The 71,269-nt window shown below is 35.1% G+C and overlaps 7 protein-coding genes across 9 annotated transcripts in view; 3 read left to right on the top strand and 4 right to left on the bottom strand.

Moving 5' to 3' along the window:
- Nucleotides 1-6,027: 6,027 nt before the first annotated feature.
- On the top strand, nt 6,028-11,558 carry LOC132293375 (serine/threonine protein phosphatase 2A 57 kDa regulatory subunit B' beta isoform-like). 2 transcript variants are annotated; one of them, XM_059790829.1, is made up of 2 exons: nt 6,028-7,646; nt 10,799-10,979. In XM_059790829.1, the coding sequence occupies exons 1-2, from the start codon at nt 6,466-6,468 to the stop codon at nt 10,842-10,844; spliced, it is 1,227 nt and encodes a 408-aa protein (XP_059646812.1). In that variant the 5' UTR covers nt 6,028-6,465; the 3' UTR covers nt 10,845-10,979. The 2 variants fall into 2 exon arrangements, with proteins under 2 accessions (XP_059646812.1, XP_059646811.1); XM_059790828.1 differs by having other exon boundaries at nt 6,030-7,641; nt 10,799-11,558.
- Nucleotides 11,559-18,965: 7,407 nt separating this feature from the next.
- LOC132293374 (pentatricopeptide repeat-containing protein At1g03100, mitochondrial) lies at nt 18,966-27,446 on the bottom strand. 2 transcript variants are annotated; one of them, XR_009477826.1, is made up of 3 exons: nt 26,943-27,446; nt 22,482-25,331; nt 18,966-19,311 (listed from the first exon to the last, which is right to left on the bottom strand). XR_009477826.1 is itself a non-coding variant. In XM_059790827.1 (2 exons), the coding sequence occupies exon 2, from the start codon at nt 25,273-25,275 to the stop codon at nt 22,921-22,923; it is 2,355 nt and encodes a 784-aa protein (XP_059646810.1). In that variant the 5' UTR covers nt 25,276-25,331; nt 26,943-27,446; the 3' UTR covers nt 22,034-22,920. The 2 variants fall into 2 exon arrangements, 1 of the variants encoding a protein (XP_059646810.1); XM_059790827.1 differs by lacking the exon at nt 18,966-19,311 and having other exon boundaries at nt 22,034-25,331.
- Nucleotides 27,447-36,921: 9,475 nt separating this feature from the next.
- Nucleotides 36,922-37,768, top strand: LOC132285215 (transcription factor MYB27). Its single transcript, XM_059787387.1, has 3 exons — nt 36,922-37,063; nt 37,227-37,356; nt 37,592-37,768. The coding sequence occupies exons 1-3, from the start codon at nt 36,922-36,924 to the stop codon at nt 37,755-37,757; spliced, it is 438 nt and encodes a 145-aa protein (XP_059643370.1). The 3' UTR covers nt 37,758-37,768.
- A 4,465-nt stretch (nt 37,769-42,233) lies between these two features.
- LOC132293373 (probable pectate lyase 12) lies at nt 42,234-46,327 on the bottom strand. Its single transcript, XM_059790826.1, has 4 exons — nt 45,858-46,327; nt 44,237-45,149; nt 43,366-43,568; nt 42,234-42,492 (listed from the first exon to the last, which is right to left on the bottom strand). The coding sequence occupies exons 1-4, from the start codon at nt 45,989-45,991 to the stop codon at nt 42,273-42,275; spliced, it is 1,470 nt and encodes a 489-aa protein (XP_059646809.1). The 5' UTR covers nt 45,992-46,327; the 3' UTR covers nt 42,234-42,272.
- A 10,554-nt stretch (nt 46,328-56,881) lies between these two features.
- On the top strand, nt 56,882-58,579 carry LOC132295615 (alpha carbonic anhydrase 7-like). The gene is made up of 7 exons (XM_059793923.1): nt 56,882-56,966; nt 57,114-57,331; nt 57,421-57,527; nt 57,719-57,833; nt 58,016-58,180; nt 58,288-58,341; nt 58,508-58,579. The coding sequence occupies exons 1-7, from the start codon at nt 56,882-56,884 to the stop codon at nt 58,577-58,579; spliced, it is 816 nt and encodes a 271-aa protein (XP_059649906.1).
- Nucleotides 58,580-58,816: 237 nt separating this feature from the next.
- LOC132293372 (E3 ubiquitin-protein ligase RZFP34-like) lies at nt 58,817-62,355 on the bottom strand. The gene is made up of 13 exons (XM_059790825.1): nt 62,212-62,355; nt 61,931-62,075; nt 61,761-61,848; nt 61,586-61,645; nt 60,903-60,935; nt 60,674-60,751; nt 60,546-60,589; nt 60,162-60,202; nt 59,980-60,062; nt 59,807-59,898; nt 59,603-59,672; nt 59,454-59,495; nt 58,817-59,361 (listed from the first exon to the last, which is right to left on the bottom strand). Exons 2-13 carry the CDS (start codon nt 62,011-62,013, stop codon nt 59,209-59,211), a joined length of 867 nt encoding a protein of 288 aa, XP_059646808.1. The 5' UTR covers nt 62,014-62,075; nt 62,212-62,355; the 3' UTR covers nt 58,817-59,208.
- An 8,275-nt stretch (nt 62,356-70,630) lies between these two features.
- LOC132293371 (aquaporin TIP1-1) overlaps nt 70,631-71,269 on the bottom strand; it is a 1,236-nt gene continuing 597 nt past the window's right edge. The window contains exon 2 of the mRNA XM_059790824.1: nt 70,631-71,261. Coding sequence (XP_059646807.1) covers nt 70,890-71,261 — 372 coding nt within the window. The 3' untranslated portion in view covers nt 70,631-70,889. The remainder of the gene's footprint in view (nt 71,262-71,269) is intronic.

Here is a 71,269-nt window from a genome sequence, read left to right as displayed (position 1 = left end):
TCAACTCTATGGCCCACTTTGTCATTCTGCCCGAGAGCTCTGGTTTGTGCATAAGCGTTCTGATTGGGAAAGTTGTTAGAACAGCTATGGGGTGGGATTCGAAATAATGCCTCAACTTCCTTTTTGCATTCACAAGGGCAAGTACCACCCGTTCGGCCTTTGAGTATCTTTTTTCTGCCTCCGTCAGTGTTTTGCTTACATAAAATACCGGGTATTGCACCCCTTCCTTGCAACGAATCAGAACGGCACTCGTCGCGACACCAGATACTCCAAGATATAGAAATAACTTTTCTTCCGGTTCTGGGGCTGACAGGACTGGTGGATTCTGCATATATTCCTTCAAATGAGTCAATGCTTGTCGTTGCTCATCCCCCCAGACCTGCCTTCCATGGTTCCGAATCGTGTCAAAGAATGGTTTGCAGTGATCTGACAATTTTGAAATAAATCGACTTAATGCAGCTATTCGTCCTGTGAGGGCTTGCACCTCTCTGATCATCTTTGGCTCGGCATTCTTAATCAAAGCCTCTGCTTGAGCGGGGCTAACTTCGATGCCCCTGCGGTTGACCACGTGTCCCAGAAACTGTCCGGAACTCACACCGAACGAGCACTTGGTCGGATTGAGCCTCATCCCATATCGCTTTAGTACATCAAATACATCTTACAGATGCTTCAGATGATCATCCTTTTTCCTACTCTTTACCACCATATCATCAATATAGGCTTCCACAATCTTACCCATTTGATTCTTAAAAACTTTGCTAACAAGTCTTTGATAAGTTGCTCTCGCATTCTTTAGCCCGAAAGGCATAACTTTGTAGCAGTATGTTCCTCGCTCGGTGACAAAAGAAGTTTTTTCTTCATCTGCGGGGTCCATAGGAATCTGATTATAACCTGAATATGCGTCCAGAAAGGTTAAACGCTCATACCCAGTGGTGGCATCCACCATTTGATCAATCTTAGGCAACGGGAAGCTGTCCTTCGGACAGGCTTTGTTCAAATTGGTGAAATCAATGCATACTCGCCATTTCCCATTCTTCTTCTGCACAACAACGACATTGGACAACCACTCAGGGTAGTGCACCTCTCTGATAAATCCCGCATCAAGCAGCCTATCGACTTCTTCCGCTATGATCTGATTACGTTCTGGAGCAAATCTTCGCTGCTTCTGTTTCACTGGTTTGAAATTGGGATTGACATTCAGGGAATGACAGGATACGGAGGGACTAATTCCAGGCATGTCTAGGTGACTCCATGCAAATACGTCGGCATTGTGGGACAAGAAATCCACTAGCTCTTGCTGCTCTTCTCTGGTCAGTCTTATACCTACTCTGGTAGTTCGCTCTGGCCTGGACTGATCGATCTGCACATCCAGAAGGGGCTCCTCGGTCAAGTCGACTGACTCCTCCACCCTATTCTGCTCGAGCGGAGGTTCCTGTAATTGCTATCTGGGGCTTGCCGAACAGACGGGCGCCTTTCCTTTCCCAACATGCTTTAGTGTGACGGAATAACACTCTTTGGCTGCGACCTGATCCCCCCGAATGTCTATCACTTTATCTCCATCGGGCCCGAGGCACCTCATGACCTGATGCAGAGTTGAGGGTACACCTCGGACTCTGTGAATCCATCCTCTTCCCATCAGGAGATTATACGAGGGGTGAATTTCCACAACCATAAAAGTTTCCATAAGAGCTCGTTCTGCAGCTTGAACTTCCACTTCCACCATCCCGACGGGTTCCACCCTCTTCCCATCGAACCCTAACAAGGGATTTCCGGTGGGCTTGAGCCTCTCTGGTTTAATGTCGAGCCTGTCAAATGTGTCCCTAGGCATGACATTCGCACTGCTCCCAGGATCGATCAGAACTCTGCGCACCAAGCAATCTGCCACTGTCAAACTGACTACCAACGGGTCGTCATGAGGCAGTTGAACACGCTGCAGGTCTGTCCAGTCGAACTTTATCTGCATTGACGGGCTCTGCTGGTGTAGAGTAGTCACATTGCCGATCCTTTTCTTCATCTGCGCCTGCTGCAGGCGCACCCGGAGTAGCTCATCTGACTCTTCACTAGGCTCGGGTCGACCATGGATAGCATTGATTATACGAACTGGTTGTGAATTGTGGGAACTTTGTTTATGACTCCTTTTTATTTGTTCCACCGGTCGATTCTGCTCCATCGCTGAACCTTGAACATAACTCGCGAACTCCCCTCTAGCTATCAACATCTCCACTTGCCTCCTCAGGTTCCTGCATTCGTTAGTCTGATGACCGAAATCAGAATGAAAAGCACAATGTTTAGTTTGATCCCTCTGTTCGAGGGGTTGCCTAATTGGCAGTGGTGGATGAAACTTGTCTTTGTTCTCCTGATACAGCCTCGCCAGAGTGACCTTCAGCGGAGTAATCAACTCTTCCTCCCTAGACCTTTTTTCTGCCTTCCAAGAGGTCTGACGTTGCGGCTGAGCTTGCTTCTGCCTGATCTTTGCCTTGGACTTTTCCTCGGTCGACACAAGCGACGTTGTCCGAGCATTAGCTGCCTCCTCTTCTTCTAGGCGCACAAAGCCATCGGCTCTCTCATTGAGTTCATCCATAGTAGTCGGCGTGTTCACTACCAGACTGGTGTGAAATGGAGTTCCGCGTGTCATAGCTAACTTGAAGGCTTGAACTGCCGTAGAAGGGTGGCATTCGATCACCATACTCTTAGTGAGATTAAACCTGGTAAGAAAGGCCTGGAGACGTTCATCCTTGTGCTGCCTCATCGTGAATAGGCTCGAGATGTCCTTCGGCGGGCGTTTGTTCCCATAGTACTGGCTTATGAACCGATCGCACAGGTCTCTGAAACTACCAATGGAGCTCCTAGGCAAGTTTTTGAACCAGCTGAGCGCCGGTCCGGCCAGGCTTGTAGGGAAACATTTGCACATTAAAGAGATGTTTTTCGTATTCAGGGCCATTTTCAACTGGATATGATACACATGATCGATCGGATCGGTCGTTCCGTCGAACAGAATAAAGACTGGCATAGCAAACTTCCTTGGATGCGGGGCATTCAAGATCTCGTCGGTGAATGGTGAATCCACCGTCCGAGCTGCGGATCGGAGAGCTTCATTCTCTCTCTGGAGTCCAGCGGTAGCTCTGTGAGTTACGGTTCTGCCCTCCGAACAGTGATGAGTGATAGTAACCATGGAGGGCCGGTAAGACGGATCGAACGACCGTTCCTCTATGAACTCTCTTTGCCAAGGCGACGCTATTCGACGGCGATCAGCCTCCATCACTTCCTCTCGGTCGAACCTTTCCCGCTGCGGATCAACGTGAGCCGATCCTTCGTGATCTTCAACTTGACGAACATTTGGCGGCAAATTGTCCATCATCCTTTCATCACGGTGGTGAGCTGACTGATTGTTCTCGTCCTGTTCGCCTTGATGCGCGATATTAGATTGAATACCTCCTTCTCCGACTGGAAGTGGATGTGAAACCGCAGGTATTTGCCGATGTTGCAGTCCAGCTTTCAATTCTGCATTCTCTTTTTTGAGAGCTTCAATCAAGTTCATCAACAACTCAAGCTTTGTTTGCTGGACAGCCTCCATCGGATTGGAGCTTTCACCTATCATTATTCCCGAACGGAGTAAAGGCATTAATCTCAAGTTCGCGAGTAGATCCGAGCTTCGTGAGTAGGAATTTTTAGATCTGGCTTCTAATTCTCCGAATTATGCTCACTGTTTACGAGATCTGAATTGTCTGAACTCTAAATCCGTCAGATCCTGCCACAATCGAACAACTCGTTGTTGCGTAGATCTGAAGCCACTCCTGCCAAAGCTTCAAGAATTGTAATTCCTCCAGAGTAGGTCATAATCGCTCAGATCTGGATTCAAATCCCAAAGTTCGAGTCTCGATCAACCGAATTGGTTTGAATCCATTCGATATTCCTCATTGATCAACCAAACTTCCATGCGTTTCCCACAGACGGCGCCAATTGAAGATGCAAGAAATTCCTTCTCCTCTTTCTCTCTCTAGAATTCTTACACCTCAACCCAAAAAAGATCCCCCTCCTTTCCATTCCATATCCTATTTATAGATATTTACAAGATATTTACAAGATATTTACTGATTGCTGGATCTGGGCCTATTCCTCCATAAGCCCTGGTCACCTTTGATGGGCTTACTCCCGTTCGGCCCATATGGCAGTGTCTTTATATGGGCTGACCCAGCTGTACGGACTGAATGTTGTGTTTGCGAGTCGGATCTGGCCCATGTCATCCGGGGCCTCCTCAAGGTCAAACCCCTAAATTCCTCATTCTTCATCTTCCTCGATCAAATCCCAAATAAGTCAGAACCCAGTCAAGTTGTCAAGAATTGTAGGCTGACATTTACCCCCTTTTGTGAAGATGTGGGGCGGAGCTTGCTGGATACACGAAGGCTTGAAAGAATCAAGTCGGAGTTAATCACACACACACACACACACACACACACACACACACATACAAGGTATATATCTGAAATTTGGGGGAAAATTGAGGTGATGGTGCTGTTGTGGCGGCAACGGCAGGGGTTGACGTCGGAGGAGGAGATGGAAGAGACGGATCATCATAGATAGGAGGTGATGGTGCTGTTGTGGAGGCGGTGACGAGGGTTGAGGTCGGAGGATGAGACAGATCACCATGGATAGGAGGTGGTGGTGTTGTTGTGGCGGCGGCGACGATAATGGTGTTGTATCTGTTACAGATCCGATGAACATACAGTGCAAGGACAGCGACGGCTCGCGGTCACGATTCCAAAAACGGGAAGGAAAGCACCCACCGTCATCGAATGAACATAGTGATGAAGTAGTGGGCAGTGGCGACGAGAAGTGATTCTGATCGGTACGAGGGCGGAACTTCAGTGGTGGCGCTAAAATGGCAACGATTGGGTTCTGTGATTGGGTTGCAATACTGGGTTGTGCTACATAATTTTTATTTATTTTCAGGATTCTGAAATCAACAAGTATGAGCGAGATATATATATATATATATATATATATATATATATATATATATATATATATATATATATTATATACAGATAGAGGGAGGGAGAGAGAACGCTGGGTTACACTAATGCTCTTCCTCCTTTCTCTGTTGAGCACGCAATAACTCTTACATCACAGACAACATTTGGATGGTAAGCAAGCTTGCTTGATACGGATTTTTCTCAAACAATTGGATGCTTCAACAAAGGCTGAGAGGAAGATGGAAGTTAGGGGATTTCCACAAGTAATTGGTGGTTGCTGAAATTTTTAATGAAGCGACATAGTTTTATATAGGAGTAAAATTGTCTTTTACTATTTTTATTATAACCAATTGGTTGGAAATGTCACATTGGGAGTTAATTGTAAAAATTCAATAGTTCAAGGGAGCAAATTATAGTTCAGGGTGGTTAATTGCACATGGCCAATGCTTTTAGGGATTTTTTTGCATTTTACCCAAAAAAAAAAAAAAAAAAAAAATCATTATGGACTTTTTTTTTTTTTTTGTTTTGTTTTGTTTTTAGCTATTAAAATTTGATATTATAAACCTCAAGCTGTTTATTAAAAAAAATGTTACTCTCAATACAATTAATTTAATTTAGATACAATTGTTTTTTTTTTGATTGAATAAAAATTTGATTTGGCTACTAAATAACTTAATTCAGTAAAATCAAAAAATTGTATTAAAATAAAAATGAAAATGATTTATCGAGATCTGGTCATGTACTTTGAAAAATTGAAACCATCCATAAAACCAAAAAAAAAAAAAAAATGCTTTTCTAATTTGAACATTCGCACTCCTTTTTATGTTTTTTTTATTGTACCTGATTTTTTCTTTATTAAAGAAATGTTTTTAGAATATGCTTTTTTGATAACAAATTATTCACATCTCCAATTAAACCTGTTTGTAGCGCTAAGAATAAAATCTTAGATTTTTTAAAAATACGTTTACGAAATTATTTTATTTTATTTTATAATCCTGGAAAGAAATACGAAAAATGTTAAAAAGGCGTATTTGTAATCATTCGTTTTCATTACCTTCTTCCTCGTTTAATTATACCCACTTTCGTCACTTTCTCTCTAAAAAAACTCACACACACACTCTCTCTCTCTCTCCTCTCTCATCCTTGAATTGATCGCCGGAAAACCAATTCACTCCGATTGACTGGATCGCATTCTGGCGATCCGTCGCCGAGGATTGCCGCTCCGATCCGTCGGCCGTCAAGTCTCTGCAACGGCTCATCAATTCAAATACCAAGCGGAACAATTATTCTCCGGTTCGTACAATAGATTCATGTTACTTTTACTTTTGTATTCGCAGCCATTTGATTTCAAATAGTGTCAAACAATGCATAGATTTATGGGTATTTGATGCAATTGATCTGTTTGAACTTGTAATAACTGCGAAATTTTGATGATTCGATCGAATGTTTTAATTGTACAAATCTAGGGTTAGGGTTTATTAATTAGATTGAGATGTTCAACAAATTAATGAAGCGAGGACACCGTAAGCTGTCCAAATCGGACAGAGACGATCCCGCGGCATGCGGGAACGGTCCTCCAGGGAATTGGAATCTGGGTTCGGTTTTATCATCCAATGTTGTGGTAAACCACGCCTCTCGGGCTGGGCCTCCGTCGCCGGTGCAACAACAGCCCGGTGGAGCTGTGATCGTAGCTGCCCCGCCATTGGGGACCATTGAAACCCTCCCTCTGTTCCAGAGCGTTCCAGCCTCCGAACGCCAGCACTTGTTTCTTCGAAAATTGCAGATTTGTTGCTTTCAATTTGATTTCACGGACACCTTAAAAATGGTTAAAGAGAAGGAGATTAAAAGACACACTCTTGGGGAGCTTGTTGATCTTATACAATCGGGTTATGGAAAAATTACAGAAAGTAATCAAGAAGAAATGATTCGGATGATTTCAGTAAATATATTCCGGTGTTTGCCACCGGCATCCCATGAAAATACAGGCTCAGAACACATGGATCCAGACGAGGAGGATCCTTACCTCGACCCTGCATGGCCCCATTTACAGCTCGTGTATGAGCTGCTGCTGCGCTATGTCGTGTCATCTGATACAGACACCAGGGTTGCTAAGCGGTACATTGATTATTCCTTTGTTTTAAAATTGCTTGATTTATTTGATTCTGAGGACCCTCGAGAACGAGAGTATTTGAAAACTATCCTTCACCGCATATATGGGAAGTTTATGGTGCATCGTCCCTTTATAAGGAAAGCAATTAATAATATATTTTATCGGTTTATATACGAGACAGAGAGACATAGTGGTATAGGCGAGCTTTTGGAAATTCTTGGCAGTATAATCAATGGGTTTGCTCTGCCAATGAAAGAGGAGCATAAATTGTTTCTCGTCCGGGCACTTATACCACTCCACAAGCCCAAGCCAATTTCATTGTACCATCAGCAGCTCTCATACTGCATTACTCAATTTGTTGAAAAAGATTACAAGCTGGCGGATACTGTGATAAGAGGTTTGCTGAAATACTGGCCTGTCATCAATTGTCAGAAGGAAGTTCTCTTTCTTGGGGAGCTAGAAGAAGTGTTGGATGTAACTCAGGCTGCAGAATTTCAACGCTGCATGGTTCCTCTTTTCAGGCAGATATCCCGCTGTCTTAATAGCCCTCACTTTCAGGTTTGGTAAAACTTTTGACCTTTTCCGTTGTTACTAGTATATTTTTATAGGTTTCAAATTTTTTTATCTGAAATTTTGCCTTTTCAAGTATGGGTTAAGTCATATGTGCATGATTAAATTTTGCAAATGTATTTGGAGGTCTAAGTTTGCTGGTTGTGGAGTTGTTGCCAAGATAAATGCTTATTTTTATGGATGGTGGATGATGGTTTTATTCTTTTTCCTTTGCTTTTCAGTTTTTCTCTAACAAATGATTCTTCTTCTTTATTTATTTATTTTTTTTGTGGTAAGTTTTTCTGTTTCTGAAATTGCTTTGATTTGGTCCGTCACAAGTTTTTGCATTTTTCATCCATTTTGTTCATATGTGGTTCTTCCTTCTCTTTTATTTTCTGTTGTAATTTTTGTTACTTCACTTAAAGTCCGATGGCTACTGCCTGTTAAGTGGTTTTATTTTATACGAGGGAAAGTAATTTTAAGGTTGTTATTGCAGTTATTTTAGTATAGGAAGATCCCAGAAGTGTTCTACTCTCCCATAGTATAAATAATAAACACTTCTGATATAAATTTACCTTATTCTGAATGGATGTCTATGCTCCTTTCTTTACCCGCCTCAGAATTTTTTTTTAACGATGTCATGCCAAAAACATTTTGGCATGTTGGGAAGGTGCTTCAATATGTTATATATGTTAATTTTTCTTGTCAATTTAGTATTCAATAGGTCATAGAGAATAGATATTGTAACTTGAAGTTTACTTCTAATATGTCTGGATGATTAATACATTCTTTTTTCAATTTAAGAAAGAAATGAATTCATATATGCACCCTATTTTCAATGATATACATCCGGAGTTAATCGATTGCTTATTATGTTATTCCTTTTTTGTCCCTAAAAATAATTTTCATAAAGAAGCATGTGCAATCGCTTCCACTTCATGTCTCTTCCTGCAAAGGCAAAAAAAATTGGCTTGCTTTGTCTTGTAGTCTTCAATATAGTTTTCTGCTCTCTAATGTGAATGCAATCTGTACTCACGACAAACTCATCACAGATTCTATTTGATCTCATGATGTGATATATCTTGATATAACCTTAAAATGCTACAAACACTGTTGTGTAGTTGATCTTTATTTCAAGTAGATAGGAAATTTACCTTGTTGGGGAAACAATTAGTGTTTATTTATTAGTATTTGTCTTCATCTTGTTTAAGTCTCTAATGAACATGATCTCAACTCTTCAACAAATTGCTTTTTGATTTTGGTAAATCTTATAGAAGGGTGAAGAACTTTTAATGAAGGAATACTAATGAAAACCACCAATCTCTCCATCAGTATTTGGGTTTGGGCCATTCATTCAAGTGTCTCCATGTTGCAATACTTTGTTTTGGAAACATTAAGAATGATATAGAGAAGAATTAATGATCTTAAAAGCCTAGTAGCCAATTGAGTTGCGACAATGGCTTGGAAATTATTTGGGTTTGGCTACGCATTATGTTTCGTCATTTAATTTAATCTAAGGTGTTACCTCAGTCAAACAAAGTGTCATCATATCTTTCCTTAACTATTTCAAATCATGTTGGTTTGGACTTCCTTTCTCCTAGCATTATCTTCAATGTGGATTACAATATGCTTCCCCATTGGTGCAGTTATTTTTCTTCGTTGTACATTGTTAAACCATCTTAGATGATTTACTATGGGTTTATCTCCAATTGGTGCTACTTCAATTATTTCATGAATTTGTTTGCTTTTCTAGTTTCATTCTTTCATGTCTTGCCACATATCCATCTTTATATTTGTGTTTTGCCCATGCTCAATCTCTTGATCCTTGATATTCATTGTATCCCCACTTGTAATTTTAGTTTTACTATAGTTATATTCCATATAATCAGTTCTGGTTGTGGTTATCTTGAAATCATTTGACCATATAGCTTCTCTCAAGACCTCTAATGAGCACTTACCCCGATTCAAGTTTCACCAGTCAGAATAATATTATCACTATATAGCATATACTATGAAATCTTATCCTGAATTTGTCATGTTAGTTAATCGATAACTGAATAGGGAAAAATAAAAAAAATAAAAAATCGGTTACTGATCCAAAATGATGTGGGCTTAATGCCGATCCTTGATGTATGTCTACACTCTACAGTTGACTTGTTTCTCCAACAATTGTTCTTAGTATGGTCACATTTCTATATTACATGTCTTTAGCATGTTTATATATCTACTTGTGACTCTTTTTAATCCAAAAATCTGTCATATAATATTTCTAGGGACCCTATGATGGGCTTTCTTCAAGTTTATAAAAATCATATGAAATATTTCTTCAGGGACCCTATGATAGGCTTTCTTCAAGTTTATAAAAATCGTGTGAAATATTTATTTTTCTCTCACTATTTTTATTTTTATTAGTCGTCCACAATAAATAAATTTAGTTGTGAACCTTAGATATGAATTGAAATTGATTGTTTGTTGTTCAATAACTTAAGCTAAAGCTTCATAGTATTATCCAGATCTAGATCTAATATATATCTTCAATAGAAAATACACGATATGCTAGTGAGTTTTTATTTCATATTGGGGAAAACTCTTGATTAGATAAATTGAATGTTTCATCATAGAGCTAAGATATGAATATTGATGATAAATAGATTAGTTTTAAAGTCCAAACTGGTGACTGAAAAGCCTTTTCATATTCATTTCGTTAATTTTTATTTTAAGAAATTTTGAGTGTGATAGTTGATGGCATACTTTTCCTTCTAAGTTCTCGCTCCAGCATGACTGTTATTGAGCATTTATTAGATTATGAAGTATGACATAAAAAATGAATACCTAGTATTGGTGCAATGACCACCTGTTAATTGGCATAAGGAATATGTGTAATGCAATAGCCATTGCTTTGTTAGGACAATATCCCTCTTATATAAACCTAGAACTAAGACTTGGTCTAACTGGAAGGGTTAATCATAGTTCCTCAAGTCATTAGTTTCTTAGTTGGGAATCTGATCATTTCAAAGTCTACGAGTGGTTGAGATCGAGTTCATTACATCAATGGGTGTGCTCTCACTAAGCTTGCATTCTAGTTGCATGTTTTTCTCATAACATTATTATTACTTCAGTTGCACGGGTCTTCCGAATATTTAGCTCAGACCAAATCGTATTGCAGGTTGCAGAGCGAGCTCTTTTTTTGTGGAATAATGAGCACATTGTGAGCTTGATTGCGCAGAATCGGAGTGTTATATTACCAATCATTTTTGAGGCTTTGGAAAAGAATATTCGTTCTCACTGGAATCAGGCAGTCCACGGGCTGACTGTTAATGTTCGGAAAATGTTCTTGGATATGGATGCTGAGTTATTTGATGAGTGCGAAAGGCAGTATGCGGAGAGAGAGGCCAATGCAAGGGAGTTGGAAGAACAGCGGCAACTGACATGGCAGAGATTGGATGCTGCTGCAGCTCAAGGAGGGTGAGGGGATTCGAATTTATATAACTGACTACTCAAAGATCGGCGGCCGAGTGCATCACAATCCAATATGATCGATTGATGGATATGCTTCTCTCTCTATTCTTTCTTCTCTATCTTGATTTTCTTATACTTTTGCATTTTTAAAGCTCAATCTGATCATTGAAGATAACGAGGCAAAAGCAGCTGGCAATATATTCTTAAATTGTATTGGAATTTGCTGGTAGCGTTGCTGGTAGCGTGCCGTTGCAGAGTAAGAATGGTTTGTGAAGTATCTTTGTTGTAATTGTTTCCCTCCACAAATTTTTCCTCTATGAAGTTCAGAAACACTCTCTTGGTTCACACTTGCAAAATTATAAACTTGCCTTTCCAAATGAATTAGGCGCCTTACTTAGTCCAGACACTGGATATATTGATGTAAATTGGGTTTGTTTGAAATTCATAATGTATTCCATTCGACAAAATTATTTATATATATATATATATATATATATATATTCCAAATTGACAATTTTAACTCACCTATTGTTTCAGTATTTACATTCATATATTACTGTCATAATATAAGAACATTTTCGATGCAAAATGTCATTTTTGTATGTTAAATTTATATTTTTAGAGGAACTACAGCTTCAAAATGTTATATTTTAGTAATTCTGTTCTAATGGTGTATTTCATCCAAAATGTTATTTTTTGACACAACAATTATTATTTTTCAACTATCATTCTCAACTATAATTTTTAACAATTATTTTTATTTTTATTTTTTTTTTGGTGTTGTGAGTGTTTGTATTTTATTTAGCTTGTCTTATTAAAAATAAATAAATAAAAACACTAACACATACATATATACACGAACACAACAGACATATATATATACACACAACAGACATACATATACATATACACACAACACTGACACATATGTATATACAAGGACATATATATATATACACACACACAAGCACAACACTAAATTGGGCAGCACAACACCAAATTGACAATCCATGTGAGAGAGAAGAGAGAAGAAAGAGAGCAATAATAGGTCTGACAATACTTATATGTTGTGTTATATTCGGCACAACATTTGACAAAATTATATTTTGGTAGTCCATTTGACGTGCCACTAGAGAGCCCATTTTAAACTCACATGATATATTTTAAAAATAGCAGCCCAAATAGTAGCTCATTGGAGTTGCTCTCCGTAAAAAATTTGCATCAGGCTTCAGCTTGGGTTGAAGTATCAATGCCCAACTGGCACAAAACATAGAAATAGGTCGCCTTTAAACAAACTAATTGGATCAAAACCAATTTGAAGTACTGTATCCACAACAAAGGCACGAACAAGTCAAACTTGTAGCATTCATCCCACAGCTGTGGCAGTTTTCGGGAGATGGGATGTATAATTACATCTTTCTTCTAGATGGCTGTTGATACTTACCGTATCATAAACGGGTGTTGGAGCTAGATTGCTGTCAGTTTTCGACTATTTCTGTTTTACTCACATTTTCTGTAATTATCTCTGTTCTACTTACAATTGCATCTTCAAAATGTTGTACTTGGACCACCTTAGGTAACGGAAATAAATTTCAAAATAAAGTAGAGTAATATACATCAATAACAATATTAATCTTACTTGTATAGTTTAGTTCCACCATAATTCAGGATATTTTAGTCAACTAAATACTCCATTAACAACAACTACATAAATTTATCAAAATGAGCATAATAATTTAAGAGAGAATAAAAAATAAATATTTTTCCAAATCTACTCATTACAAATAGTTTCTCCCTTACAAGAAGTAAACCTATATTAATAGTATGTCAAGCAATTCCTGAATAATATTTAAATTTGACTTGAATATTTACAGGCGTTTTCATTCACATCTTAGCAAAAAAAACAAAGAAAAAATATTTTCATTCATATCTTATCACAGCATCAAATATCTTATCACAGCATCAAATAAAATCAATATAATAACAGAAGATAGAAGAATTTAAAGCTAAAACAGTGGATTCAAAAGTTTATATATGCAACAATAAGGTAACGAAAATAAAGAAAATTACAAGGAATATTCTAAAAACCCTTCAACTAAAAGTAGAGTAAACTGTTTTTAGTCAGTATGTCATAAACTAATTAATCTTATTTTTATAGCTTAGTTCCATCATGAGTCAGGATATATTTATTAGTCAACTACATATTTTATTGACAATTATGTAAATTTATAAAAATGAGCTTAATTAATAATAATGAAAGAGAAAATAAAAATAAACATAGAGCAACTTACTTAAATATTTTCCGAATCTACTCATTTCAAATAACTCTTTTCTCGCCAGAAGTAGTAAAACCTATATTAATAGGACAATTTAAAGTGTCAGCAAATTTCTGAATAGTATGTATCCTTGATATTACTATGTATATATATTTGCATTCACAAATTATCCAAGCATTTAATCAAAATCAATATAATAACAGAAAGTAAAAGAATTTAAAGCTAAAACCAGGACTCAAAATTCATAATGAGTAATAGCAGAAGAAATAATATATCTATGATGAAAGAGTCAAAAGTGACAAGAAGGATAAGAGGAGTTGGCAATGGATAAAAAATTTATCTAATAATATGCGCAGGACCGTTGAGTGGGGGGATCCCTAACAATTGTAGGTGTAACATACTGTGTGTGTGTGTGTGTGTATATATATATATATAAGTCCTTTCATGAGAGAGCTAGCATGCAGAGAAGACATTAGACATGGACACACACATATACATAAACATACACACATACTGATTGATATAACATTCATCCTCATATTTTTAAAATAAGAACATATAAATATACTACTCCTAGCTGTATACAAGTTTGACAAAAATATATCCATACACATATTACTCCAATAACCTCATTAATGGCATTGATGTTCTTGATCGATCGAGATGGATTAGTAATTTAAATGTACATTTGGGCGTGTATAATTATATTTTTAACAAATCAAAATAATTTCTTTAAGAAAATCAGAGAAATAACTTTCCATATACAAATGTAAGATTACTTGTAACTTTCTTATTAATAAAATATTTTCATAAAAAGAGAATATTTCATGGCTTTAAGGAGAAAATCAAGCAAGTTAATGTACCTGATGATTGAGGGGGCATTGATTAAATAACCCTAAATCCTAGTAGATGAGAGTGATGTCTTCCAAAATTTAACTTAACTTTCTCTTCTCTTTCTCTCGCATTTATAGACGCATGCACATATATATATATATATATATATATATATATAAAATATTTTAATGTTACATAGTATATCAGTCCACCTTTATATTGTGGTCAAAACTCAAAACTGATTTTTGTCTGAAAAGCTAAAACTGTCTCAGAAATCACATGGGTTCACAGAGCAATGACCGGTCAATTTTTTTGTTTTATTTGTTTTCTCAGATTGATTGACAGGCCTTTCATCCCCATCCCACCTTTAGTTATTATCTTATCCAATACTCGCTTCATCTGTCTCATTCATCACCGTCCACGTGTCCTCAATACCACAACAGAAAACAATTTTGATCATCAACGTTGTAAAACACATTATTTTTATTGGAGAGATACAAATCCACTTGCCTGCTGTAGTTTTAATTTTGAATTGATAATACTACAATATTAATAAATTTGGTAATACAATATTACTTATTAAATTAAGAACGTCCCACAAAAAATTATCCATTTTTATATTTTTTAGGTATGTAAATGTTTTTTTATAATATTACCAATTTAATCTTTGTGTATTGAATTTATAAAAAGTAAACTGACCCACTAGACAAATTGACAAGAGATAATTTTTTATTTTATTATATATATATATATAGGATGGAGGAAGTATATTTTTATTTAATAGTGCAAAAGCATTATATGTTATATTTGTCAATATATATATATATATATAATATGTTATATGAATATTAAATTGAAGAAAAAAATATATTGCATTGGTGTTTTATTATTGTTGCATGAGTGTTGATTTTTAAAAATAGAATGTTGCATTCTTAATTTGAAATACACGAAATTATATAATGTACTAAAGAAGTGATATACATGCAAATTGTGAATAAATCTATTCAATTAAGGTGAGTAGCGTAGTGGCTTGTTCAACTTCCATTGCATCATAATATGATAACGCTAACAATCTTCACTTATTAATTAATTTTAAAAACAAAGTAATACTGTTTGAACTCGACTCAAATCTCCAACAAAGTGAGTGTTCCAGCTTGAGTTCATTTACATGCAAATTTAAACAATGCATATATGCCTGTGTTTTTCATGCCATATATCGAAATATTGATGCCATATGAGATAACAATACATATATTTATTAAAGTTGTTTTCCAAAAACACACACACATGCGCACATGAAAGAAAAAAACGTGTTTGTATATATATTATCAACCCAGTATATGCCTGTGTCTCCGTTTTCCCATAGAACTGAAAAGATGGGAACAATACAACAATAATACCGCCTCCGCCATCATGAAAAACTTCTTTAAACCACAGCATAGTCTCCGACTCTCTGTTGTGGAGACCAGTATTGTTCTTTAATGTCTCTCTATGAATTGGTTCAAAGTTTCCAAGCTAAAATTCAAATCAAAAAATAAAAGGTTGCGCAATGGCAATGCTCATAGTAATCTCTACAAAAACAAGAAAAAATGTGCATCGTGCTTTTCATGCCATTTCCAAATTGTTCATCAATGTGAAATCAAGGGGCAATTAACAGATTTCAATTTAAGCTACATCCACTGTCATATGGTTCCAGTAAATTCAGAAAAAATTGATATCAGCAAACTGTACCATTACTTCCATAACCATTCAAGATGGTAAGAATACCCAACTTCTAGTATGCTTACTGGTCAGATACCTGCCCCCAACCATAGAATGATTTAATACTTCAAAATCCAAGTTGAAATATTCAATCAAGAGCTTTGTTAAGCCTCAAGAAATTTAGTTGTTTGAATCTCAATCGTGGTTCAGTTTCTCAAAAAGCATCAGGTCTAAGGTTCGACTCTTCTGAGGAGCAAACAATTCCTTTGGGGGATGAGTATTGTAGGTGTAGGCAATGCCCCGTCACCCCAAGTCAACACTTTGCACACCATGTCATCAAAGTCAATGTCAAGATAACCTCAACTCTATTAAACTCAAAGAGGCGAAGTCCCCTAAAAAGATTTCACTTACGAAACGAGGCAAGCCAAGAACGAACAGTTGATCAAAGGACCTCGAGTCTCGATCCGACTCCATCACCCTGGACATCGAGCACACCAAAGCCTCGAATGTGCCAAGGTAAAACAGTCGATCATAGGACCCAGAGCCTCGATCTGACTCCACCAGCCTAGACATCGAGCACCCCAGAGCCTCGAATGTACCAAGGTGAGACAGTTAATCGAAGGACCCAAAGCCACGATTTGACTCCACCAGCCTAGACATCGAGCGCCCCAGAGCCTCGTATGTACCAAGGTGAGACAGTATCGAAGGACCCAAAAACTCGATCCAAGTTTTTGTTCAATAACTTCATGATATCCTTCACCATTCCTTCCTCATACTCATCACTTTTATGAGTTTTTTCTTCCTCTTTAAGGTAGAGGGCCCCTGGTTTCTGTCTCAAACTAATCTCCTAAAATCAGAGAGGCTACTTAGCTCCCTCCCTGTTTCTTCTTGGGTGAAAAACCATGCACCTACTTTACATTCTGCAAAAAAGAAAAAACTCTTTGTACCTCTAAATTAGAAGAAAGGCTTAAAGATGAGCGATTTGGCCTGGACTGCTGGGAGGGCACAGGGCTTTCTTTAGTTTCAACGGCCAAAACTATGATGCCAACAGAGAAGATACTTATTTCTTTAGTATGTCAGACACAAACAATGCAAAAAGACAAGTAAATTCAAGCGTAATGTTTTGAGAAATGCCATCGCCTATCTTCCTTTTTGTCTCACTATTTACTCCTCCATCATGTGTTCTTAGTCGCATCAATATATCTTTTCAATACCTTTTTTTTTCAGAAACCTTCCATGTCAACTGTTTTGTGTATCTTATAATATAGTTTTACCATATGTAGGTCTTTCTTCTTTTGAAACACTATTTCATCAATCACTTGAGTAGCAGCTCCCATGTTAGATTTCCTTGGCATAACACCAAAACCATTTCCTAATAATATTGCTTCATGTTGTATTATTTGCTCAATCAATCTATTCCTGCGTTTCATTGTTTAATACAGTGATAGTTAGTTGTTCCAACATATTGCTACTACCATGCTTTGCCTTCATTCATCCAGCATCTTCTTCATCTGTAATTTCTTTTATACAAATTAGGCAGTCAGATTACTTCCAAGCATGAACAAATGTTCCATTAGACCCTATACGCCCCAAACACTTCCAAGTTGCATGATGAACTGCATATATATGATTGACATCTAAATTGATTCAATATGTCCCACGAAAAGTTCAGCCAATCATCATCCGCTATCTGAGATTATTCCATCAATACCCAAATACTTCCAGCATTAACAAATGTTCCATTAGGTCCCATAAGCCCCAAACACTTCCGAGTTGCATAACCAACTGCATATATATGATTGGCACCTAAATTGATACATTATGGCCCACAAAAGTTCAGCTAATCCGCCCACTATACAGAAGTCAGTTAATAACAAGAAAAGGCCAAAAGAGATGAACCGTCAGATATATACAAACCCAACAAACCTAATTAATGCAAATAAAGGGATGCTCCCACTTTCAACTTGCAGATTGGCAATTGAGTGGATTTGACCGAATTCACAGATGCAGATCCTAGCTCTGTGGTTAAACCTTGCTGTGGCGTACAAGGTTAAAATTGATTGACTGGAGATTTGGGGGTGGGAGAGACAGGCACAAACACCTAATCATTTCACGTATTAGCTGGAGGGGGAAAAAAATCACTGGTTGGAATGGGGTATAAAAATGCCTTAGAAACTTGCAAGGCACCTAGTACTGAAAGTACCTAATAAAAAACCACGAAAGCAACATATCACTAGGCCACAAAAATTGAGAGTGGATTTGTCCAAATTTGCAGATGCAGATCCTACACTCTCTGTGGTGTAAAACTTGATGTAGTTACAAGGTCAAACTTGATTGGTTGGAGTTGGGGTTGGGGGAAACACTTAATCCTTTCACGTATTAGCTAGTGGGAAAAAGTACTAGTTGGAATGAGGTATAAATATGCCTTAGAAACTTGCAAAGCACCTAGTACTGAAAACGCCTAATAAAAACCAAAAAAGCACCATATCTTCCTTTTTTTTTTTTTTTTTTTTTTTTTCTTTTTTTTTTTGCCCGGAAGGTAATGAAAGCAACATATCCCTAGGCCACAAAATTGGATTGATCATTTCACTGTTTATATTAATTTAACGATCTACTTAGTTTCACTTTCACCTTTTGGTTGCATATATATTAATTTCTGCACATAAATTATACATATATATATATATATATATATATAGATCATTACTTGGTATAACAGGAAAAACTCATGATTGACAAGCATGAAGACACAAGGTCAAGGATGAGACCAGCCATTTTGTACAAAATAATGGCAAAAGGTTAGACTTATCTGTGGCCATACTAATGAGTTAAGTAGTAATTGAAGATATTACAATTTAGCATGTAGTTTGATTGAGGTTGTAGTAATAAAAAGAACATAATGGTGAAACATTAATCATGTACTAGAACCCAATAGTCAGGACCCTAGATAATTAGGGAAAAGAATTGTTGAGTCGAGTTGGAAAGCATATGCGATATCAAAATTTTGATATAAGGCATCCAAATATAAAATATATCATTGTCTATTAAAAACTGAAACAAACCTTAAAAAAGATAGGGCTTTTGTTTCAAAAACAAAAAAGTTCAACTGTACATACCTGTACATGTCATTCATGATATCCTAAACCTAAAGGAGTACCCCATTCTATCCAAAAGTGCAAGCCAATCTCAAAAACCTGACGGCCATGCACCACCATGTTAGTACATGAACCAGATATGTATGAGAATAAGGGTCCTCAAATTGTTCCATTCGAAGACCAAGCTGATCCTTCACATTGGCCATTTCCTGGCACGAGTTGATTTTTTCAAATTTTCAGATGCTTTCTCCGCCTCATTGTCCATGGCAATCTGCCTATCACGACATTCAGCAGTACAAAATGCAAGGAAGTAGCTGCATCACATCAAGTGTTAGTTTCAGTATGCTAATACTGCTATAATGATAAGAACCTGAAAGATGAAGGGATGGAAAAGAGGATCACTAAACAAAAAAAGAACTTACAACTAAGACAACTATAACAGTGGTATTAAATACGAGAATCATAGGAAAGGTCGATAGAAGATCCAACGATGGAATTCATCTGAATCATCATCTTATATGTGAATAAAATCACCGTGAAACTTGAAACCAGTGCAACTAATCAAACCATCTTGGTCTTCGACTCTAGGCAAAATGATAGCTATTTTGATATCTTGTCATCATAATCATATTGAAGGAGACAAAAAGAGATAAGAGAATAGAGTTAAATTTGATTAAGAACAGAAGGAATGAACGACAAAATAGTTCACTATGATTAATATATAAGAAGAAACTAGAGTGATTCACATTAGTTTTGAAACGAGCATGAACAATTCGAGGAAAAAATATAAAGAGATTTCAAAACAAAGGAAAACGCCATTGTAAACGCAGATATAGAAGAAAGCAAGAACAGAGGAAAAAGACGGTATAAAGAAACTAAATCCCTACCTATACATGAAAACCTCTGCATCCTCTCCGATCTTCTTCTTGCAATGGTAACATTTCTCAAGAAACCCTTCAATCGGCTTCTTATCACCCGCAACAACACTCTCCTGAACCGGAGACGACAGCGTCAGAACCCTTGGTCGCGATTCAACAGATTTTTCTGCCACAGAAGTTGTCAGAACCGAATTGCTTGACGGCTCCGCAGCGGTGGAGAAGGGCGCAGCTGTGCGCCGCTCGCACTGGCGGTCAACCGAATCGGCCTCCGGCGCCGAGACGTGGCGGAGGACTCCGGTCTCTCCGAAGCTTGAAGACCTGCCGATTCTAGAGCGCTTGATCGGCATTGTAGCTAGGGTTTCACTAAAGGGGCAGAGAAAGAGAGAGACGAAAACTAGGGTTTTGAGGTTTGGGTTGAGAGAGAGAAATGGGGAATCGGTCCGTACGTACTGGAGCGGAATTTGCTGGAGTACTGAAAAGCTCCAGAGATACTGAAGGTATATATAGGCTGCTGTGGTCCCACAGCCCCAGACGACGACGACGCTTCTCAACTAACCACGCGGCCACGCCAACGCCTATTGTTATTTATTTCTGATCCTCTGCGGTGACCCTCGTCAAGTGCAAGTGCAAGTGAACCAGTATTCTATTTCTATATAGCCAAGTGAAGAAGTATGTGTATTTTTGAAACAAATATCTCGCACAACATTCTTGAAAATATAAATTTTTAATATTTGAAGTGTATGTGCCAAATTTTAATAGTTTTGGTAAATTATTTCGGCCTTCTGAAGTTTCGTCGATATATATTGCCCTTTTTTTTAATTTGTCAAATTACACGTACCTCTCATTTGTTAATGTTTAAAAAAATATTTATATTAGTAATTTTATAACTTTCAAATTTCAATCCTAGACTTAAATGACATGTTTATTGTAATAAAATACAGAATATATATAAGGAATAAAACTTAATTACAAATCCTACATGTCTAATAGGAAAAGTCAATGTAATTTGATAAATTAGAGATACGTCATTGTAATTATCCTAATTTTTATTAAAAGTCGTTTGGGATTGCAATTGTAAAGATAATTTTATTCTTTTTTTTTTTATTTTATAAAATCCTAATATTACCCAATATAATTCATTAAAGGGAGTAATTGTAAAATTAGTAGTAGTACTTTAAACAAAGTCCTAATATTACCAAATATAATTCATTAAAGGGGTTATTGTAAAATTAGTAGAAATACCTTAAACAATAAGAGTAATGATAGATGTGCCGACTATTTTGGCTGAATTGTAGTCCGAGTTTAACATGATTGTGCCACGTCATGTCCTCTTCCTCGATATTTCCTTGGGCGCTAAAAATGCGGAAATATAAGCTAAAACCTCCTCTCTCTCTCTCTCTCTTCGATTTTATGATATCCCTTCCACGATTTTCCTTCTATAGCTACCTCTTCGTTTCTTCCTCTCTATCTATATCTTTATCTCTATCTTCATGAGTCTGTATCTTATTCTGACATCTCTATCTTCATTTAGTTCATCGATCTTACTCCCTATATTTCTCTCAGGTTCTGGCTCCCTTTTTGTCTCTTTGATTAGGCAAAATCCAAGGAAAAAAACAGAATTGAATAACTAAGAAGAGACTGTTCAGTCAACCATAATGCCCTTGATTTTGTATCCGTTCATGCTTAATTCAATGGTTCAATACCCTATACTAGTTTGGAATTTTTATTTTTTAAGTTGGACTTACTTGAAGTTGATTTGATCAGTCTCCTGGAAGCTCTTTAGATCTATCAGGAAACTGGAAAAAGAACACCTTTTTCTTTTGTTTGAGTGGGTTGTCTTGGATTTAGGCTCTTAAAATGACACAATATGCCAAAGAGGTCGGATCAAGTATCATTATTCTAAACAATATTGTTGTCAAACAAATTAAAAAGTGCTTTAATTATGAAATATATTTTTTAAAACAAATGATCAAATGCATAAAATGATTTCTACTAACAAAGCTCTACTAATAGAAACATTTTTCCATTACAACAACTGACAAAGAGGCCTTAGAAATACGAGCAGGGTATCACTGATTAATAATTTAATTTTTGTATCATTAATCCCCGCCCAAAAATAATTTAAATAGAAATTAAACCAAATTAACACCATAACAAATAGAAAAAAATATATCCGAACTGACAACAAAACCAACAATTCAATTACATGAACACTTGGCCAAAAATAAGAACAAAAGAATGCTTTATCCGGATAAGAGCCATGGCCATAAGACACTAATGAACCATAAAACAACTTTTGACTCTGAACTAATGATCCAACATCAATGGTCTTTGATGGAACTAATTCAAGTTGTCTCTCTGCTCCAGAATTTCAAAAGATTAGCCCTGCAGGCTATCTTATATAGTTTTGGTATTAACATAACCAAAGTGTAATAAACTCGGTGATCAGCGCGAGTTACGTTTCAATAAAACCTAATTTGAGAAATAAATTGCGGCACATCACTCACAGCATTGGGCACAACAAAACATTTTAACTGGAGGATTACGAAGTTTAGCAAGGAACCGAAAAGGGTTTAGCTTATGAAATTACAAGGAGAGAAACAAACCTTTGGCAGACCTGTCTTCATGATTTAGTTGGGAGATGTATCCTTCATTTTTCATGATGGATGATTCTCAGTTGCATAATAAACTTCTAGCAACTCATCAAGCCTTTCACCCCTTCTTTTCCAGTTCCATGCATTACATAACGATGCCAACAGAGAAAATGTACAAGAATTGGTAGCCTTGTCAGTGTTTTGTCAATGTCATGATCATCACGAGTAATCTCAGTTCCATTTTACAAATTAACTCATCAAGCTTTCCTCCCCGTCTTTCCCAGTTCAGTCTATTTACATAACACTGCCAACAAACACAGAGTGCACGCTAAATGTAAACAACCAGTTGCAGCCTTGTTTATATTTGGATGTCATCACATTTAAAAACTCTTCACAGCATGAAGGCCCATTGGCTAACAGCTTCGAGAGGCACATATTAGACTAAAATTTATCAAGATAAGCCAACCCATTTCTTAAAAGTCAGTGCGGATTCTCTCTTTTTAAATTGTGCTTCTGACTGGAACTTGGGAGCCTTGCCCTTGTATAGTGTCTTATGGTACTTCAAGAAAAGAGTGCGATACTTGTACTTGTCGATAAACATCTTCCCTCTCTCCATCATCTCCACTACTTCATTTGCTCGAGCAAAAAATCCACCCCTGACGAATGTATAAAGTACAGAATCCAGCAATTCTTGATCAAACTTCATTGCACTGGAAAAAGCAAGAACCTTCATCTCTCCCCAAAGCTCTGTTACCTCTATATACTTTCCCCCAATAGCAGCATATCCGGTGACCATAGAATGGAAAGTTTGTGCATTTGGGGCATGCCCCAAACTCCTCATCTTCTTAAGAGCCTTCTCAGCGTCTTGCATTAATCTCTTCTTGCTGAAAAAGTGAATTACGTTATTCCAATCATGAACTCCACAATCCGCACTCTGCCCTTCCTTGATCTCCTGCAAGAGCTTTGCCATCAAACCTGCTTCACCACCCTCTCTGCATCCCTTGATCAACATCTCAAATTCTTGATTACCGGCTCTCGGTATTTTTGCCTCTTTCATCTCTTTGAATAGATTGAGGGCCCCCAGATTATCTTTCTGGATCACCCGGGACTGGATCAATGCCTCATAACAGCTTGAGTCTAGCTGGATCCCAGCCTTACTTGCATCTCGTAGGAGTGATGTAACTTCTCCTGCTCGGTTTGCTTTACAATATGCTTTTAGGAGGGAGGCATATACCGAAGAACCAGTTCTAACACCACTCAAACGCATTTCATCTAGAAGATCATGTGCCTGATCTAACCATCCAAGTGAAATGCATGAATTGATTACATGAACCAAGGCAGAATTATCTGCAGAAACTGGAGAATCTTCTCTCTCTGCTTTGATAAAAAAATCAGCCAAATCCTTCATCTTGCCAGCGTCCAGGAAAGCTTTGACCAATTTCACATACATTCTTTCAGTGGGTTGGAGAATACCACGTTCAGTTGTGATCAATTGGACTTGACTTTGCAACTTCACCAACGACATCTCAAGTAAGTCTTTAGCCTCAAATTCGAGTTCTGAAAATTTTCGGTCTCTAAAAAAATCATAATAAGAAATTGAAGGGCTTCTAAGTAATCGAGGATTCTCTGATTCGTCAGATTTTCTATCGTTCAAATGTTGTCTAGAAGGCGCTGTGACTGCTGTCTTGCCACTTTCTGCGGCTTCAAAAATGAGTGTAGCAGAAGCAAGAGAATTTTGTGCTTCCTTTGCCTTTCGAACCATTTCCAGAACCATGTGGGATGCAGATTCTAGATCCCCGAAGTTCAAATGGCATGTAAGCAAGCAATTATAGTACTGTCGAAAGTGAATATCACTAAGGTCATGGGCTTCATCTATGTGTCTCTTAAGCTTCTTGAGTTCTTCTCTTCGTCCATTTCTCGCATAAATATGGGACATGATGATCAATAAGGTTGTGTCGGCTTTGACACCGATATGAGGCATCATTTCAAGGAGTTGCTCTGCTTTCCTTGTAGTACCAAACAGAAGACAGCCAGCCAAAGCAATGTTGAACGTAGTTGTATTAGGCTTCATAGCAATCAAAGGTTCATTAATCTTTTTGCGTGGGTCCACCCTGCCATCTTGGAATAAGTAACCTATCTCAAGAACCAACTCAGCAGCAAGATAAGATCCAGGAGCTGTTCGTGACATGTGGGCCAAGATTGCAGACCAAGCAGTCACTGGGGGAAATTGCTCCATTGCTAGTAACTTCCTCAGCACAGTCGATGCAGGAACAGGTAATCCACATCTAGCAAGAGCGAAAGCGAGATAAATCAGAGTCTCCTTCTCTAACAAATTCTGTTTACTCCCCTCGATAGCTTTCTCCACCAATCCATAAGCTTTCTCAAGCCACGTAACATCTTGGCTCTCTGCAAAACTTGTAAGCAATTTATTCACAATGGATTTTCTAGGAAACCCTTCCATCTGCATGTGCTGTTCTTGCAACTTCCATGCATCACTGAGTCTATGCTCATCAATTGCATCTTGTAGTTCCATGCATAATTTAGCTGGGTCTCGTGCCTGGACCAGGACTGTACCAGCCATAGTCGAAAGATATTGTAAAGGATTGGTGAATTTATGGTGAAAATCCAAGAGATTAATTTGCATATTTAAATTGGTCAATGAAGAGCCATAAAACTGATAGAGAGCCTTATGACTCCAATAAACCTGAAGTTGGTATCTCAAAACCCTGACAGTACTGAATTTACTAGGACTGAGCAAAGAAAATAAAGGAGCCACTTGATGGCTCACTTTCTTGATAGATAGCATATCTACACTTGGAAAATATTAACGATTGCACGTTCAGCACTGAAATCGATCAATATCTGCACTATGAACAGAACCATTTAGTACCTGATGAGCTTAACTGGAAAATATTGAGCATTTGAAAATATAGGAACAGATGAAGCCAAGATGTTTAAATCATCCCAAACATACAAAGATAATCATACCAAGTAGAAAAGGATTAAGAAACCACCAAGAATGTAATGAACAATTTGTAATAAAGTCAGTTTAAACTTTTTACAGACTACACCAATACTCTCCATATCTTCAATAAGTATGACAAAACCAAAATATGAACATGATTTTGATGAGAAACAAAAGACTAGAGCTATGGTTTAGTCCTTAGGCTACACTAAAATATGTATAACCAATAATTTGGTACTGAAAAGGGAAATTATAACATCATCGAAATTTATGAGCGTTATCAATCCAACAACTTTTATCATTTTGAAGATTCCATCTAGAAAAGTAAAATGATAATATAGCAAACTCCAGGGAACTTCCCCTCTTTAGCTAAAAGAGAAATGCAACTCTCTCTCTCTCTCTCATTAAGGAGTAATTAATTTCATTAGCATTCAAACTAGACAAAAAGCCGTTCTGTCTTTTGTTTACAGTCTTCACCAGATGACAACCATTCTGTCAATGACGGGTTTTTATATCTTTGGTTAGATTAGTTATAATAATCTAAACACTATCGCTCATCAGTAAATTAGTATTAACTACATGCAAGTGTCACCACGGTGTACCCGACAGGCTGAAACATTTTTGCTTCTACATTGCTTTAATAACACAGATTATACAAGAAATTTTTTACCAGCTGGTGTAAAAGAATATATCTTCCTTTCAATCAGGTCTTTTAAGGGTAAGCAGTTACGGCAAAATATGATACCATCTGCCTCTCCAATAGCTTCCTCCAATTGATGCAATTTGGTATCTCAATCAAGAAAATCTTGGAAATAGATATTATCATAAAAAAAATTTAAAGCTGCAACTAAAGAAGTTATAATAGATCAAAGAATTGAAAATGTGAAATGAATGGTGAAAAGATTTCTATGGAAGAACAAAATTCACTAGTTGGAAATAAAACGGTTAACAATCGTTTGCTTTGTTTCTTCACTTATTTGTTATATGCACTTACTACTTTAATTAATCAGTGAGAGACCTAAAATAATAGAGTATCACAAGTTATAGTTTTTCAAAAGCCATATTGAATTCTTATTTTGCAGGTTCTAAAGCTAACCCATCAGAAATATTGGTGCCCACAAAACGAAAAACCACTCTTCAAGATAAAAATCAAGGGAAAGAAAGAAAAAAGGGAATTCAACTACACCAAGTATGCATTAGGCTCCAATGAGTTGAGGTTAAAGAATTGAATTCTAAACATTCAAAAAAGGGGGTTGATTGTCTTCTTCTTCTTAATTTTCTCAGCAACCAAAGGGGCCAGTCAGGGTGGTGAAGACAGTGGGGCATTTTATCAAACAGTGTGTGAGGTATGAACTCACAAACAAATTTACATATGCATATAGACACAAAACATAACAGAAGCTGCTATGTCGCAATTAATTCGATGCAATACACCGAGTATTATGAGTTCGGATCATACAAGAACTAAGAAAAAAGAAATCAAATGAGCAAATAAAGTTACAACTTACCGATGGGAAAAGTAGGAGTGGGTAATTGCAGGTGATCGTTTTGGCCTAAGGCCTTCTTGTATTTTTCTTCTTAAAATATATATATATATATATATATATATATATATCATTTACATTTGGAACTGACAAATGAAAACAAATCGACGGTGTATAGAAGAAAGCTTGGCGTGTTCGGTGTTCGGTATACTGTGTCGCTCATGGTCGTCTAGCTGAGGGCACGGACTTTTTCAAGTTGGACTCAATTTGGGTGCTAATCAAAAGCCCAAACCGGTCTCTGAATGGATTTGGGGCAGCCCTTTTTAGTTCATCCAAACGGTCTTTAATTGATTTTACGTTTTTTTTTTTTTTTTTTTTGACTCGTAATAAAATCGGGACAGAGGTGGTATTAGTCGGTTAATTGGTGTTGCTAAATTGCAAAAGATAAATAAATAAATAACAAAAATAAAGAGAATTATGATACCCATCTCTCCCGTGTGAGAGTTCAATTTGATTTTTCAAAGTGTCCATCTCGCTCTGTCTTAAAAAGAATTTTGTAAATAAATTTTTATGCTAGTCATAAAGTTCAAACAAATACATATATATATTTCTTATACTCTTAAAATTCAATTATGGTAATAAAGTTTTATACAAAATTTTATGTCAAACACTAAGATCATTATAGCCTAGTGAAACTTCCTTACCTTTTAAAATAGAAAGTCCGAGTGTTCAAGCGTGATGTTTTCGATTTTCACCATTTCTCATTTTTTGGAATTTTCTGTTTTTGCAAGGGTATTTTTGTCTTTTCTTGTTTTGCGTGCCGGACACCGCTGGGTGTGCCGGGTGTATCCGAGAGTTGGTTGGAGGCATTCCGAGAGTTTGGAACTCTTGGAAATGTAACGGTTACCATTTCGGCATTTTTCCGTTTTTCGGGCCGCAAAGTCCCGGGTGAGACCCACCATCGGTTTATCTGTATACACGAATTTTATTTTGGGTCCATTGCATTTAATTTATTATTATTTAATGTATTTTATGTGGTGACATGCTTAATTGTGGTTGTTATTAGTTAATGTATATAGATGTTAGTGAAAAATGATTTTTTTTGTAGCTCGTGGGACCCGCCACTATGCCTTAAGAATTTTTATGACCACAAGGTCATTACATGACCTCAATTCATCTCTCCCGCAGCCAATTCTCTCTCTCTTTTCTCTTTCTTTTTTTTTTTCGTTTTTTCTTTTACAATCTTTAGACTTTGATTACTTCTCAATCAGTGAGAATTTTTGGGTGCCATTTGCGGCAAATCGAAGAGCATAGCGAGATCTACAAAGTGGGTGTAAGCAATTTTAGCTTTAGTGCACCCTAGGATTTTCGAAATTTAGGGTTCAAATTGGGGGTTTTCATCATTTTGGAGGTAGGGGTGTTTAACTAGAATTTTTTCTTACTATATAAGTGATTTATGTGACTTCTTTGAATTAAGCATGCTTGTGTAAGTCAAATTTGTTTCATTTACATGTAGCTATGCTTATACATGACGATTCCTTAGCTAAAACTGTAGAAAAAGATTATGAATGATGGATTAAGTATTCTTAAAGTTGAAATTGAACTATAGCAAGTATGAATGTAGTAAATGGGGTTGATCGAATGAAATTTTAAAGGGGTTGTTTGGCTGATTTTAAGGGATTGTTTGGTTGATTTTAAGGAGCTGTTTAACTAAATTTTTAAAGGGCTGTTTTGGCTTTTCTAAAGGGTTGTTTGGTTGATTTAAGGGACTATATTGTTTATTGTTAAAGGACTATTTTTGTTGATTTTAAGACAGCTGTAGCATGTGTAAATAAAGTAAAGGGACTGTTTAAATGAATTTTATAAAGAGTTGTATTGATCCAATTGCTACGAAAATTTTAGCATAGGTTCTTATACCTGTCTAGTACCTCTCAAATAAATTTTACAATTTTTTTATAGGTAGTTATTTTTTAAAAAATTTGGGAATAGTTGTTGTCCAGTTATCCCAGTTTGAAAACTGATTTTTTGAGAAAGTTTACGAATTTTATTTTAGAGGTTGTGTTGCTCCAAATACAACCAAATATTTAGTGTAACTTCTAATATGAGTTTTCTACAACTCATAAAAATTTAATGATTTTTGGCAATGTAATTATTTTTTTAAAAATCCGACATTTCCTGCTGTTTGTCTTTTTATTACCGTTGGAAAATAGATTTTGGATAATTTATTTGACCAACACATTGATACTGGATCATGGAAAAACTTACTAGTTTTATACTCCTATATGTCTACCTTCAAAATAAATTTAGTTTGCCCAATTTGGACGTCAAACAAATTTTCTACAAATTTTGAAGTATCCGTTGCCAGAGTTTCTTCGAACTAAGGATCACTGTTTTACTTTTGGAAACTGATTTAAATGGGGAACATTTGGCTTTCGTGAGTGGTTCAGTGATGTTTCATTCTGAGTCTAGTTTTTAAATCATTTTTATTTTTACCGTTTTGATCTAAAATGAATTTTCTACGAATTTTTAAATAACTGCTGCACAGAATTCTTTCAATTAGAAGATGACTTAAAATTTGCTATGTAAATTGTCATATGAATTGAATTGCTTATGGTGATTAATTTGAGTATAAGGTCTTGAAAATTGTAAGGTATTGTATTTAGTATGCTAAATCAAATGATTGAATTGAAGCCTATGTGACTTTATTTTTATTATTGTGTTAAATGTCATGTGGAAACTATTTTGAATTGAAAAGCTTGTTGAGATCTACGCGTTGATAGGAGCAATTCACCATTTGGCCAACTCTAGGAATTTCGAATTTTTGACTCACTTTAGGAATTTTTGCATCTAAGTGAGGTAGGGGTGTTTAATTCACGTTCTCTTGAAATTTTGTGAATTATTTTGTGTATATTGTGTTTTAGCATGCCTATTTTGGATGAATTCTTGTAATAATTGTTTAAATGATATATATGCAAATGTGAGAGTATGTGTTGATGGATGTGTTATGAGAAAGCATGCTTATATGAAATCAATGTATGTATGATATGTTTGTTGTGCTTATAGTGTTGTTAGATGAGAGTATGATATCTTGAAATTTCATGTGTCGTATGCTATGTAGTTTTGAATGGAATTAAATGTGTAGTCATGAGTATTGACATGACATGATGCATTCATGCACCTCATTGGGAAGAAATGAAGAAAGATGTTTTGAGAAAAAAAATTAAAATGAAACGGGATTTTCGGGAAGAAGTTTTCGAATACGATTTTATGAAAAACCTGGTCGCCTAGGGGTTATCGAAGGGCCGTGGTGTTAGTGAGGCCTAGAGGGGATTAAGGAAATTCTCCTTAGTGTGATTGAGCTATCGGGGCCCCAAATGACGCCACGGAGTTTCCATGGGTTAAGGACAGTAGCCAATCCTCCTCTCGTGTCGCCAGGGGGTTACCGCGGGACGGATTTCACTAACGGTTTGGAAATGGTGACGGATATGGTTTTGAAAAATAGGGAGAGACATAGCACGACATGACATTTCATTTTATGGCATCTTCTTTCATGACTTCGGTTATTGGTGTGATTGTGTGGTTATTTTCCCAGCATAGTATGATCCTGGTTCTTTTATTGCTATTTAGCATAACTTGTATGGCTTTAGGAGGTGTTGGTTGGTCATCATCTACTGAGCAATGTAAGCTTACCCCGTTGTCATAAACATTTCAAGAAATGGACTTTTTATGGAAGATATGCCTCAACCTCAGCCTTTAAGTATCTTATCGAAGTTTGCTTGGAAGTATATTGGTGTCGCTAGCATATTGATGTAGTAGTTTTGTTAAACTTGATTACCAAGACAATGAGATTTATGATGTAATTGAGATTATCAATATAATTAGAGTGGTTGAATTTTCGGGGCATCATGGAAATTTTTTTGATGTACTTAAGGATTTGGTTTTTTTTTTTTTTTTTTTTTTTTTTTTTTTTTTTTTACGTAATCTTTTGTAGTTGAAATTGATGGGTCGTTACAATTTGGTATCAAAGCAATGGTTCAAAAACCTAGAGACGACGGGTTGGGTTGACCTAGAATGAGTTAGGACTTGATTAGTGTATACTATGTGCTTATGTGCTAAGATGTTTAATGTGAAAGCATGCTTATGTGATTATGTGCAACCTTGTAACTTGTTTTGATATATGATGAAGCATGTCTTATCTGTTTACTTGGTACTTGTTAGGCTATAGGACTTGGCATGTCATGGTTGGTTGGGTGCTAGGTATTGAAGCATAGGGACTTGTGACTAAGTAGTTAGCGTGATGGATGGTTGCATGAATGTGGTCTAGGTATTGATAATGTGAGCGATCATGATTACCATCTCCCTTTAAGGTTGGCTGGTGTAGCGTCACTCAATAAGACTATGATATTTGTGATAAATTATTGTCTTAGGTTGATTTTGAGAAGTGGTTCAAGTATTGGTTATGTGATTGTGGAATTGTCATTCCTTCTTGTGGTTGGTTAGTGCAACGTTGCCATGTAGGCATGTCGCCCTAGTGATAAGTTTATGGGTCGTTGTGATAGGGGTTGTGGGTGTTTTATGCACTTATGTGTGTGTGGTTGTGGCACATTAAAGATTATAGATAGGATAGTAGGTTTGAACTGTTGCTGGAAGGAGTAGCAGTGGAGGTGTTATGGTGTGATATGTAGTGCTTGTTCTGAGAGTGGTTTTGACCGGTGGAATGTGAGGCACGGGTTGCCGAATAAGGATTGTATGTTCCCAGTGTTTGGTACTAACGATGATGGCTAGGGAATGTGTCGTGAACAGCAGTTTGAGAATGATTAGGTGATATGATGTGATGTGAATTATGTACATAGAAGTTTTGTTGGCATTTGATTTGAGCAGTGTTTTGAGGACAAGTGTCGATGTTACCTTAGAATTACGTGATTTAAGAAAGTGATTATGGGATTCTGTTGAAGAATTATAGGAATGGTTGACTTTGGTTTTGAGGTTTCAAGCATGAGATAGTCGCATTGTGTGTTTTAAAGAAATAAGAATTGAACTGAATGATGTTATGGAGTTATTTACCTGGTATGGGTGCTTAGAGAAGATTAGAAAGCTAGTATGCTGGTCGATGATTGTAGTATTTGGTGTCATATTGTTTTTAGCTTGTTAGAATTGTGTGATTAAAGTATGATTGGGATTCAGAAGATAGATATATGACTGTATAGTTGTTGAGGTTACGTATAGCAATGGGTGGATAGTGAGTGAATCCCATTGTTGTTTTGTCGACTATGTGAGATTGTATTTGAGGTGTGAACCTGAGGATAAGAACGACGTCTATGCTGAGACTGGATAGAGGATGAGGATGGCCTGGCCAACCATTTCTCCTTAATTAATTCCTCTTTAGCATGATGTCAGGACAAAAGTCAATAATTGTTTTGTGTTGTCACAAATAGTGAGAATAGGATACTGGGCGTGTGTCAATGTGATGGTATAGCTACGTGTTAGATAGCAAGTGTTTGGTCTGACAGAGATATATAGAATTGAGATTTTGTGCGTCCTTTGAATGATGAGTTAAGGTTGGATGTTGTCTTCATTCAGTGGTTTGGTGACTGTTCTTTTCTCAGGTTTTGGAGTTTTTCGTGGCTGTGTAGAGTGGATCGATGCTCGTTTTGGGTCAGGCATAAGGTCTAGTTAGCCTTGTGTCATGATAAGGTGAGAGATGGGTACCCGTATTGGGTTTTGGTGGCAGTGGTGTGTGATTGCCTGTTGACGTCTGGTGACAATAATGTTGGTGAGTTCATGGTCTTGAGGTTTTGTGAGGTGTTCTCAGAAAGTGTGTGGCCGTGGGCCTTCTTCATAAGGAGGGTAGATTTCAAGGACAAAATCTCTTTAAGGAGTGTAAATTGTGATGTTTTTTATTTTCGCCATTTTTCATTTTTTGAAATTTTCTGTTTTTGCAAGAGCATTTTCGTCTTTTCTTGTTTTGCGTATTGGACACCGCGGGGTGTGCCGGGTGTATCTGAGAGTTGGTTGGAGGCATTCCAAAAGTTTAGGACTCTTGGAAATGCAACGGTTACCATTTCGGCATTTTTTCGTTTTTCAGGCCGAAAAGTCCCGGGTGGGACCCACCATCAGTTTATTTGTATACGAGAATTTTATTTTGGGTCCATTGCATTTTATTTATTATTATTTAATGCATTTTATATGGTGACATGCTTAATTGTGGTTGATATTAGTTAATGTATATAGGTGTTAGTGGAAAAAGATTTTTTTGTAGCTCGTGGGACCTGCCACTATGCCTTAAGAATTTTAATGACCACAAGGTCATTACATGACCTCAATTCTTCTCTCCCGCGGCCAGTTCTCTCTCCCTTTTCTCTTTCTTTTTTTTTTTCTTTTTTCTTTTTTTTTTTTTTTTTCTTTCTTTTACAATCTTTAAACTTTGATTATTTCTCAACTGGTGAGAATTTTTTGGTGCCGTTTGCAGCAAATCGAAGAGCACAGCGAGATCTACAAGTGGGTGTAAGTAATTTCAGCTTTAGTGCACCCTAGGATTTTCGAAATCTAGGGTTCAAATTAGGGGATTTCATCATTTTGGAGGTAGGGGTGTTTAACTAGCATTTTCTCTTGCTTTATAAGTGATTTATGTGACTTCTTTGAATTAAGCATGCTTGTGTAAGTCAATTTTGTTTCAATTGCATGTAATTATGCTTATATATGACGATTCCTTAGTTAAAACTTTAGAAAAAGATTATAAATGATGGATTAAGTATTCTTGAAGTTGAAATTGAACCATAACAAGTATGAATGTAGTAAATGGGGTTGTTCGAATGAAATTTTATAGGGGCTGTTTGGCTGATTTTAAGGGATTGTTTGGTTGATTTTAAGGGGTTGTTTTACTGAATTTTAAAGGGTTGTTTTGGCTTTTCTAAAGGGTTGTTTGGTTGATTTAAGGGACTATATTGTTTATTGTTAAATGACTGTTTTTATTGATTTTAAGACAGCTGTAGCATGTGTAAATAAGGTAAAAGGACTGTTTAAATGAATTTTATAAGGAGTTGTATTGATCCAATTGCTACGAAAATTTTAGCACAGGTTCTTATACCTGTCTAGTACCTCTCAAATAAATTTTATAATTTTTGTACAAGTAGTTATTTTTATAAAAATTTGAGAATAGTTGCTGTCCAATTATCCCAGTTTGAAAATTGAATTTTTTGAGAAAATTTACGAATTTTATTTTAGAGGTTGTGTTACTCCAAATACAACAAAATTTTTAGTGTAACTTCTAATATGAGTTTTCTACTACTCATAAAAATTTAATGATTTTTGGTAGTGTAATTTTTTTTTTAAAAATCCGACATTTCCTGCTGTTTGTCTTTTTATTGCTGCTGGAAAATAGATTTTGGATAATTTATTTGACCAACAAAGTGATACTGGATCATGGAAAAACTTACTAATTTTATACTCCCATATGTCCACATTCAAAATAAATGTAGTTTGCCCAATTTGGATGTAAAACAAATTTTCTACAAATTTTGAAGTATCCGCTGCCAGAGTTTCTTCGAACTAAGGATCATTGTTTTACTTTTGGAAACTGATTTAAATGGGGAACATTTGGCTTTCGTGAGTAGTTCAGCGATATTTCATTCTGAGTCTAGTTTTTAAATCATTTTTATTTTTACCGTTTCGATCTAAAATGAATTTTCTACGAATTTTTCAATAACTGCTGCGCAGAATTCTTTCAATTAGAAGACTTAAAATTTGCTATGTAAATTGTCATATGAATGAATTGCTTATGGTGATTAATTTGATTATAAGGTCTTGAAAATTGTGAGGTATTGTATTTAGTATGCTAAATGATTGAATTCAGGCCTGTGTGACTATTTTTATTATTGTGTTAAATGTCATGTGGAAATTATTTTGAATTGAAGAGCTTGTTGAGATCTACGCGTTGGTAGGAGCAATTCACCACTTGGCCAACCCTAGGAATTTCAAATTTTTGACTCACTTTGAGAATTTTTGCATCTTAGTGAGGTAGGGGTGTTTAATTCACGTTTTCTTGAAATTTTGTGAATTATTTTGTGTATTGTTTTAGCATGTTTATTTTGGATGAATTCTTGCAATAATTGTTTAAATGATATATATGCAAATGTAAGAGTATGTGTTGATGGATGTGTTATGAGAAAGTATGCTTATATGAAATCAATGTATGTATGATATGCTTGTTGTGCTTATAGTGTTGTTAAATGAGAGTATGATATTGTGAAATTTCATTTGTCGTATGCTATGTAGTTTTGAATGGAATTAAATGTGTAGTCATGAGTATTGACATGACATGATGCATTCATGCACCTCATTGGGAACAAATGGGGAATGATGTTTTGAGAAAAAAAATAAAAAATAAAAAATAAAATAAAAAATGAAATGGGGTTTTCGGGAAGAAGTTTTCAAATACGGCTTTATGAAAAACCCGGTCGCCTAGGGGTTATCGAAGGGCTGTGGTGTTAGTGAGGCCTAGAGGGGACTAAGGAAATTCTCCTTAGTGTGATTGAGCTATCTGGACCCAAATGACGCCACGGGGTTACCATGGGTCAGGGAAAGTAGCCAATTCTCCTCCATGTCGCCAAGGGATCACCGTGGGATGGGTTTCACTAACGGTTTGGAAATGATGACGGATATGGTTTTGGAAAATGGGTTGAGACATAGCACGACTTGGCATTTCATTTCATGTCATCTTCTTTCATGACTTGGGTTATTGGTGTGATTGTGTGGTTATTTTCCTGGCATTTTATGATCCCGGTTCTTTTATTTCTATTTAGCATAACTTGTATGGCTTTAGGAGGTGTTGGTTGGTCATAATCTACTAAGCAATGTAAGCTCACCCTGTTGTCATAAACATTTCAAGAAATGGACTTTCTATAGAAGATATGCCTCAACCTCAACCTTGAAGTATCTTATCGAAGTTTCCTTGGAAGTATATTGGTGTCGCTAGCATGTTGATGTAGTAGTTTTGTTAAACTTGATTACCATGTAGACAATGAGATTTATGATGTAATTGAGATTATCAATATAATTGGAGTGGTTGAATTTTCTGGGCATCGTGGAAATTTTTTTGATGTACTTAAGGAATTTTTTTTTTTTTTTTTTTTTTTTTTTAACGTAATCTTTTGTAGTTGAATTTTATGGGTCGTTACATAAAGTCCTTATGAGAACAAGTGCACTATAACTAAAAATCCATTTATTAAAAAAAATTATCACTACACCCTTTTTTTTTTAATTTCATTAAATTATCATTTTAGTTTTTATAAAAAGACCATTTTAACAATTTCACATTGTAACTATAATTTAACCTACAAGGTGACAATTTAAATAGATTGGACATTGTTTGACATAAATCTCGGAACTTAAGTTGAACGTAAAAGAACATAATCCAATTAAATCTAGTCTATCTAGATTATTCTCGGATCAACTCAAAGTCAAAAAAAAAAAAGCTGGAGTTGGACCCATTAGTTTGGAGGTGGTGTGCAGCCGGTGGAGAAGATGTAGATGGAGATACACATTCTATATTTCTATCTATCTTCAAAAGCATTACCACTGTCCTACACTTTTTTCAGTCTAATCATATACTACTAATTAATGGGATATTTCAATTGCTTTTGTAACGCATAAAACAAAAACGATTTCCGAACTGCAATTGAAGTAGAACATGTGCATACAAAACCAGAAATGATGATGCAAAAGCTAGGAATTAATATAGAACTCAATCCATTCGTATGGAACAAGAATATTAAAATCCATGGATGACATAATTGAGAGAGACCTCATGACCATGATGATCGAATTAATACATGTAAACCAATGGTGGAGTTCCCACAAACTTGCTAGTGTTGTACACCTATGGTACTCCCAAGATTGATTATTTTTTGTATCATGCCATTCTCTTTCCCATACCTTTTTCCACCCTGCACACACGGCTTGTATAAGAAGGCTAGCCCAGTCATCCCAATTAGTTGCAGCAACAATGGCTACTTATCAAGTACTAGACATGCAAGAAGAAGGAAAATTACATAAAGGGCCTTGGTTCGAAGAGGAAGATGAGCAATTGACTGCCATTGTTGCGCTTCTAGGGGAGCGGAGGTGGGATTCGCTAGCAAAAGCATCAGGTATGCATATCATTCATTGCATCATACCGTCATCATTCTTACCTTGGTCCCATATGAAGGGGTCTGTCTAATCTTTTCTATTCATTACATCCAACCAAAATGTAAGTAATGGTTAATTGTCAAGTTGTGAGCTTGTTAATGGAAGTTGCTGACTAATTTGCAGGCCTGCAGAGGAGTGGCAAGAGTTGTAGGTTTCGGTGGCTAAACTATCTCCGTCCCAATCTTAAGCATGGTCATATAAGTGCAGAGGAAGACCAAATCATTATTCAACTTCACAAGCAATGGGGTAACAAGTAAGTAATAACTGACTTCATATATAGTTCATTTAACAATTTATAAAATGTGTGCCAGTACGTATTTAACAAAATAATAATAATAATAATAATTTGTTTCTAGAGCCAACAATATGTATTTAACTTCAATGCTAATTGTTGGTTTTTTTTTTTTTTTTTTTTTTTTTTTTTTTTCTCATTTTTCACTTTTTATATTTTATTTTATTCTTATGTTTTTGTATACACACTTTTGTAGGTGGTCAAGAATTGCTAGAAGGTTGCCAGGAAGAACAGATAATGAGATCAAGAATTACTGGAGAAGTCATTTGAGAAAGAAAGAACAAGTTACAATTGGTACTGCAAATTTATCTGCTTCCATGCATGTTTTTACTGCTATTGCTTATGTATATTTTACTGACTGATGTTATATATATTCAGGAAATATGGGAAGTGTCATAAACAATGTCAAACAAGATCAATTGGTCCCAATCAATCACAAGGATGACATTTTGGGCATCTCTGTTGATTGTTCAAATAATGAACTCGAGCTATCAAACTTTGTATCAGTTAGTTCGCCATACGAAACAAGGTTATCAGAGTGGATGTCATGTTGGTCACATGAGCAAAGTGATCAAATGGTACGTCAAGAGGACCATTGCAGTTTCGATTCGTTTCAGACATGGACCTCTGAAGATAGCAACCCTAGTGTATGGGAATGTTCAGGTTCCCTCTGGGACTTGGATTAAACTGTAACTGTTGTTGAGCTTTGAGATGTGAATAGCAAAACAAACTGTTCATAGATAATTCAGTAAATGTAAATCTTTGTGTCATGTTCAAAAATAAATAAAAAGTACATATTCCATTTAAAATTTTTTGTTATTTAATTACCTTCAATCTATTTAGTTGTGATTATATTCATGCAGTGGGATTTTTGGAATTGTCCTCTTCAAATTTCAACTCAATAGCCATGAGAAGCACCGAAAAAGTGCAACGGCAACAAAAAGAACAACCATTCAAATGCTGTAAGACCAAACCTTTGCATTTGACTGTATATGTGTAAACAAATCTATGAACTAACCCAATTTCTGAAATAAAATAAAATAAAATCTATGAACTAACCCAACAAAAGACATAAATGTGTAATTAAACAGAGAACAGGGTATACAGTGTTACTCTCAGCCCCATATTTAGTATGCGTAAACATAGTTATTAATGTTGAAGGTCACAAAAGGTGTGTAGTCCGAAAGTAATTGGATTGAGCAAGACATGTCACAAGAAATGTCTATTTGAAACATCAAAGAAAGGGTCGTTGACAAAACTCTTGCTTAATTCAGTTAATTGTTATTTGAAACACGCGATAAATCACAGAGAGAGACAAATAAAACCGTAAAAGATGTAAAAAGTTGTACCCTTCCAAATTTTTTTTGGTTGAGATGCTATGTGAAATGAAAATTCTATAGAGAGCATTACACAACTATTTGGGTTCATATTTTAGTGTGCAAAGTTTCATTTTTAACATTCAGATTATGAGAACCCTTAAAATGTTGTTTTTTCTTTCCAGTATTATATTGCATTGAGATGCTATGAATATTTGAGTTATTATATACTCCTTGTGATCTTTATAGGTCATTGGGTTGGTGAAGTACCCTGTAGTCACAAAGAAGAAGATAATGTTTTCCATTTAGCAACTAGATTACATATGAAGTGGGATAGATAGATAGATAGATAGATAGATACATGAAACGAACTTGCCTACGCTTATTTTGTATGCTTGTGAAAAGATAATATTACCCTTAATCCTATCCCATTTTAAATTTGATATGTGATGAATATGATATCACAACCTACCAGTGTCTACATCATCTTCTATCCATACGTATCCAAGACTGGTTCTTAAGTTTGTATGTCAGACATTATGGATATAAAGTTATAAAAAGCAACTAGAGGTTCTTAGTGACAAAAAAAAAAATGTTGTTCAATGTTAGAAATGACCAGTAACTGGAAGAGAACTACATCATCTTCTATCCATCTGTTTTGTACACTAGTTTTCTAGTAGCTCTGATTAATTGAATGGATGTATAGTTTTAAAATAAAAAATGGAAGCATATATAGAGAAAGAAAACATCAGTCACAGCAAGTTGTTCATAATATATTATAAAAATGAAAAACAGAGGATTTCCATTTGTGGTGGAGACAAGAATCTCTCTCAGCCATTATTTTCTTACTATGTAAGGGTCATCTCAATTTAGTGACATATATCATGTCTAAATATAATAGGGGCCTCATGTATTTTGTACTGTACTGCTTCCTATCCCAAGTTGCCTATTAGCATTCTCTCAGCTTTGAGGAGAGAAGAAAAACAAAAATTCAGAGGGGAAAAAAGAAAGAAGAAGAAGAAGAAGAAGAAGAATCAGTTCTAGTGATTTTGTTCTGTTGAAGAACCTAAACCACTTGGTGTTGCAATTTCTCTAGGAAATCAAATGAAATGGATGTTGTGGTAAAAAAAGGTTAGCTCGGTGCACAAAGCTCTAGTTCATGTTAAAGTGTTTCTCAATTTCATCGTAGTACTTTATTTGAGGTGGAGAAAACTTTAGTTAAGGTGGAACTATGAAGATATCCTTATTGGAGGTGGAGCTATGGTGGAGATAAAGACATATTTTGATCAAGTGTTGATTACGGGAAGAATAGGAGTGTTCAAAATTGCTGATTTTGGCTTATCTTTGGTGGGGTTCAACCTGGGCGTGTTGTTTTTTGGCTTTGGCTACTGTTAAATTGAATTGGTTCCAATGGTGATGAACTGGTTCAACTTGTACGGTTAGTTATTAGAAGTTGCAAGAAACAGTTTCTTAATTGGTTTTGAAAGCCATAAGATTTGAAAAAAAAGCTAAAGATTTGGTAAAGAAGTTGTACCTTGAAAACTTTATAAATAGAGATGGGTATGAGAGGTTTAAAGAGAGAAAAAGAAAGTTGAGATGGTGAGAGAAAAAAGAGTGTACAATCAAGTTTTTTGAAGTAAAGTTAGTCGTTCTTCGCTCGTGGACTAGGTAATTTGCCAAACCACATAAATCTCGTTTTTTGCTTGTGTGTGTGTTTTTTTCCTATTATATTTGCCAATTGTGTGTGTGAAACCCTAACAGTTCAATTGTAATAGAAAGGTTGTTTCGATTCTGAACTCGTGAACTCCAAGTCACAATGCCAGCAACCTTACTGTTGTGCTAAGAGCCCTCATGGATGTTCTGGTGACATATAAAAATAACAAGGAAGGATAGGCAATTAGAAACTTTGGAAAAAAAAAAAAAGAAAAGGATAGGCAATTACAAAAGATAATAAAATGGAATTAGAAGAAAGCAACAGTGCTGTGCTGCTCCTGTGCAAATATGAATTTCCAACTAAATCAAAGAAAAACAAAGTTAGGACTCAAGAGTTCTGTTTATATAAACTTCTGGCACTAAAATTGTTTAAACTATAATAAATGAATGTCAAAAGGGTCCTAACTACGAATTGCAGAATACTTTCTTGCTTTCTTTGATTTTGTGCTGCTATATACTATCATATACAATGTCAATAATTTACATATGACGTGGGATAGATAGATAGATAGATAGAGAGAGAGATAGATACATGAAATGAACTTGCCTACGCTTATTTTGTATGCTTGTGAAACGATAATATCACCCTTAATCCTATCCCATTTTAAATTTGATATGTGATGAATATGATATCACAACCTACCAGTGTCTACATCATCTTCTATCCATATGTATCCAAGACTAGTTCTTAAGTTTGTATGTCAGACATTATGGATATAAAGTTCTAAAAAGAAACTAGAAATGACCAGTAACAACTAGAAGAGAACTACATCATCTTCTATCCGTCTTATACACTAGTTTTCTAGTAGCTCTGATTAATTGAATGGATGTAAAGTTTAAAAATTAAAAATGGAAGCATATATAGAGAGAGAGAAAACATGAGTCACAAGAAGTTGTTCATAATATATTATAAAAATGAAGAACACAGAGTTTCCTTCCATGGTGGAGACAAGAATCTCTCAAACCCATTCTTTTCTTACCATGTAGGATCATCTTAATTTAGTAACATATCATGCTTAAATATAATATGTGCCTCATGTATTTTGTACTCTACTGCTTCCTATACCCCAATTTGGCTTTTAGCTCTCAGCTTTGTGGAGAAAAGAAAAACAAAAATTCAGAGGGGGAAAAAGAAAAAAAGAAGAAGAATCAGTTCTAGTGATTTTGTCCTGTTGAAGAACCTAAATCACTTGGCGTTGCAATTTCTCTAGGAAATTAAATGAAATGGATGTTGTGGTAAGAAAAGGTTAGCTCGGTGCACAAGGCTCTAGTTCAGATGTAATAGAAAGGTTGTTTCGGTTTTGAACCCGTAATCTCCAAATCACAATAAAGCAGCAACTGTACCATTGAGCTAAGACCCACCCTCATGGATGCTGTGGTGACATATAGAAACAAGAAGGAAGGATAGGCAATTAGAAAAGATAATAGAATGGAATTAGAAGAAAGCAACAGTGGTGTGCTGCTCCCGTGCAAATCTGAATTTCCAACTAAATCAAAGAAAAACAAAGTTAGGACTCAAGAGTTGTGTTTATATATAAAATTTTGGCACTAAAATTGTTTAAACTATAATAAATGAATGTCAAAAGGGTCCTAACTACGAATTGCAGAATACTTTCTTGCTTTCTTTGATTTTGTGCTGCTATATTTAATGCATATACAACGTCAATAATTTACATTGTTAGAAGTCAGCTATGCAAAAATTGTAATTGTATCCTAAATTATGTTATGTTGGTAATGGTGGGAATGAGGATATTTTGCAGGTTGCATATGAGAGGTGAGGGTTTAGTAGTGTTAGATATACAAGTGATGTAAGTTGGAATTGGAAGATGCCCTTCTTTTAATCTCATACTACAACACCATGGTTGTTGTGGTGACATAGAGAAATAACAAGGACGACAATGCGATTACAAAGGAGAAAAATATGGAATTAGAGGAAGGTGGTGGTGTTGCATAGCTTCCCAACATTTCATCCTCATTCTCATTCTCATTGTCGTTGTTGTCTTCAGATGGATCGTCACCTAAAATAGTCCCATCACCATTGGAACTCCACTTGCCCAGTTTGTTGCTTCTGCACATTACAAAACTTTCTTATATTAGGCATATGTAGTGTACTGTAACTACTGTTACAACTCTAAAGCAGGGTGTTAAACAAGCACTAAATTGTGTTTTTCTTCTTCATACTCCTTAGTTTGAGGATAATCATTCATTGTTGCATTGTTTGAAAATTTTGGAAGCCACCAGTGTGTTATTTGATTGCTTAATATATCTTTTAAAGTTTAGTTGTTTGACAGGAATAAGGCTGATGCATATATTTTCAACTGCTTAAAAGGTGAGACTTATGGCGAAAAATTATTAGAGAAGTGCTAGCCCCAGTCGCTCGTCTTTCATGACCTTCGGTGATTCGTTGAAAACAATCACAATTGCTGTGGATGATTTTCAATCAACAAACCAATCACCAAAAGTGGAGCGATAGTCGCTAGCACTCATGAATTTCTAATGCCCATTATTTAAGAAATTAAATCAATTAATGTGCTCTATCTCCCTCTAATACTATTCTTATATAGATATACTTTTGTGCTAATTGGCATTTGATATACATGTTTTGAGCAAGGCTGGACCATGAATGATAGTGGTAGAGCTATGCACATATAAACTCATATTCAAATATAACAACCCAGATTAACACCATCCTGGCCTAGGCTTTCTGAACTTAAACAAGGCTTGATATAGCACAAGTTTAGGGCTTTCAGGCCCATCATGCCAAATTTTGGGCTAGCCCGGAACAAATTTAGAACTCTGTTGAAGGAATCATGGTGAATCAGAAAGGTAAAAGTATGAAACCACCGTAAAGAAAAAGGAAAAAGAAGAGAGAGAAAAAGAAAAAGAAAAAGGAAAAGGAAACAAAGAGAAAAGTGGCACGTAGGAGAGAGAAAAGAGAGACCTGGAACCGAGAACACCGGCGTGAGTGGTGAGCTGGTCAATGAATGTAGCTGATTTAGGCTCCACGCTGTAGGCCTTCTCGTATTTAACCTCTACACCTTCTCCAGATGCAACAAAGAAGGCTCCATTTACCATAATGTCCCCCTCACTCCTCCAATTCCAACCCCTCCATTCATCCTGCCCTGTTTCCACTCGCTTTGTCACCTGCCCACCAACCACACAAACACACCACCACCATGTTAGGTCCCACTCTTTCTCTCTCTCTTTCTAATCCTGTAATCACTCACATCACATCACATCACATCACGGTAAATTACTAGAGAATCCAATGTAAAAGTCAGAGATCCACAGTAACTTCAACTAATAATGACATTGAAAGAGTCAGAAAATTATTTGAGGGAAAATAAATAAATAAAGGAACGCCCTTAACAACAATGTGATTAAAAAAAAATTACTTTTAACATTAAGAAATTAATTTTACCAAAAACATTTAGTGGGAGAGTATATATAAATAGGAGTTTTACTAAAAAAAATTGTAGAGATATTACTAAAACTTTTAAAAGAATATAAATATATAATAATTCAGTGGGGTGCACGGGCACATGGCACATTATAGCTCCATCGTGACAATAGTAAAATATTGCCTTTTGGTTTGTTGATATTTGAAATTTCCTCTAAAATGGTGATTTTTTTTTTTATTTTTTATTTTTTATGTAAATGAGAAACATATATTCTCTTAATTATAAGTAAGGTATAAATATGATTTCATTTTGAGAGTGAAGTGGATTTAAAAAAAAAAAAATTAAATGTGTAATTGTGTGTATATATATATGTTCAACAAAATAAACATCATCTAGTCCAAAGTTATATACCTCCTTGGCAAAAGGATTTTTAGGCGCGGTATAGCGATTTCCTTGACTATTAATGGTAGGATTTCCACTACCTCCAATGGCATACATCTCCCACTGCGTAAAATCATTGTTGACCACATGTATATACCCTCTTCTACACCTTGGCATTCTCTGAATTAGCTTTTGACCAAAATGATTAAACGCTATGGTCACCTGCATTCTTGAGTCCGGTAAATAATCATCGCTGTGACCCAATAACATCACCTCATTATGGTGCGAAAAGTAATTGTTGGATATGGTGATCCCAGTGGACCCCATCACCGCATCAATCAGACCGTCCTTACAATGTGAAAGCGAGCAGTGATCGATCCATATGTCGCTCGCACCGAATATCGAGATCCCATCACCGTCCGATTTGGTTCTGTACCCGTAGTGCGTTGGACTCGACCGCACGTTAGTCTCGCCCGATTCGTAGCAGTGGTGGATGTGGATATTGTGAATGATGACGTTGGTGATGTATTGGAGCGTGATGCACCCACCGCCTATTATGTGGACGTTAGCGCCGCGGCCGTCTAGGGTTTTGTAGCTGTTGAAGATGAGTTCTTGGGAGAGTTTGATGAGCATGTTGGTAGCGAACACGATCCAGAGGGGCTCCGTTTGGATGACCGCATAACGGAGAGTGCCCGGCCGGGGGTTGACGGCGTCGTGGTCGGAGGAGTCCGTGACCACGTAGAAGCGACCGCCTTTGCCGCCGAGGGCGTACTGGCCGAAGCCGATGGCGCAGTCGGCGAGACGTTGCCGGTTGAGCTGCCAGTTGGTGTCGCATCGCCAGCAGTCATCGATGGGGTTGCCTGTGAGGCACGAGCTACTTGTGGACGCGTCGCTGTTGGCGTATGATAGCATTTGTCTTCTTGACAGTGAAACATTTACTCTTCTGAAAAAAAAAAATAATAATAATAATAATTACTCCAATTAATTTTTGGGACAGAGGGAAGAGGGAATACTGCCCAATTAATGACAGATAAATATTTGTACACGCATAATATTTGTATTTTTATACATAGCTATACATATACGTGTATACCATAAAAAAAAAAGGAGCGTCATACTTTATTGGATTCTAATTAGTTGGGAGACGAAAAAATATTCCAAAGTCTTTTATGGTCAAAAAATCAAATTATCATGATAAAGAAAAATAATGATAATAATAACAATAATGAAAATAATAGTGGAAAGAAAAACCAAAATGCAGATCCAACCAGATAAAAATGTCTCCCAAAACAAAGAAAGGATCAAAAAACCCGAATATCTATACATATGAGTGTATATAGAGAGAGAGAAACCCAAACTAAGAACTTTAAAAGAAGAGGAGAATGCAGAGCAGCCACATTAAAGAAGTTTAATGAACAGGGCTTAGTGATTTACACTTGCAAAAACCTTTTAAAAACGCGGAACTGCTATATTATATATACATTTGTAAAGAAAAATAAGAAAAACATAGATCATAAAAAGAACAGCCTAGTTTGAAAATGATGTAAACCAGACAAACAAATCGAAGAAAGCATAATAAATTTGAGAAATCAGTAGTGTTATTGCATATTTTGGAATCAGAAACAGAGTGACAAGAGAAGAAAATTTGTACCTTTGGAGATCTTGAACAACAGATTCAGGGTTGGGGTGTGGAGTTGGAAGAGTGAGGTTGAGCATTGCTGCTGAACCAAGTGGATAAATTGAAGTGAGGAGGGAGATTAGAACAATGCAGGTCCAGTGGAGCATTTTGTTGTATTTGACGAAGACAATGTACTTCCTTTCCTTTCCTTTCCTTCTCTTCCCTTTCCTTTCTTGTGGAATGTAGTTAGGAGGAGTTAGTGTATGGGTGCAATACTGAGAAGAATAGTAGTGTGATTGGTGTGTAATGATATATATAGTTAGTAGTTAGTATATATGCAAATGACAGAATGAGTGAGTGAGTGAAGAAGATAATGGATTCTGATTCTCTCACTTCTCCAACTCAGAGTATCTTTTATTTTTACTTCTTTCTTCATTTATAATCATTTTTTTGAGGGATCTGTATTCACTGCAGGAGAGGGAAAAGGAAAAAAGAAACAGGGGAATAAATAAATAAAATAATATATCTAACGAAACAGTGTTCCTTTCAACATTATTTCTCTTTGCAGGTGTAGTTGTGCTTATTAAGTGGTATGGCCAAACAATCTGACGTCCCAAATTCTCTCCTGTGCCTGTTTTATACTGTACCCAAATTCTCTCCCGTGCCACAATTATGTTGTTTTATAATGTTGCATTTAGTCACATTTGTGTTGCACTAGCTATGCAGGATGAATAGAATCTCTCTACTAGAGGAGATTTGAATCTATTAATTTCGTCATTATTGTTGTCTGTTAAATATCGATTATGTTTATTAGTTTGAAAAGAAAATAATGTTGACACTCAAACATTAAAAAGAAGTAAATTTGAGGCACTCCAGTTCTTATGAATTGGAGTATCTCTCTACCAATTTTTTTTTTTTTTTGAAGTACCAATATCTCTCAAAGTCAAAATATAGAGAAAGAAAAACACTACTTAATCCAAATGATAAAGAGAAGCACCCCCCAAACTATTGATTTTGCCCAACAATGTCCTTGAATTAAAATATGAATAAAAGGAAAGTTCAAGCTTATCTGTTTTCTCTTCTTTTCTTTTTTTCTTCCCTTCTTTCACACATTTGAAATTTAAGTAGGACATTTGTTAAACTATACTGTGTCACACACACCAGCAGTTTAGACTTTAGAGTTTCTCCTTAATCAGTTTGAAATAATATTTAATTTGCTCTTTTAATACAGTAGAACATATATTCATTGAACTTTTTGCCATTACTGGATATAATGTGAATATATCTCACACCTGTAAGTCAGCTGTATAGAAGAAGGGTAGCTTATACAGTAACTTAACAAATGAGTGGAGTGGATGTGGATTACATAAGTTTTTTCATGATAGATACCATTCTTTTCCCTGATTGGATGATGACACATATCTTTGACAATGATGGGAGGGTGGTCTTCATTTGGAGGTATATCTATACGTCCAGAGATCCCTCCAGGTTTGCATAATTTCAGTTACAACCCTTGTCAGATATTATGAATTGGTCATGTCAATTGAGAGAACAAAATAACCAATCTACCTTCATTGTTATTTTCCTCAAGAACAAACACTCCAGGGAAAGGTTTGGAAATTAAATTAAATTAGTCACTATTTTTTTATTTTTGTAAATAAAATTTGTTTTGAAAATTAAATTTTACAAAGATTAGGAATTGAAAGGATTTAAATTTTTTATTTTATCAAATTAGGATCCACTAGGGGAAGGTTTAAATAAATTAAAGTTTACTAAAGTTAGAAATTGAAAGGATTTAAATTTATTATTTTATCAAATTAGGATCGACTAGGGAAAGGTTTAAATTAGTCATAAATATATTTTTTTTTAGAAATTAAATTTATTTTGGGAATTAAAGTATACAAGGTTAGGAATTGAAAGGATTTAAATTTATAATTTTATCAAATTTTGATTGACTAAGGACATGTTTAAATTTGTCACTAATTTTTTATTTTAATTAAATTTATTTTGGAAATTGAATTTTACAAGGGTTAGAAATTGAAAGGATTTAAATTTATTTTATGAAATTAAGATTGACAGGGGAAAGGTTTAAATTAGTTATTAATTTTTTATTTTCTGAAATTAAATTGTTTGGAATTGAATTTTACAAAGGTTAGGTATTGAAAATATTTTAATTTCTAATTTTATGAAATTATGAAATAAACTACAATTTTAATAAATAATATTGTGTTTGGAGGGAATAAACTCAAAGCGGAGGAAATTGGAGAGAAACCGTTAAAGGAAATTGGGGGAATGAGGGACTTAGAAGCGTAGTCTTGGTATTATGACTTACTCTGTTTTTTTTTTTTATTTAATGAAATCATCACAAGATATCTTTGACCTGGCCATTACATGATGGTAATGTGTCAGAAAAAGTAAAGTATTTGATGGAAATTATGCAAATTTGGAGGGTCTCCTTAATATATAGACATACCTCAGGGGTCCAAATAAAAATTACTCATGATGGTCCATAAGCTTTCCTATCCATTTGTTTGTGGGCCAGCACTAATGGGCCTACCTTATTATCCCACTGCCAACATCAGGATTGGTGTGGAGCTTCTCTCCATGGGGATCCGAGAACCAATGGAGCCCTTGTTTTCCCACTTCATTTCATCTTAAGTCCTCATTGAAACAGTAAAGAGAATATCAAAGTTTAAAAAGAATGTTAACTACTTTCGTCTTCTATCAACTCTCTTTTGCTTTTGAGTATATTCATTTCAATTTTCATACTTTTAAAATAAAATCCCAGAACTCTCTTTTAGTCCTCAAAATAAAATCTCACTCATATATACTTTTTACATATTTAGTAGGGTCAAGTGCAGGGGTGAACTTAAAATTTTAGATAAGGAGGAGCAAGACTAAAATTTTGTAATAATTTTTTAGAGGAGCATTAGTAATATTTTAGGAGTATATATTGAAAAAAAGAAAAAATAACATGGTATATTAGTAAAATATTAAAAATTCAGGGGATCCGAGAACCAATGGAGCCCTTGTTTTCCCACTTCTTTTCATCTTTAGTCCTCATTGAAACAGTAGACATAATATCAAAGTTTAAAAGATTATATCTTCAATTAACCCTTTGTTGCTTTTGAGTCCATATTCTGTTCAATTTGCATATTTTTAAAATAAAATCCCAGAATTCTCTTTTAGCCATCAAAATAAAATCTCACTCATATACCTATACATGTTTAATATATGTTTTACTGTTTAAACTTTAAAGTAAACCATTTTGTATGGAAGTCAGATTCATATCTCACTGTTGATTTATGAAGAATATATATGCTATTGTGTAACTACTCTCATCCTATTCAGATATAATATTGTCCGTTTTTTGTTTTTTCGAACCAATGACTTCCCAGGTGACTACCCGAAGTCATCCATCTTGGTACTACTTCAGGAGTAAGGACACTTAATTTTAAAATTCTGATGGGTTCACGACCATCATAACTTTAAAATGCGTTGTTTCATAGAGGATGTTGAACCTTACATATAACACTTCCCCTTCCCAGACGATGTGGAATCATAACATCCTGTAACCTGCCAGTGTGGTAGCTTGTTCAGTATCTCACACCCACCTATAGTGGTCGTCACAATTATCCCTGTACGGACCCAACATTTTCGTTGGACACACTTTTGGCTGGACTCCGGTTCTGATACTATTTGTAACAACCCTTATCCTACCCAGACAAAATATTGTCCGCTTTTGACTCCCTTCACTAGACATGTTCAGGATCTTACCTATCTTAATACTACTCCAGAGTATGGAATTCTGATATGTTCATGACCAGTATGATAGTTCGTTCAGTGTCTTGTACCTATCTACAGTGGTCGTCAAAGTGAAAACTAAATAAATTAACAAGCCATTGATTTCTCATATAAGTAATAATTTATTATTCATACAATCTTTTATGTTTAATTGTAACGCCAAAATTAATTTTGAATTCGGATTTCACTAGTAAGAATGTTAAATGAGGGTATCCAACTCAAAAGTTTTGATTAATTCATTAGGTTATTGACACTAATCTTGTATAAGTCTCAAATTTCTCGTCTAGTGTGGAAACTGAAATGTACCTCGTGGGAAAGGAGTTTGGGTCTTTTAAATTTATTGCAGATGGTATAAATTATCTTCCCTAACAGATCAGCAATTGAGTGTATACATAGTTTACACACACAAATATATACATCTCTACAATTGTGTCATGTCTGAAGCAGAAATATCTACATATCTGAAACAAGGACATCTCAATGTTGAGTTTTCGAAGAGTTGTACTCCGTAGGAGAAAAGACCCAAACTAAATTTTCTTTTTAATTTTCTCTTTCTTTATTGTTGTCAAGTTATAAAATTAGAAAACCAGAAATCTCTATGCACAGTTACCCATAAATGCAGCAATTCAGTAAAAACAGACCACCTTAGAAAAGTACAGGTTCTTTGCCGGGTCACTAAGCAACATTATGCTCTCTTTTCTTTTTATTTTTATTTTTAGGCAAATTGCACTGGTATTCCATGAAGTTTTGGTTAACGTCACTTAATAGATAATCAATGACTTTTTTTATCTTGACATCCCCTGATATTTTAAAAATGTGCTCTGACATCCTTCCAAACCTCTGAAATCATATGAAATTATTTTTTAACATTTAACTTATTAACAATTCCATTTAAATCATGAAATTACAAATTTAATCTTCTAACTAAATTTAATATACCAAATTAACATATTCATCTCTTCTATACATATAGATATAGTTTAAGGTAAAGTGCAAAAAATTCCCTTCAATTATTGGCCATTTAGCAGAAACCCCCCTGATCTAATAATTTGGCAAATAACCCCCTCTGAACTAACATGTTTGTTGCAATTAACCCCAATCCGGTGATTAGCCGGTTGAATTTGACTGGAAAGAAGCACATGACAATTACGTGACAGCCCAAAATTTTTTAAATTACCATACAACCCTTTATGAAGTCAAAAGACCACAATACCCCCTCACATTTACTATAAAACGACTTATTTTTAGTCTTTAACTACTGACGTGACCGATTGATTGGAGTAGCTCTCGTTGCCAGATTCTAACATTGGAGTCGCCGGGATCTGACGTCAGAGTTGCTGCTCCCGAAGTCATCTCACACGAGTTCACGAAGTGATCTCTCGGCGTAGGTGATTATCGCGCTCGTTAGGGTTGGGGCTTTCACGCCTCAAGCCTTCCTTGCATCAACAATTCTCTTGAAAAATGCTATGTCCACGATCGATAGCTCCTCTTCCTTCCTCATTTATGCTATAACTGAGCAAAGACCAAATATCTCTGCAATCCTTTTTTTTTTTTTTTTATGGGTAAAATCCTTGCAACGACTACCGGGCGGACTCCGATGACCACAAATATCATAACTCATGTTTTCTCAACTCTCCAATCATTGATTTGATCAATCAATGAAGCTTAGATCCCTGATTTTAGGCCAGATGATGGATTGATATATATATATATATATATATATATATATATATATATATATCGAATTTCTTGAAATTTTGTTATACAACTATGTCAAATAGGCATCGGTGTCGTCATTTCCATCATCAGAGAAACGACACTAATAATTAAAATATATATATATATAGAGAAATCTTTCTCAGCCGATGGTCTTTTTAGCCTCGCTGGAATTGCATCACCATGGTTGATTCCGCTGGAATCACATCACCGCCATGAGCCGCGGTTTGCTGGTGGTGTCATTCACGTACAACGGCGAGACACGGTTCAATCTGGAGAGCGTGAGGGGATCATATAAGGGTTTGAGTGCCAAATCTACGATCGACAAGTCGAGTTTTGAAGAATTCGCCTTCCAGGATTCTAGCCATTAATTCACACTATCCTGGTGGCGTGTTCTTATCATCTTTGGTGGCTATGCAATCCGGTGGTGCCTTTAATTTAGCTATGTTACAAAGGTTTGAATGAGCAATGAAAATTAGGGTTCGTAGAGAGAAAGAGGGGATGGTGGTTTGGCAGCCTTTCGAGGTGCCGGTGGGCAGTGGAGAAGAGACCGAAAACGGTTGTATTGTGGTGGTCAGGAGTTGGCAGCCGGAGGAAATGGAGAGGAGAAAGGGGAAAGAACTGTGAATACAGAGGGGAGGGGACGAGGGGAGGGGACGATTTGCTCGAGTTTGGTGTCTAAGGGCTGTTCAGACTTCAATTTTCAATTTTTTTTTAGAATTTATTTTTTTAGTTCTACTTTTTTGTGGATAAAATAACATCAAAAAATTGGTGGTTGTTAAAATTTTATGAAACGACGTGGTTTTATATAGGGGTAAAATTATCTTTTACTATTTTCGTTATAACTAATTGGCCGAAGATGTCATATAGGGGGTTAATTGCACCAAATTCACTAGTTCAAGGGGGCAAATTGTAATTCAGGGAGGTTAATTGCACGTGACCAATAGTTGAAGGGGGGTTTTTTGCACTTTACCCTATAGTTTATATATAATAATACTTATACCATCATAACCACCACCACAACATAAAAATTAAAAATTAAATTAAATTTTTTTTAAAATAACCAAATAACTATACACCACCATAACCACTACCACCACACCCAAACACCACCAGAACCATCATCACCACACCCAAACACCACGGTAGAAAAAATAAAATAAAAATTTTGAAACATCCTGATAACCCAGACACTATACTATAACCACCAAACCACACCACAACAACCATCACTAGAGTAGAAAAAAAAAATTTTTAAAACAGTCAAGGCCAGCCCAAACACACCACAAGAAGGAAAAAAAATATGGTCATGTCTAAGATCAGGAAGAGAGAGAGAGTGTTGGCGACTAGGTACTAAAATGAAATAAATTAAAAAAAAAAAGAAAGTTAAAGATTATAGTAGAGAAAGAGGCTAAATAATGAGGATATTTTTATAGACTGATATTTTGTAAATTAATTAAATTAAATAATTAAGAATAAATATGACATTTAAAACCACAAGGGATGTTATTATTAAAATAAGTCGTTGATTCGCATCCGAAAACTTCAAATGTCAATGCAATTTACCATTTTTCTTTTTTTTCTTTTTTTTTCCCCTTAGCTTGCAATGCAGAAAATGGATAAATAGAGAATTAGTAGTATTCCACCTTAAATAAATAAATAATGGTTAGTAGAGAGCCATACTAGGTGAAAAAAGTCTTGATAAAGACAACTGCCATAATTGCTGCGTTACTTTTGTCTCAATAAATTGCGGAGTATCTTTGAAAGTATACTCGACAACTTTTTCAGCATGCTTGTATCGATCTCGTTAACCTATACGGTCTATACTACATTAAGTGTATATATATTATATATATATATATCGAAAGATTCAAAACACATACACACAGTCACACGCCAATATTTATATGCGCAGTTCCTTTAGGACTCTCGGTCGATGAGCAGGATGTTTCAGGCTTAGACAGTGTTCTGGCAAGGTTCAGTAACGAAATGATTTAATAATTGAAATGGACACTACTTCACGGACACTGTTTGTTTCCAACATCAACAGTACTTGCTGTTGATTGAAGATCATTTTTTGACTATTGTTACCATGTAGGACCATCTTATGACCATAACGTTTGTGGGTTTCAAATTCCTAATCTTATAGTATCATTTTCCATTCGGTTAGTATTTTCAAGCAATTTTGAATCATGATACATTGTATGAGATAAAGGTGCTTACTCCTTATTTTAATTTCACATGGTTTACCAGTTAAATGAAATCATTACATGTTTTTACTGTCCAGATAAACCTGCCAGAAATTTTGGGAAATTCCTAATGATAAATGGCTCCAATAGTAAAATCATAGACCACATACTTTTTCACTTTTTAAATTAGAAAATTAATATTTTAAATCCTTAGAGCGTGTCATGTAGAAAGCAAATTGAGATGAGGTGTCTCTTCATGTTTGTGATTAGTCCAGCCAATGGGTATGATACATTGATACTTAAATGAAGGAGCTATTTATAATATATTTTTAATTTATTTTTAGAGAGTGTGAGTGGGACCCACAGGCCAATTAAGTGGCCCACATGACATGTCCTCGGCCCCTCCCTCACTTGCCAAAGTCTTTCAAAGGCTTGCTATATTCGCATTGGTACACTTCCTCCTTACCTAATTTTCTAAATCTATCCCTGACATCATACCAAGTAGGTGAATGAGTTTTTTACTGTTAATAAAAGAAATAATAATAAAATAAATTGAATTGAGAGTATATGAGAATGTGTGTCTTGATTCAACCTCTAATAGCGTAGGTACATTAACCCCTAGGCCCTAGCCATTAATAATATCATGGATTGTTGAAAATGAAAAAAAAATTGGTGATATCAAGACAAAAGTATAACAATGAGACTAATGAGATGATCGAATGTGGACCATGATTTAAATGGACCCTTCCTAATGGTAAGTAGGATAAATGATAGGACGAGTAGGCACAAAATTTTCCAATACTTTGGGCCCACAAAGATTTATATTTTGGTTTCTTTCTTTTGTACTCCAAATATTGTTATCCGAATTGGTAAAAGGTTAAAACAGATTCCAAATGACTTTTGTTGAACTAATTCAGGACTTTTGTAAGCAAAATAGGACCCATCTCGGCTGAAAAGGACTTTTGGTCCCCAATTGCAACTAAAAATGTTGGTCCAAGATATTGGAGTGTGTGTGATTTGAATTCTTAAGGCCCATCTAGCATTCTTGTGCCTTTCCAACTGAGTGGATTAGACGGCCCACTTTGGATCTCTGGTACATTTCACCTTGGACTACAATGTAAAGCAGAGGATACTTGCAAGGATTTACAGCCCATGAATGAATGATTCCCAACATAATTCAATATTATTCCATAGACGAGTTGGTCCAGTAGAAACAGAACGAAAATCTATTAATGGTTTATTATTATTATTATTATTATTTTGTCGAAAATGATAATATTGAACCTCTTAAAACACACCATAATCCTCTTAGATAGGGATGGCAACGGGGTGGTTTACCCTCCCTCACCCCCGCAACAGTTTCAAAACCGCCACCCCGTCCCCGCCCAAAACTGCCTAAAAGGGGGACTTTTCCACCCCATCCCCGCCCCGGTTTAAATTTTCACCCCCACCGGCAACCGCCCTGCCTTGCCCTGTTTTGTTCCAAAATTTCTCCTCATTTTTAAATTTTTTTCCTCAAATACAATTATGTAACTATTGAAAAAATTCATAAAAAATGGACAATCAATAATTTAACATAAAATTTAAGGGTATGAACATTCTTAGTTCGTAGGGCTCTGCCTCTCTCTAGAACGGTAGAGAAAGCAAGTAAATATGACCTAGAGTTTCTAGGGTTAACTATATATACTAATAAAATAAGACTAATTTAATAATTTAGCTACCAAAATGGAGTAGGGTGACCTTCCCCGCCCCTACCTTAAACCCGCACGGGTTTTCATTAATAAAAACTATTATTACCCAAATAAGTTAGAAGGTCCTCAAAATTACTATAAACTGGTGCCCGTCCCCGCAGGACAAATTGCCATCCCTACAGTCATGAAAGAGAGCTCAATGGTGAAACTATAAGCAAATTGTAATAACCTCCAACTTCCCTTAATTAGTAATTAGTACAACCATATAAGCAATCAACTGATAGTATGCTCCAAAAGACACCTAATTCTTTTGCATGCTTATGTGTCTTCACAAATTTTGTTATAATCTTCCTTTTCCTTTTCATTTTTTTTTTGGTTGGTTCTGTTACTTCTTTTGAAGTTTTCTATTGAATTAACTCAATTGATAAGTGTCCTAACAAAGTTGCAAATTCCTAAGTTAGTTGATGAGCCTAATTCACCAAACATGGTTTGGCAAAAAAGAGAGCATATATGCATGAGCCGGTGGACCAGGTTTAAGGGTAGTAATAAAATATTTAGATGGCAAATTTAGTTGCCAAACAGACACCTAAAAGGCCAGATTCAAGTAAAAGACAAAAAGAGCCTCGTTCTTTCTGGTACTTTTGGAGGGATTATGGATTATTAATACAAAAGGGCAAATTGTTAGTTTCCAAAAAATCTCAATGCTTTTGATTGTCTATTTTATAATGGCAACTTAATCATTTGTCCCGCATCGAATTCGAATGGAAAAGTAATTGGGTATAAATGAATGGATATACAGCACTACACAATAATTTAAATTTTTAGATAAATGGACAAGTACTCACCCGTTATAGTTGGTATCAAAATCAAACTCAATTCTTAATCCGATGTCACGTCAAATGTCCGATCCAAAAGGCGTCCGGGTGACTCATCTGAGTAGACAGGGTGACCTGACTGCGCAGCGAAGGCGTAGCGAGTTTAGGTGGGGGAGAATATAGCAAGGGTCATTTATCCCACATCGAATTCGGATGGGAAAGTGATTGAGTAATGAGTGGATATACAGCACTATCTAACAGTTTGAGTTTTTTTTTATAAATGAGCAAGCGTACAACCGTTACAACTGTGGACTAACTACCCAGAATTAGTAGATGGATAAAATGCGATATATATATATATTTTAATACTTTCGAGGTGTTTTATACAATTAATTCAAAATTTCAATTATCCGAAATTATTCTAATTACCAAAGTTAATTGCCCTGAACAACCCTACAATGACTACTATAATATTATATTTGGGAGCAATGAAATGGTGCATTGAAATTGAAAATGAATAAAACTTAATTTAAAAGTTGAACTAAATTTTTTTCAAATTTAAATTCAAAGTACTGATTCAATGCTTACAATCGCAATGTAACTATCATAACTCAGTCTACAATATAAGTCCAACTAACAATTTTCTGTTTGGCTGGGTTGGCAATTTGTTTTTTTCATAAACTCAGAATATAATAATAATAGTAATAAACATGGAAAAAATTCTAACCCTATATAATGCCCACCATCATGGAGTCCTCTCATATAAGTAGCATACGTAGCTAGGCATTTGAATCTCTAGCATGCATGCCCTTGCTTGTTCTCTAACTATTTGGTTGTGAAACATGAAGAACCAAAGCAACCCCATTTTCATTTCTGCCTTTCTGCTTATTTTCTTGAATGCAGCATTGATCACAGCTCAAGAAGTTGGTAATGTTATATATAATACACACACACACACACACACACACGTACATGTGTGTGAATGCACAAATCATATTTCTTATTATATTATTTTTGAAGGAGTTAGCATTTGATATAGGTTAAGTGTGACATGCATTAATTTATGTGATACAGAGGACGAGAGAGAGTTTGTGTACGACGAAAGGAACAACAATGGTCCTTCACGTTGGGGTGAGCTAAAGAAAGAATGGGCCACTTGTAAAAATGGACCGATGCAGTCTCCAATCGATATCCCGAATCAAGTAGCAGAAGCAATCCCCAAGTCCGGAGAGATAAGGAGGAATTACAAGCCTAGTAATGCCACTCTCATGAACAGGGGTCATGATATAACGGTCAGAAAATTACTATGAGTAATTAATTTTAAGCTTTGTTAATATATGTTAATATATATTTAGCGGTGGTACGTGTGTGATTGATGCAGCTGAAATGGGCCGGTGACGCTGGATCAATTCAGATCAATGACACTGTTTATCTCCTCCAACAATTGCACTGGCACGCACCCTCCGAGCACACCATCAATGCCAAGAGGTTTCTCTCTCGAGTAAATATTGGGTGAACCGGGCAAAACATGTCATTAGGTATATCCAGCCAATGAACTTGACATGGCATGGCATACTGGACTCGCCCAATATCTACTCCTCTCTCTCTCTCTCACTCACTCACTCACTCACTCATTAAGTTGAAAAATTAATCTAACCAACAAAATTTGTGATTATTAGGTATGACATGGAGCTGCACATGATTCATATGAGCCCAGACCTCAATGTCAAGAATAGGATAGTAGTAGTTGGGATTCTCTACAAGATTGGCCAATCTGATGTGTTCCTTTCTAAGGTTAATCTACTACTAATGTCTATATATGTCTATATCTACCTTACCTTTGTTCATATTATGACCTTTACCTACATCACTTTTAGCCTAATTAACTTGACAAAATTAGGAGTCAATTTTGGTTTTACTTATGAGTTCCTATTTAGCTAGGGTTTTTTTTTTATCATATGTATTTTGATTCTCAGTTGAGTAGAAACATTGCACCTTTGATGGATGGTTTGAAAGAAAATAGCGCGGGGAAAGTGGATCCAAGAGACATCAAGGTGGGTGGCACTAGGTATTACATGTACACTGGTTCACTCACTATGCCCCCTTGTTCTGAAGAAGTTATTTGGATCATCAAAGAAGAGGTAATATTATATGTCTCATTAAACCAAAACTCAATCTCCAATCACTTATTGGTCACGAAAATATATCAATATTAGATCTTTAATTAACTAAATTTGACTGACCTCAGGTGGCAACTGTTTCACAAGAACAAATCAACTTCCTGCGAGACACAGTTCATGATGTACGTATATATCTACAGCTTGTGTAACTTTATTTTCATTTGTTTAGACAACGATGAACGAACTTAGAATAAGGAATTCTCGTGACATTATTTTGTTCTGCACCTAATTATAGGTTTAAATGGGAATAAGATATCTTCTTATTGTTGGTGGCTGATTTTGTTGCAGTATGCACAGAGCAATGCAAGACCATTGCAACCACTCAATCGTCGAGAGATACACCTCTATGGTTTGATGTAACTAATTATAATTGGAGATTGAGCTCTTAAACACTAATCTTCTTTAATGGGATAGGATATGGGTGGAAGTTCCTTTTCAACTATATAGTCTTGTACCTATTGGTCTTCATACAAATAAAATTCCAATGTTTCTCACATTTTTTTGGACATGTTTATGGATCAAAACTGTTGGGGGCAAAATAAATGTGATTATTATCAAGATGGTGCTTGTAAAAGGTCAGGTCAGTGATACCAAAAGGGAACAAAGTTAATAACAACTTTCATTACTAATTTAAGAAACTTGAAAAATAAGATCACATTCAGCTTTAGCCATAACATTGTTTCCTAAATGCTAAAGTTCAAAGATCTTGGAGGTTTACATAATTACTTATGCTACGAACTTACACCCTTTGTGGGAAACATCTAGCATGGGTACAATCAATGGACAGTGTGTCCTTCCGACGATAATGGACTAACTATATCTACTAGTGATACAGATGAGCACAAATAAGAAGTGAAATTAATGAAGAAATGGATCTCCATGCCATTTTCAAGACGCAGAAAAAATAAAATTTGCTGCATTGTAGTGCTTATCAAAAGCACTTACCATGAAGTAAAAATCTTTTTCCAAGGTCATAGTTGAGAAGCCAGTCATCTCACCATCTCCTCAATGCTTGATGAGCATGAGGAAGAGCCACCTCGTGTCTGCCTGGTATTATAGGAGTTGCATTTTGGGCACTTGTGCGCGACAATGTGAAAATTTACTTCAGATGTTTCTCCACAGTCATTGCAAAGAACCCAAACCTAATGAACAACCAAATTGTAGATATATTAGTTGATATAACAACCCTAGACTTAGGAAGTCAAATGTTATCTAATATATCACTCTTCCTTACCATCTTGTTTTCATATATTTGAGGCATGGGTGTCGAAGCAACCTTCAGATATACAATACAGATTAGTTCGGAGAAAGACGACTTTCTTCAGATTATGAGCATACTAAATCTCCTTAAAATTGAGTAAGCAGTGTATATAATCTGCATACCTCCTGATCAAGTCTTTGCCACACACGGGACATATCACAGTATGACTTTGAGCAAACGGGGCATGCATACCTGCGCTCACAAAACGTTAATGACCAAAAAATGGGAAAATAGAATGAACAATAGCTTTATACTACCCAAAAATGAGGGAGAGAAAATAGGAGGAAAAAAAAAAAAAATACTACTATAATAAATAAAATGCTTACTGGAAATGTTGTTCCATCTGCTTAACACATTCCAAATGTATAGTGTGCCCACAAGGCAAGACCGTAATGTCTTTTGTTGTATCGAAAAGATACTGCAAAAAGAAATGGAAAATCTCGGCAATAGCAGCATTTTGCATATTTGTTTTGTATCTTTCAAGTCATTTTAAGTTTACCTCAAAACAAACAGCACAGTTATGGTGCATTGCTCTTTCCACACAAACATGAGAATCTTTCAACAACGTTGAATAGCAACATCCTGAAACAGTAATCACAGACATCCCAGGCTTCAACTCTTGAACAATGAATTAAAAAAAAAAAATTTGAGCTCACAGAAAATTAATGTTCATAATCTTACCGCATTTATTACAATGAAAGAAGTTTTCTTTACCTCCAGTTCTGATTGCAATAAACAATTGAAAACATTTAGATACAAGGAAATTGCACGAAGAACAATAGCTCCTAAACACTAAATTATTGGTCATTAAAGATGGTCATCCATGAGCATCAAGGATAATGTGATTCATAAAAAGGAAAAGCACAAGAAGTCAAAGGTTTTACGATAATGACAAAAACAAGCAAATGGTTTAATTGAAATAATGCCAAAAAATAAGTTGCATAGCCGACCCCAGTAGATGATGGGATCTGAGTCTGAGGTTTTTCTTTCGTTAAGTGCATGGAAAACTATACAAATTGTAAAAGAAATAGAGAGAAAAAGAAGTAACATGGAAGAGATTTTAACCTGCAGATTCCACATTTATCACAGTGATATTGATTCTTCGAAACCTAGAGATAGAAATCATATTGTACCATTAGCAAGTATATAACAACCAGGACTCGATGGTCAAGAATTAATTTTTTCAAGCTTACATCGTCATCAAAGAATTTGCATTTTGAACAATAGTACTTCCCCATGAAAACCCCACAATGAAAGCATTTCTGTTGTACCTGAATGACATAAAGAAAGATCAAAAACCATATCTTTTTATTGCTAAAATTTTCTCCCTTGTGATTAAAGTTTGGGGAAAATAAGAAACAACTATATTTAAATTTTAGTATTGGTACTTAATCAGTTTGAGCTTTTAATAAGTTAACTCACATCTTGTTCTGTGTTACACAATGAGCAGATGACCTGAAAGACAAGTACACAACAAATATAAAGCTGGATTAGTATTTCATTCTTTCTTTTGAGTAACAATTTCATTCATGCATTAATTAAGAGAAATATAAATTTTAATGAGTGAAGTATGAAATATATTTCTTTAACAAATAATAATTAAAATAAATAAATACCGGGAATTGCAAAATAGAACCAAACAAAAGAGAGTTAATGAACTGAAAACAAAAGTCAAGCCTATTACCATAACACCAACAAAAAAACAAAAAAACAAAAAAAAAAAAATTGAAAATTAAAAGAATAAAAAATAACTATCAAATGAAATTCAGAACCCCATTTCAATTTATTTTTTTTTTTAAGAAAAAATTTCATTCATGCATTAATTAAGAGAAATATCAATATAAACGAGTGAACTATGAAAAGTATTTCTTTAATAAATCATAAAAATATATAAAAATAAAAATAAAACCTGGGAATTGCAAACTATAACCAAAGGTCTCATAGAGAAACAAAAGAGACTTAATGAACTGAAAACAAAAGTCAATCCTATTACCATAACACCAGAAGTAATACAACGTAATCATAATAATTAAAAAAAAAAAAACTATCAAATGAAATTCAGAACTCCATTTCATCCAATAGAATTATTATAGAAAAGAACTGACCCTTTTTAATTCATGGCGAGGAATGTCATGCCGACTGAGAGGATCGACTTCCAATGAATTCTGTTGAAAAAAATTAAATATGTAAGATTTGTGATCTTCGCAGTAAGCAATAATGATTTTTTAAAAAAATAACTTGAAAAATTAAAAAAAAATGGAAAGAAAAGAAAAGAATCACCTTAGTTTCGTTGTGGCAATGTCTGCAGCTAAATATCTCGTCACAACAAGGCGCTCTGATCTTGCACCTTCTTCTGTAATGTGAGCACCTGAAAATTTAACAAAGAAAGAAAAAATGAATGGGGATCGAAAATAAAAATCTAAAAATGCGCACACCAAAATAAGAAATACCCGAAATTCCCAGATCCCATATCCATGAGATATACTTCTTCCGACCCATTAGAGTTCATCTGGGACTCCAAAACGCTCTCCATTTCCTTTAATGTAAATTCTTATATACATATATACTCTTTGTGTATGCGTCCTCAAAAATCACCTGAAATGAAACCCATTACGCAAAACCAATTAATTTAACAAAAAGATTTACAAAAACCAAATTCAATAGCAATTACAATATCCAAAGGCAAAAACACAGATATATAAAAAATAAATAGTGAAAATAAAAATCGGACCCCAGTAAAGTGGGCGAAAAGGGGGTATTTCTGGAGGGGTTATGAGTATGATATACAGAAGCATTGAGGTTTTATATTTGAGGAGGAAGGGAAGCCCTCCATTGATAAAAGAGCAAAGTTGGCCAATAATACAAAGTTTTGATAAATATCACATCAACCCCTATTTATATACTATCCCATTCAGTCGACACCCTCTAATCTTATGCGGAGATGACGGGGCGACACACCAGCATTTGCCACCATATCCTTCAATTTAACTTTTTAATATAATGAGTTTTAATAAAAAAATTATTGTATTAGTAGTAAATAGGATATTTATTTTGGAACAATATCTACAAATACAAACAATGATTTGATAACAATGGTGCATTGGAATTGGTTGGGCAATAACAATGATTTGATACAGCTTTGTTTTAGAGGCATTAGCAAACAGAAAAATAAAAAATAATAATAATAAGACGTATGTGTTAAATAGTCAAAAAAATTTAATTTCGAAGTCATTTTATCTATAAGTAGAGCTGTAATCTAGGCTGGCTAATTTGAACCCAATTTGATTTTTAGCTACGCATTGATAATTATCTTTACAATTGGTGTTGGACTTGGACTGTAGTGCCAAAAACCCGAACCCAATCCAAACCCAAATTTAAATTTCATTTTATAATTTTTTTTATTTTTAAATATATTATAATATTCGGGTTATTATCACTTCTTCTTTTAAATTTTATTTGTTTAGATATTAATTTAGTGTGTGCTTGTTAACACTTTAGAGAATCAATTTTTTTAAGAATTTGTCTACGACACCCTATGTGTGGTACTGTCACCCAATTGTATATGTGGTACTCTCTCTCAATCAATTTTTTTTTGCTTACGTCAAGTTGTCAACTAGTAATTGGATAATTATTTTATTTTAATTTATTTTTTTACCGTTCATCTTGAACCAATTTTTTAAGAATTTGTCTACAATACCCTGTGTGTGGTACTCTCACTCAATCAATTTTGTTTTTTTGCTTATGTCAAGTTGTCAACTAGTAATTGGATAATTATTTTATTTTAATTTATTTTTTTACCGTTCATCTTGAACCAATTTTTTAAGAATTTGTCTACAATACCCTATGTGTGGTACTCTCACTCAATCAATTTTTTATTTTGCTTATGTCAAGTTGTCAACTAGTAATTGGATAATTATTTTATTTTAATTTATTTTTTTACCGTTCATCTTGAACCATACAATAAATTCTCATCCCGATATAGTCCTGGACTATTAATTTCAATCAATCACAAATTAACACATGATTAAAATAAAATAAAATAATAAAAAAAAAACTCTCCTATTTACTTGTAAATTAACTTGACAAAACTGGAGACCATCAAATAATTTTTCTAGCTTAAAAAAAAACTTCTCATCAGTAGAGGATATAAAGATACAGTGTCCGTTAATTCTAACTGCTTCTTTGACATGATCTATGATAATTGATATTCTTTTTATGTTTCTGGATCAGATCAACTGGATTCTAAACAAATGAAATCATGCATAATAATTCAGTACGTCGCTTTCATCCAACATCAATAATTGTGACATTGATGGTCACGCAGATATTATAATGTGGATTGAATTATACACATATTAATACGCACAACCAAACTTATTCTCTGCACATAGACGGATAGATACTTAAATATGCCTTTAGCCCTAGTCTTTCACTGTTGGAAAAGTAGATTCAGTTGAAAAATGTTGCTACTATTTCTAACCTTTCACTGTTGGATTTGTTATAAGGATAAGATGGTATCACTTTATGTCTTAGTCTTTCTGTAGGCCTACTCTCAGAGGGTTTTTGGAAAGCTTAGGGTCAAACCTAGTTATGGGCTTTAAGTTGGACAAAACATATCTGAGCCCAATAAATTATGTATAAGTAATTAACAGTAAACATGCTCGGGCCCAAAGGCTAATTTTTGAAATTAAATAGCCTCGGTATATTGTATCGGACCAATCACTATAACTTTATTTATTTATTTATTTTTAATTACTTGTTAATTAGTAATTAGTAAGGATTATGTAATAATTCTCTCAAGCAAAAGAAGAGCTACGGAACAAAAGGGCCAAAAGGACACTACAGCCCATCTGCTAATGAGATGGACAACGTGATTACAACTTCTATCAGCCCAGCCCAACGATAGGTTTGAATGAGCCAACTTCAATTAGCCAAGCCCGTCTTCTAAAAATGATAGTTGCATGGTCATCGCTGGGCTAATTAAGAGCAGCCACAGCGGGCTCGCAGAAGCCCAAATTCCACGAGAGTCAGGCTTTTTGGCCGCGTAGCGGGCTAGCTAAAGCATGTAGGCCTACTTTGCCTCGCGGGCCGACACGCCGTATTCAGCGAGCTGACCAGCTATAGCTGTTTTTTTTTTTTTTCCTAATGCAAAACCGCCCCATTTTGCCTGAGCTCTTTTTTGTTTTTTTCTCAAACGCTACTGAACAGTGGCTGAACCGGCACTGTTTGGCAGAATTTTATTTTTTAAAAAAAAAACCTAAAAATAGGTTATTTTGAGCCTTTTTTTTTAAAAAAATAATAAAATTCATTAAATATAAAATATATTGTTTAGGCACTGTTTGTCTAAAAAAAAAAATTATTTGGTCCAAAAATAAATTAAAAAACTATTTTTTTCGGTTAAAATTTGTTTTTTTTTTTTCCTTTAAATTTTAAATATATACAACAAACAATGCATTTGGTCGTTAAGACACTATTTAGCTGACACAAATAGTGCCTTAACGGCTATAGTTTCTTTTAAAAAAAGTATAAATTTTTTTTTTTAAAAAAAACTTTTTATAAAAAAACAATTAAAATTACATATTCATCTACTTATTCCCATAAGCCAAAATAATAATTAGAGAAAAGAATAGGTTAGTTTAACTCGGGTGAAAAATCAACATATTAACCCAAATAAATATTGGCTAACAATGTAATAATTTAAGAAGGATTATCGACAATTGGTATCACATATTGACAGGAACAGTACTGCCATGGAGGGAGGGCAATTGCAAGCAACCTCTTTTTATTTCTTTTTATTTTTTTATTGGTATGGACATTTGCGGTTGGTTTGATATTATTTTCTTTGGTTAAAAAGAAAAAAAAAAAGTAGGAAAGTGAAATGACGAAGAATGATACTTTCCTCCAAGTAGAACCACCCTAAGAGAGAAATGAATAAAAGTAAAACAATAATAAAAAATTTAAGTTACAATATACCCTTGTCATGATAATGTTTTTGTTTTAAATTGACAAGTATCATTTTTATATTTTACTTGTAATCAAATATTTGAAATGACAATTTTTTTAAAAGAAAAAATTGAACACTTTAGAATGTGTGCATATTATTTTTAATATTATTGAATAAATTTGTATTAGAAACATGAGAAATTATCAATTTAAGTACTTGAGGAGTGCCAACAAAGTGTGATTAAGTGTTTAAAATAATCAAAATTATTTATTTTTATTTATCGACAAGTATATAAAGTGTTGAACACGTATTTGAGAATAGTTAGGGTCCGTTTGGCAACAAAATTATGTTTGATGCGGTCTTATTTTATTTTACACAGTGCTAAAATACTTTGTGAACAGTGACCCAAAACAAAAATATTAAAAAATTATTTTTTCTTATTTTGACAACTATTCATGGTCCAAAATCATAATAGTACCAAAACACCATAACATTTCCATAGTAAAACATCGTTCTCAAACGTGCTTTCGATTTTTTTCCAAAACACTCTTATAGCAAAAATATTATTTCTGTTTTAGCCAAAAACAGAACGCCCAAAACAAAGTGCATGCCAAACGGGCCCTTAATGTCTACCATGGACAATATACCAGTACGACTCTCTTCTAAAACTGTTGTTTGAAAATTTAATTTAGTGCTTAATTCTGAACGAATTAAGCGCTTATTTAATTAAATACATTTGATAGCGCAATTTAATATCACTAAAAATGATAAGCATCACTTAAAAGGGAATACAATTTTAAATAACAGAGACATCACTTTCACTGAATGTTAGACATTGAAAATTAAAAAAATATTTAATTGTTTATTAGTACTTACAAATTTCAGTACATAAAATTTTCAAGAGTTAAATTTTAAGTAATGAAGTTTTTAAGTGGTGATTAAAAAAAATTTTAATATTTTTAAAAAATTTTAGTATTTAATATTTAGTGATAAGTAATTTTTGTGTTACTTAAAATTTTATCTATTTCTTAATAATATATAATATTTTAAGTGATATTCAAATTTTGTTATCAAACCTATTTAATTAAATAAATACTTAAATCGTTCGTTATCAAACGTGCAGAAGTGTTCTTCGTAAATATATTATCAGTTAATTTGATATCATAAATTAGCTGATGATATATGTAAAAGAAAACTCAGACATTATAATTTGTGATATGGAATGGGGTCTCTCCTCTTCGCAGGAGCCCTCCTCTTCAGTAGGAGTTCCTCTGCTTGTCGGAGTGTTCTAACCCATCTTATTTCTGTGGTTGATCTTTGTTGATCGCCGATTTCTCCCTTTTTGTTTCATTTTTCCCAGTCACTTTGTTTCCTTTTGTGTTTCTGCGGTTGATCCTTGTTGATCGCCGATTTCTCCCCTTTTGTTTCCTTTTTCCTTTTGTGTTTTCTTTTGTTTAGATCTGTTGAATCGGGGGCATCTGTGTTGTTTTTCCATCCGATCCTTTTAGACCTGTTGCCGTCTCCTTTTCTTTGCCGCCGCAGGCTCTGTCGGAGGCCGCCGCTGTTGTTTTTGTACACGATTGTCGAGGTACGCCGGTGGTGTTTGCGGTACGTTTCTCCGACTTTACGAAACAGATGGATTCCATCCCTTATCCAGTCTAGAGCTCTTGTAGTTGTTAGGCCGACGAAGCATATGTGAGCGAGGATTCGTACAATTGGGGTTTTTGCGCTTTGACAGCATCGCTACCAGCCTTTTTCCGATCTTTCCGTTTGATCCGGGTATTACTATATTTGCCTTTGTTTCATGTTTAACCCTAATGTTTGTTCTATGTTTTTTGGATTTTCGTTTTAGGTGCTTGTCTTCCTCCTCCTCTTTCTATCCAAGGGGTTCTTCTCTATGGGTTTCCATGGCGGGCCGATCCAATGTTAGTTCTGTATCTCACCTGGTCGGCCTGGCCTTTGGATCGTGGTGGGGTGTTGAAGGACAGCTTGTTTGGCCGCCACATGCTTTGCTATGGGGGGAGGTAAAGAATATGAGCTCCATGCCGGTGTCCGGAGTCTATGGTGTTTGCGCTGTTGTGCTTTGTGGTTTCTCGGTGGGTCAGCTTTGGCAGTAGGCTGTTGGGTATTCGGCTGGTGAAATTTTGACGTTATGGTTAATGTGTGGTGATGATAGTTTTCCCGCACTCTTTTGGTTATACGTTGGTGGGTACTCTGCTATGTATCTGTGCTAGGCGGTGCCGATATCTCTCTTTCGATGTCAAATATTTCTTTTCGTTTCTGGTGGGCCAGGCATTTGTCAGCAGGGGCGGAGGGAGAGGGGGTCAGGGGTGGCCATGGCCCCCCCAAATTTTAGGCAAAATTTTTGTGCTAATACTAAATTATAGATATTAATAAATACTTTTCTATATAAAAATTAAATTGGCCCTCCCAAATTTTTTGTAAAATCTATTTATAGTTATCAAAGGTAATTTTTCTAAAAACTAAAGTTTATTCTTCAAATTTTTTGTAAAACTCTATTTAAGGTTCTAAATTATAGTTACTAATGGTGATTTTTATATAAAAATTAAAGCTTGTCTCTCTCAAATTCTAAAAAAAAAAATCTATTTATGGTTTACCTTGTGATTATTGACTATGGTTTGTGAATGAAATTACTTATAACCCTTCAAATTCAAATAAACATCTTACTTCAAAAAATTCAAAATATAGTTTTAAAAAAATCATTATTATAGTTACTAATGGTGATTTTTTATATAAAAATTAAATCTTGCCTTTTTCAAATTCTAAAAAAATTTCTATTTATGGTTTACCTTATGATTATTGAATGTGGTTTGTGAATGAACTTTTTTATTTTTAATTTTTATAAATATGGTTTGTGAATGAAATTACTTATAACTTTTCAAATTTGAATAAATCTAGCTTTACTTAATTCAAAATATAGAAAATAATAATAATAATAATAATAATAATAACCATTATTATGGTAGTCCTTATTATAACATATTTTATTTGCACACATACAGTTTCACACACACATATATATTATTTGTTATGAATTGGAGAAAAGAAAAAAAATATAGTTGACACTTGAAAACTTCAACTGTTTTTAATTTGCTCTATTTTTCTTTTCATATCATCTATAAACACATACTCTTAACGTTAAAAATGAGCTATAAAAATTATAAGTATTTAATTTTATTTTTAAAAATTTAATTTTGTATTAATTAGTTTGGCCCTTCAAATATTTATTCCTAGCTGCGCCCCTGCATTTGCGTACTTTGAAAGTTTGTGTAGGCAGTGCATCTTTATCTCTAGGAGGTTATGCCCGAGGGTGTATCTTTCTTTGTTTGTGATGCTAGTTGTCCACTATAACTGATACCTTTTCTTAATTTGTTTGGTTTTTATTTCTGAAAAAAAAAAAGAAAAAAAAAAAAGAGAGTTTTCCAAGTAAATAAACTTCACAAGACGACAGCAGGTTAAAATTACTCTATTAACCAACCAAGACATCTAGCACCTACGTTTGCACAGGCATCGAGGAATCAAAGTGCTCACCACTTGTCATTTTCTGCCGAATTGTCTTATCCTTCACCATCATCCATATAATTACTACCATACAAAAACATCTGCAATTATGAACATTCATTCGTTTTTTGAAATTACTAACCTTTCAAATAAGGTGGGTCCCAGTTTCTACTTTCACCGACCATCTCCATCACATGCATTATGCGGTAGTTTTTGGCGCCGCGTGTTTGCATTGTCGTGGCAAAGGAACTATCCCATCCGCTGGATTCCAAATTCCAGTAAGACTGTCATTTGAATGAATCAAGTCCAAGAACGTTACCCTCACATTTCAAAACATAAAAATAATACTGTAATAAAAAAATATAAAAGTTGATTTCAATCTACACACATATATATATATAATTGAAAATTTAACAAGAAGTACTATAAGATTCCGTGCTTTATGTTTCATTCAATAGGAATAAAAATATTAAATGAAAGAGAAAAAACAAGGGATGAAAGAGACATGTACTTGAAAAAGAGATGATGTGTTCTCCTGTGTTTTTTGCTCCATGAGAAAAGAATAAAATAAAAAAATCAACAACAAACTGTGTTATTTGAGAAAGAAAAGAAAAAAGAATTTTAAATTATTCTTATCATAATATTCATTCAGATTTATCTTATTTTAATTAAAAAAGATAATATTATAATTTAAATTTTTATAATATGCACACTTTGTCTTCTTTCCTCTTTTTCATTTTTGGAGTTAAAATTTTGTGAAGGGTAGAAAAAATTCATCCATTCAGAAAAAAAAAATAATAATAATAATAATAATTCATCTATCATATTTTCTTTTCTCTCCTCTATCTAATAAAAGAAATTTGTTACTTTTTTCTTCTTATTTTCACCCCACTTTTAAAAAAAAAAAGGCAAAAATTTAATTTAAGATTTTAACTAAATTTCAACGGATCTTAAATTCCTAATGTCAAAATTCAGTGCTCTCTTACTAGCTGTCACCTTTTCATTTGAATCAAGAGATTGTAAGAATGCGTCACTCAATCTAGATGTTAAGAAAGTGCCAAGTTGGGAAGCTCTGGTGATAAAATTGTTCTTTGCAGAGGATTCGGAATTGTCCACAACTCAAAAAATAAAATATAATGAAATGAAAGACTGGTGTAAAGAACTTAAAAAAAAAAAGAAAATAAATAAAAAAATTGGTATGATAAAAAAACTAATACTTCTAATCTTAAAGAAAGAAGCAAAGGCAACCAAACCCTAAATAAATGGAGAACAAAATTATGTTCACTTTTTCTTTGAAAATGAATGTACATAAAAAGGAGTCTAAAAGTAGGGCAAAGAAATGACAGTGATTGAAATGTCTCAACAATTCAGAGTACTGCTGCTGGTACCAACAAAATTTCACGTGTTTCCCATTCAGATTTGAGAACAATTCTCTAGCCCTTCAAATGACTCATAGTATCTTACACTAATCTCATCTCTACACTTAAGTGTGACATTACCTATAAATTATGTTATACTAATTAAAAGCTACTAATAGATCAATCAAAATATGAATTATTATGGTGTTGCTGTGTGATTTTATACTTTCTTTGAAGTGCTAACGACCGTGTCACAACTAATTGAATGAATGGGTCAACATGCATTTGCGTGACAAATTTTAATTAATTTGTAAAACAACATAATGTAAGATGAAAATAGAATGCAAAGAAATTGAAGGTTTAATCATACTAGTACAATAGGATCAGAATGGTACAATCAAACCCTGGACCCCACCCTACTAACATCACAGCAGCGTGCAAGGGGGTGGTGACCCATAATGGCAATAATCACAGATCATCATTAACATCAACGGTACAGATTCAACACAAATTAAAAACCCTCAAAAACAAGTAAATACACAAGAGAAAAGCCGTGGAATCATTTCATTCTTGGATTTGCTTGCTTTAGTAGTCAGTTGTAGGCAACTGCTCATGAGAGTTGCTGATGAACAACAATTCGTACAAAAGCCCGGCAATCCCACCACCAATGAGAGGCCCGGCCCAGTACACCCAGTGGTTTTCCCAGCTCCAGCTTACCAAGGCCGGCCCAAAAGACACCGCCGGGTTCATCGATGCCCCGGTGAAGGCCCCACCCGCCAAAATATTGGCGCCGACGATGAAACCGATCGCGATCGGTGCTATAATTCCCAAACTACCCTTCTTCGGATCCACTGCGGTCGCGTACACGGTGTAGACGAGCCCAAAAGTCATCACGATCTCGAAAACAAAAGCGTTCCATACGCTAACTCCCGAAGACAATGAGAAAGCCGATGTTGTCTTCACGG

This window comes from Cornus florida, unplaced genomic scaffold (genome assembly GCF_030987335.1).
Source record: "Cornus florida cultivar Cherokee Brave unplaced genomic scaffold, ASM3098733v1 CherokeeBrave_3.0.0_Hap2_Chr02, whole genome shotgun sequence".
NCBI classification, from domain to species: domain Eukaryota; kingdom Viridiplantae; phylum Streptophyta; class Magnoliopsida; order Cornales; family Cornaceae; genus Cornus; species Cornus florida.
This window is presented reverse-complemented; position numbering and strand designations above follow the sequence as displayed.

Excerpts from the sequence above, each read along its gene's own strand:
- LOC132293375 (XM_059790828.1), top strand. The coding sequence starts at position 6,466 with ATGTTCAACAAATTAATGAAGCGAGGACACCGTAAGCTGTCCAAATCG. Across the intron at positions 7,642-10,798 it reads TTAATAGCCCTCACTTTCAG|GTTGCAGAGCGAGCTCTTTT; the intron begins GTTTGGTAAAAC and ends ATCGTATTGCAG.
- LOC132293374 (XM_059790827.1), bottom strand. The coding sequence starts at position 25,275 with ATGCTATCTATCAAGAAAGTGAGCCATCAAGTGGCTCCTTTATTTTCT.
- LOC132285215 (XM_059787387.1), top strand. The coding sequence starts at position 36,922 with ATGGCTACTTATCAAGTACTAGACATGCAAGAAGAAGGAAAATTACAT. Across the intron at positions 37,064-37,226 it reads TTCGCTAGCAAAAGCATCAG|GCCTGCAGAGGAGTGGCAAG; the intron begins GTATGCATATCA and ends ACTAATTTGCAG. Across the intron at positions 37,357-37,591 it reads CACAAGCAATGGGGTAACAA|GTGGTCAAGAATTGCTAGAA; the intron begins GTAAGTAATAAC and ends ACACTTTTGTAG.
- LOC132293373 (XM_059790826.1), bottom strand. The coding sequence starts at position 45,991 with ATGCTCCACTGGACCTGCATTGTTCTAATCTCCCTCCTCACTTCAATT. Across the intron at positions 45,150-45,857 it reads GTTGTTCAAGATCTCCAAAG|AAGAGTAAATGTTTCACTGT; the intron begins GTACAAATTTTC and ends TTTTTTTTTCAG. Across the intron at positions 42,493-43,365 it reads GCCGGTGTTCTCGGTTCCAG|AAGCAACAAACTGGGCAAGT; the intron begins GTCTCTCTTTTC and ends TGTAATGTGCAG.
- LOC132295615 (XM_059793923.1), top strand. The coding sequence starts at position 56,882 with ATGAAGAACCAAAGCAACCCCATTTTCATTTCTGCCTTTCTGCTTATT. Across the intron at positions 56,967-57,113 it reads GATCACAGCTCAAGAAGTTG|AGGACGAGAGAGAGTTTGTG; the intron begins GTAATGTTATAT and ends TATGTGATACAG. Across the intron at positions 57,528-57,718 it reads CACACCATCAATGCCAAGAG|GTATGACATGGAGCTGCACA; the intron begins GTTTCTCTCTCG and ends TGTGATTATTAG.
- LOC132293372 (XM_059790825.1), bottom strand. The coding sequence starts at position 62,013 with ATGGAGAGCGTTTTGGAGTCCCAGATGAACTCTAATGGGTCGGAAGAA. Across the intron at positions 61,646-61,760 it reads ATTGCCACAACGAAACTAAG|AATTCATTGGAAGTCGATCC; the intron begins GTGATTCTTTTC and ends TTTTTTCAACAG. Across the intron at positions 60,203-60,545 it reads GATAAATGTGGAATCTGCAG|AACTGGAGGTAAAGAAAACT; the intron begins GTTAAAATCTCT and ends TATTGCAATCAG.